The 72,089-nt window shown below is 34.4% G+C and overlaps 6 protein-coding genes across 10 annotated transcripts; 1 reads left to right on the forward strand and 5 right to left on the reverse strand.

Moving 5' to 3' along the window:
- Positions 1-433: 433 nt before the first annotated feature.
- On the reverse strand, positions 434-2,959 carry LOC144421941 (gap junction gamma-1 protein-like). The gene is made up of 4 exons (XM_078111548.1): positions 2,930-2,959; positions 2,247-2,399; positions 1,695-1,869; positions 434-1,418 (listed from the first exon to the last, which is right to left on the reverse strand). The coding sequence occupies exons 1-4, from the start codon at positions 2,957-2,959 to the stop codon at positions 1,141-1,143; spliced, it is 636 nt and encodes a 211-aa protein (XP_077967674.1). The 3' UTR covers positions 434-1,140.
- On the reverse strand, positions 2,952-5,671 carry LOC120327017 (gap junction beta-6 protein-like). The gene is made up of 3 exons (XM_078112156.1): positions 5,432-5,671; positions 4,187-4,328; positions 2,952-3,017 (listed from the first exon to the last, which is right to left on the reverse strand). Exons 1-3 carry the CDS (start codon positions 5,669-5,671, stop codon positions 2,959-2,961), a joined length of 441 nt encoding a protein of 146 aa, XP_077968282.1. The 3' UTR covers positions 2,952-2,958.
- Positions 5,672-7,465: 1,794 nt separating this feature from the next.
- On the reverse strand, positions 7,466-13,205 carry LOC120326864 (gap junction beta-6 protein-like). Its single transcript, XM_039393218.2, has 6 exons — positions 12,902-13,205; positions 9,434-9,575; positions 9,189-9,241; positions 8,780-8,914; positions 8,288-8,462; positions 7,466-7,932 (listed from the first exon to the last, which is right to left on the reverse strand). The coding sequence occupies exons 1-6, from the start codon at positions 13,139-13,141 to the stop codon at positions 7,664-7,666; spliced, it is 1,014 nt and encodes a 337-aa protein (XP_039249152.2). The 5' UTR covers positions 13,142-13,205; the 3' UTR covers positions 7,466-7,663.
- Positions 13,206-20,781: 7,576 nt separating this feature from the next.
- On the reverse strand, positions 20,782-25,467 carry LOC120326376 (gap junction delta-2 protein-like). Its single transcript, XM_039392649.2, has 7 exons — positions 24,908-25,467; positions 24,100-24,248; positions 23,822-23,928; positions 23,373-23,512; positions 22,343-22,595; positions 21,939-22,051; positions 20,782-21,661 (listed from the first exon to the last, which is right to left on the reverse strand). The coding sequence occupies exons 1-7, from the start codon at positions 25,080-25,082 to the stop codon at positions 21,267-21,269; spliced, it is 1,332 nt and encodes a 443-aa protein (XP_039248583.2). The 5' UTR covers positions 25,083-25,467; the 3' UTR covers positions 20,782-21,266.
- Positions 25,468-25,598: 131 nt separating this feature from the next.
- On the reverse strand, positions 25,599-34,462 carry LOC120327073 (gap junction delta-2 protein-like). Of its 2 annotated transcripts, none has more exons than XM_039393464.2 (6): positions 34,150-34,462; positions 33,627-33,810; positions 33,102-33,157; positions 32,699-32,845; positions 30,667-30,841; positions 25,599-28,175 (listed from the first exon to the last, which is right to left on the reverse strand). In XM_039393464.2, the coding sequence occupies exons 1-6, from the start codon at positions 34,387-34,389 to the stop codon at positions 27,901-27,903; spliced, it is 1,077 nt and encodes a 358-aa protein (XP_039249398.1). In that variant the 5' UTR covers positions 34,390-34,462; the 3' UTR covers positions 25,599-27,900. The 2 variants fall into 2 exon arrangements, with proteins under 2 accessions (XP_039249398.1, XP_039249397.1); XM_039393463.2 differs by having other exon boundaries at positions 33,618-33,810.
- A 15,429-nt stretch (positions 34,463-49,891) lies between these two features.
- Positions 49,892-66,635, forward strand: LOC120326275 (glucose-6-phosphate exchanger SLC37A2-like). 4 transcript variants are annotated; one of them, XM_078111710.1, is made up of 17 exons: positions 49,892-50,093; positions 50,616-50,697; positions 51,451-51,607; positions 52,216-52,294; positions 52,689-52,824; positions 53,164-53,240; positions 53,415-53,581; positions 56,150-56,244; positions 57,218-57,376; positions 58,362-58,452; positions 58,782-58,930; positions 59,199-59,334; positions 60,007-60,072; positions 62,709-62,806; positions 64,096-64,160; positions 64,463-64,577; positions 65,975-66,635. In XM_078111710.1, exons 1-16 carry the CDS (start codon positions 50,020-50,022, stop codon positions 64,557-64,559), a joined length of 1,728 nt encoding a protein of 575 aa, XP_077967836.1. In that variant the 5' UTR covers positions 49,892-50,019; the 3' UTR covers positions 64,560-64,577; positions 65,975-66,635. The 4 variants fall into 4 exon arrangements, with proteins under 4 accessions (XP_077967836.1, XP_077967837.1, XP_039248471.2 ...); XM_078111711.1 differs by lacking the exon at positions 64,463-64,577 and adding an exon at positions 65,316-65,391; XM_039392537.2 differs by lacking the exon at positions 64,463-64,577 and adding an exon at positions 65,316-65,361.
- Positions 66,636-72,089: the final 5,454 nt, after the last annotated feature.

Here is a 72,089-nt window from a genome sequence, read left to right on the forward strand (position 1 = left end):
CCAAAACTTGATATAAACGAGAAATATTCAAAATCGTTTATTTGCCAATATTTCTTGAACAGTGCAACCGAAACTCAAGATATATAACAACGCTACTTGAAAAAATATTCCATTAATACGAAATTAAAAATACGAAAAAAACGAACCCTAACTGGATAATTACCATTTTTTTTATTCTAAAACCCGGCGGGGGTGTTTTCCTCATATCTCACATTTTTGCATTCTCTGTACAAAAGCTCCACTTTCCGTACTCTATATAGTCTATTCAGGGGTGGGCAACATACGGTCCGCGGGCCGGGTCCGGCCGTTGACTGTTTCCAACCACACTCTGTAATGCGGTCCGACGTATCATTCCGGAAAATTGCCGATCGCTCTACTCTCACCGCACGAGTGTCAGTGCGAGTTGGTGAAATAAACAATTGCAGATTTGCCTTAGTGAACAAACAATTGCGTCAGCACACTTGTTAAACAAACAATATAAGGTCAAAGCAGAGAGCGTTGTAAACATTCCCCACTACTGTTATCAGTTATATTTATATTCTAAATATAAATAGATTTTAGAAATTAGATTTTATATCAAGTTTTATTAACCATGGAATATTCCAAGAAACGTAAAGTTGACAGAGAGTGTCGAGCATTTAACAAAGATTGGATACCGAAGTATTTTTTGTAATAATCCGGCCCACCGAGGACTTCATTTTCTCACATCTGGCCCGCCGACTAGAGAAGCCCATCCCTTGTCTATATGATTATTACAGTTCACACAGACTTGCGATCAGATGTAACATGCTTTATTCATTCATATAACGTCGCCATGTCAGCACCATAGCATAAAACAGTCAAATACGTGCCACAAATGAAATACAACTCATTAGGGCGATAAATTAACAGCCTCGCTATACGACGACGGGCACCTCGCATCGGACAGTGACCTACGATGGCACGCACCGCATACTGATTGGTAATGTAATGGACGTGAGTTACTTCTGACTGTATTTTTTGATTTGCCAAGTTATAACGATTTTATTATGTATGGCTGTTAAATCTTGTAAAACAAATGCTAAAGATGAAAAAAAAAGTAGGCATTCTTGCTCTTCAATGGATATCATTTTATCACCTCTAAGGTTTTTGTTGGGATATTTACGTATGCTCATCGTACACACTGGTGTCCAGGCTACTGGAATACGTTTGCGTTCTTGCTGGGTAGGCCAATAGCGATGGGATTCCTACTGCCTCAGGATATCCTCTGTATAGACGGCGACGTCCATATACCGGAGCAAAGACAGGAACGTTGTTGGTCACGCTTTTATATTGTTTAGTGATGTCATTCCTTCTTCCTTCCCATGCCGCGTAGATGTTTCCAAATCCAATGTGATGAAGATCAAGAATACAGAGACCGATCATGATGATCGCAGTCGCTGCGGAATAATGTATTATTTATAAATAAAAAATGCTGATTAAATTATTTAAAAATTCCTAATCAACAACTGCGCAATGTTGTATAATGGAAAATACCGATTTGCTTCCGATGTAAAGAGATTATAAGGTTTTCATATTTCATGGTCACTATATTCAGCTTACTTTACAACAAATAATTCCTCAGCGCTTGCAAATTAGCAAAAAGGTACGAAATATGGTCAAAATGTGCAAACTCGATTCATATAATGATTAAGTACTTAATATTAAATACTCACTAAACATAATCCAAATGAGAAATGTTTTTTCCATTGGTCTAGAAATAAAACAATCGACAACATTCGGACAAGGCCATCTGCCACATTTGAACAATTCCGGAACAACGAATTTAAAAACATATATTCTCATTTGTATGACAAGAAACACGATTTCTATAATCATACGAACTACGACCTGAGAATAATAGAAAACAAGTGTCCTCACAATGTAAGCAAAATTGCATAATCATCTAAAAAAAAAAAAAATTTGAATTTGGATTAATAATTTTCTTCAAACCTAATTGTGCCACTTGAGTAAGGAAACCTGAAAGAAAATATACCGGATGTAAATAATAAATTGCATGGTGATAATATCACGCAATAATATAAGATATATTGAATAATTGGAATACGTACAATGCTGTTAAAACACGTGTATATAGCTTTCGCATAGTTCAGTTTCATATTTTAATTGGCCAATTGTCCCGCAAACTTGAATGACTGGTCGAGGACAAAATAAATGTAGTAGTATAAAAGTTCAGCACAAAGGTGAATAAAGAAGATTAACTGCACCTGAGCTACATACGCAAGAAAAAGTCTTGGTGGGTTATCATTTTTTAATTTCGCTGCAACGACGTCATTCTTCTTTTCTTCCTTCTTTTCATCTTTTTTCTTTTCCTTACTTTCATTTTTATTCTTATCTTCTTCAGAGGGAGATATCGGACTCTAAATCAATTAAAAAGCGCTCCAATAATCGAATATTTCTGAGCAACTCCGTACATGTAGCTAAACAGTAAACGTGGATCTCATGAATCACCCTAACATAATACCATTGTATAAAAATACATATATATGGTACGGCGGGATAGTGGGAAATGAAGCTCTATCTTGAAAAAAGGGGATTTTGATATCGTAAAAGAGCACAATCGGGTCAGGCCACCACCAAATTACATTACATGATAAGGTAGAGGAAAAATATTTCCTCATTGATTTCCTTAACAAATTCCAATATTATCCTTCTACTTATTCAATTAATTACAACTATTTTAAGCGATTCTTTATTGTTTGGTCTGTGAACAACTACATTTATTTCATAATTCAGTGATTAAAATATAACTGACTGTACTATACCTGTATTTATGCCTTATTCTGTATAGTGAATCATTGCCTAAAATTACACAGTATTTTTATTTAGTCTCATTGGGTTGTATTGAATTACTTCTGGCCCATATTAATACTAAATACCTTGAAACAACCTTGCCTAAATTCGATCTCGAATATAACATCATACCGTTTCATTAACATTCACAACACGGCCGTTCCCATATATAATCTTGTTGTAATCTGAAAAAAATAAATATTAATGAGGCTATTGTCACGATTTTCGTACTTTGGATTCAATTATGTCGATATTTCACGTTTGAGATCTTGGTGTTCAACTCCATGGTTGCTTCCTTTAACATATTATATTGAATTTCGGGTACGACAAAACAAATCGCAGAAATAATAATCTTCCCACATAACAGTGGCTGTTTAATCAAAGCATTACTAAACGAAATTAGTAAAACAGCTTATATAACATAAATATTTGAAAACGATATACGTCTTTAATGATTAAACTTTTTATTACCAGGTTTTCTATTTCCATCGTGGCGGATTTGCTCCATCATGAATACCGACAGTGACTTATAAATAATCTATATGGGATATCTATGGCATTCTTTTCCCTAACACGAAACTTCTACGTGATCGTAAGTTTTACATTTGACTGCTATTTATTACTTATCGATTTTAATCGGTAAGTATGTTGATAGGTATTTGTCTGTCTGTTTGTCTGTTAGATGCACGCGATATCTCACGGAAGCGAGATTGAATCTGCTCCAGATTTTGCATGTGCATTCATCTTATCTCGGACCAGAAGACTATTGATTTTGGGCGAATGATGTCGTATAATTAGCGAGTTATTAATTAATTAGTGATGGGACACAGGGTGTCACTATGGAGTAAGAGCGCTGTTTTGGGGATCCCCTAACTTTCGATCGATAAATCTTCGGTCTCTGACCAATATTTTCGTTTTTACATCAATCGAATTAATCCTCAACAAATTGTCATTATATAATTTGGCTTGAAGGTGCTATTATAAATTAGTGAGGACTCGTAAACATTGTGTGCAGTATTGATCTTGTGTAGCAGCATTAAAAATCAAACCCGTTGTTTATTTAGCAGCCTAATAAAATGGGTCTTCTGCAAAGGAGGAGATTCAAATTGTGACTGAGGACACTTAATGACACTATTCCTAGCCTGCAACATTAGTTTAGAATGTTTCCACATATTGTGGGCAGATATCGTCATCATCTGGTAAAACACAAAAAATATTCAACTTGAAAATGGTCAAAATCGAATTTGATTTTTTCTAATTCAACAACTTGGAAATGTACTCAAAATAAAAAGTGTTTATACAAAAAAAGAATTGTATGAATTTGCAGAGAAATTATCGATTTTAATTTATAGACCTGGCGGTAGACTTGAATTCTTTCGTCTTGCCATTTTTTCCATTTTCTGTTTCTTTTTTATTTCTTTAGCTTGTTCAATTTTCGCCATTTTATGCGCAGTGTAGACAATGAACATGACACTGGCAATCGAAACACTGAGCGACTGAAAAATAAAGCAATGCGATTTCAAACCGGCGTGTTAAAATGACCACAGTTCCATTATGGCCAATTTCAAATATTTTCTAATATCTTGTTAATTTGCCATTTCGTATATCGTTTCACTCCGAACAATTAAATTCACTACAGACGCCAATGTGGTCTAGTCTAGAAAATGATGTAAAAGGCTGAAAATAAATTCTGTTTCGTTTCTGTTGACATAACTATTTTTGATATATTTCACTAACCCGGCAAATTCATAAACGTGTGGCACTTATCATTTCTATATTTATTATAACTGCTGCGTCCAAGCAGTTTGAGGAATTTCTGTCATCTATATACATTTATAAGTTATAGGGTCGACCGCTGAAGTACCAACCAATGGCTACCGGCTAACTATAAAACTTATGGGGGTACTTCACAAGTAAATAGTGCAGCACTAATGAATTCAAGCGCACACAATATGTACATAACAATTGCATTTTATCTTGGTGAAGGGAATGATACAACGGAGTTAAAACAATACATCGCAATTATTCTACAGAACAGAAATCAAAACACATATTACGATTAAAATTCTGAAATTGATATCATAAGGCACGAAGGAAACGTTACATCTCTGAACTCAACATATTCGAACACTCGATTTCTTTGTGCTCAAAAACTAGGTCTCGGCAATTATGAAAAAACTTAGACGTGAAACTCAACTCTCAACTTAACAATGTGCGGCTAGCAGAACTCGATAATATAAATGAATTAATATTCCTATTTCCTATTCCATTTACCTTCCTTTATCATTTACCTTCCTATTCTAAGTAAATTGAAATATTTTGAGATTATATTATGCATTCAAAAAATGCAAGTATTTCACAAATATATTACCAATATTCAAAACAAATTGAAAACTAAACTGTTTTGTATTTTACCAAAATGTGGTAGCCTGCTATACTCGAAGAAATGGGAATCTCAAAGCGGACAATTGAATTTGACTGTTGGAAACTTCATTGCAGAAAAAATGTTATTCTCATTTGCTATCCCTTATGTATTATCATATCTTTGCATGAAATACTTCAATAAAAATATAATTTTGTAAATATGTCACTTTCTTACTTGCAATGCCCACAATCGCAAAAGTGAGATCGGGGAGAAATGATTAAAACAGACATTTTCACATCCGGGCGTGATTGTGTTGCAAACAAATTCGTCTTCATCATCCTTGAAAACTTGGTCCGATATTGAAATCACAACCAAAAGTCGAAGTACAAAGAAAAATGTTGTCCAAAATTTTCCAATCAGCGTTGAATGCTGGCTTACTTGTTCAATAAATTTTTCCAAAAGATGCCATGCCATAGTCAAATCAAAATTGGTTACAAAAGCAGTGATTGATATAAAGATATTAATTGTAGTAAAATCTGTAACCTGCGTGCTTAATATGAATAATTACTGTCTTGTTGCGGTAAAATACTAGCAGAATTAAAAACTTCGATTTTGATATTCATAACATACGGGATGTGCCAAATCAGCAGAGTGGACCTGGTGGTTTTGTCAATTGCTGTATTTCTAACAATATTACCCTAGAAAATATAATTTCCGTACGACAAAATTTTTTTAAACGTCAGTGTATTTGTTCCCATGAACGCGGGTAGTTCAAGGTATCGTGAAATATCTGATAACCAACATGAATACTGATGTACATGCATCTTGAACAAATTGCGCCGTTCTTACTTCACAACTGGACGATTGTTAATTATTCCATTTTTCAGTTAGACAGGCACTTACTATTTAACGGTATTTATTCCGTAAACCGTTGGAATCTCATCTGAACTGTTAGTACCAAAATGTATTCATGCAACAAAATCTCTAACATCGGTCACTAGAGCCAGCAGACTCAAAGTTGTACATTATGCGTTTTCTATATAATCGTAATGTATATGCAACAGTACACGCATATAAGATCGTTAAACAAATGGCTAATAATTGACTAGAAAATCCCCACTAACATTAGAGGAAGTTGGTCGACTACACTTAGTAAAGTACATTCCCCTATGTTGTCCATCGTGAACTATTGAACTTTGAAACATCGTGCGTTTAATTAGTTACAGAAATTCCGACTGAAACAGATAACATTTTAAAGCATTACAGACCGCATTTATTGGTTAGAAAAATTTCATACGAGCTATAATAAATTGCTATAGGCTTCCTAATCACTGCATCGTTTAAAAACTAAATGACTCTTTGAAGAATTATATTCAAAAGAATTTTCTTACTTTCGAACATGTAGGTTCGGCGCATCTATTATTTTGACGTCTCGCGGTTATAGGAATAATGGTAATCGAAGAACAGTAACCGTTTTGTATATTCTAACTTTCTTCTCATATTCTTTAATTTTTTTTTCATATGCATGACATTTTACATGTGCCATATAATACTAAATGTGCCTATTTAAAGATATAAGCCGAAATAGTTTATTCTAATTTTAATTAATCAAGAGCCTTGTTTCACACTAACACAAATGTATTTCCGTAACTTTCTGCCTGGTCGGGCAAATTTCATCACAAAAGCATAGTTCAACTGTTTCTTGTTTAGTGGGTGACTCCATAGGTTGGAGCGGGAAATACTTTTTGTGACTGCCGATGTTTGTTCATTACGGTGTCGTATAACTAACTCCTCATAAACACGTATACGGCAGCATTAGATATACCACTCGTTTGTTGACTGATAACACATATTTAACTTTGCATTAAATCTTTCGCTGAAACAAACCCTATGCCTGTTTGTATATAATGTTCAAATCTTGTTATATCTGATCGATAGTACAGAATCAGTGGTCCCCGCTTTAAAGACCCAAAACACCACAGATAAAAAAAAAATCTAAAGAGCCAATTCCCCTCCCCACTGCTTAGTTGTGAGTGGAGCCTCGAAACTTTCCAATATGTAAGAGAGATTGAAGCAATCACAATCTATTCCCATTTGGTAGGATGGATCTTGCGAATTGCAATTTCGACCGAATTGCCACAGGATCCTGAATAATGTTCATGATTGAACAAGCGCTGCATTGATATTGGGGAGGGGGCACAAATTCATTTTAGCCATGTTGTTAACGTTCACTCAAAATCAGACCCTGATATAGAAGAATGATATATATTATGAACACCACTTATGCAAAATATCTAACCATTTCAAAGCTGTAATGGCTTTAATATTTGAAACATATATATATGAGTGGGAAAAATATATTGGAAAAGGAGAAATCCGATTGATTTCCATACATTTTTTCTATCTGGAATCATTGTAACAATTCAAATAAACTTCGTACTATTTTTGTTCTGGCAATATTTGTTTTTAGATAAACTGGTCGCAATGGAATCCATCGTCACTTTCACCAGATATGCTGCTTCTTGCGTAATCGACTCTAATACCAACTGCTTGCGGATATCCCCCGACATATTTCCCGTGATGTACCTTTGGATTGAAATTCGGACTATCACTTTTCAAACTTCTATATTGTTTTGTTATATCATTGCTTCTGGTCGTCCACGCAGTGTAGATTTTCCGCAAACCCAAATGATAAAGCTCGATCACATTCAATACGATCATGATAGATGTTGATGCTGTACAAATAAATGTCTATTAAAGCCCATGTTTTAAGTAACACCTGAAATTTTATTGTTCTCCCGTGGCTTTGCTCAAAAGAGAGTATCAGTTTTTCTGGGTGAATGTGCGTGACCTTACTTTGGGCAAATCCTTACGTAGAACATTTATTTTTGTTATTAAGTGTGCAGTTTTACAATACAGTACAGCAAAATCAAATGTTAAAATTATTAATTTCACGTCTACACCCGTGGTTCGTTATGCGAGCATAGTAAAATACATCTCTAGCATGTAATAAAGAATGCGTACGACTACTAATGAGTCAAATCATGAAATTGAAACCCTTCCATCCAGTATTTCAGGTTATTTATTTACCAAACATTATCCAGAGCATAAATGTCTTTTCCTTCGGTCTCGAAATGAAACAATCAACAACACCTGGACAAGGCCATCTACCACATCGAAATAACTCTGGGACGTAAAATTGAAAAACGTAAATTTTCAACTGGATCACAATGAATATTATTTCGGTAATCAGACGCATGACGACCTGCAACAAATATTATGTTTATTGAATACTTGGTCAGGAAATATTTATCATCACGCATCCTCCTATTTTTATCTCTCGGTCAACAAGAAATTTGTGAAGAAAAATCAAAACAAATGAACCGTGTAGTGATGGAGAGTTTACATTAGATTGTTAAACACACAGAAAATAGTATTCACACATTTCGTACATTGAAGCTGCTCGGTAATTTAACTAATCTTCTGAACATTAGTAACCTATAATGGTGATTTGGACAGGGAAATTGTTTTTTTAATAAATCAAATTATAAATCCTTTTATTAGGACAATCAGCACACATACCTGAGCAACATAAGCAAGAAATAAGGTCGGAGGATTATCGTTTCCCAATTTTGCAGCCACGATTTCTGCTCCATCTTTTTTGGTCTCCTCTTTATTTTTACTTTCCACGTCATTTTTCCCATTTATTTCCGTATCCTATAATAAGAGTAAATTCAACGAGACCTGATATTATATGTATAAAAATACCAATGACTGAATAATATCACGTCAGTGTACAAATTACTTAATTAATTAACATTTTAGCCTGGACACGAAAAAAATCTGAAATATTACTTTACGTTACTTTTTTACATTCATGTACCCTATATGATAATTGGTACTTGTATTGGTACACAAATACTGTATTCTTATTCAATTTTTTGATTGGATTAATTTTCAAATAAATAACCAATCTAATACATTCACTTACGTTTCGATCAATACTCATAACATTCCCACTTTCACTGGGTACCAATCTGTATTCTGAAAATATACGATTTATGTTAATTTCCCCCATGCTTATATTTAAATGAATCAAGTTCAATATAAAAATTAACATAAGATATACATATAAATTATTTTTAAATATTGTCCATGGAATTATATAAGGTGGATAGGTGACAAGAAAATTTCTCCTTCTTGTTACGCAAAAATCATCTGAATTTAACCAGTTACCGGGCGGTTCTTGATCTCCAACTCCGTGCGTAACTTTCTGTTGTTCTTGTATCTTTTTGATTTCCTTCGCTTGTTCTATTCTTGCCATTGTATGTGCCGTATACACGATGAACATAACACTTGACAACCCGACCGCCAAAATCTGCAAATAGCTAAACGATTACCACTACTAAATAGAAAATTTTCAATGAGGATTGAAGATATTTACCGGTAACAAATATCCACAATATCATTAATAACAGAAACAATTTAATAACTTTGAAAGAGGGCCAAAACAATGAAAATTGCGATAACAATATCAGCAATACTTCACTGCGGAATCACATGGTTGCTCCGCGGAGAAAGTGAAAAGATAATTAAAATTGCAAATGTTGTGAACATTCCAAAAGAAATAAACAAAACAGTCATGAAACAGGAAAAATTGAAATCGATCAACTATTGCACAAAAATATGTGGTGTCAAACCTTGTGGGCCAGAGCACTTATCGTGGTATAAATGTTGTCTTTTATCATACAGTACTTTCAAAGCCTCAAACAACAGCCACAAACTTTACAATCAACCGCAAAAGTATGTGGTACACTGTGGCGCTAAGGTATAAATCTCCTTGAGTCTTGTCTACGTTTATTATATTTGAGTCACCAGTTATATTCATGGGGATGAGATAGTGCGGCTGATTTCACGATTGACTGAGCTTCATGTATCATTTTGCGTTCTAATTTGTGCCAGCTTCACTCGACCAGGCTCATTACTCAAGTATTGAATACATTCGACTTTTCGTTTATTAGTGAGCGTTTAGCAGATTTCACGAGATAGACTATGCGGACAACGCATGTTGAAATTTCAAACAGTTTGAATTCAAATTTCCTGTCAACTTTTACTTTGAAAACGATGATTTACTATACCTCATCGAACATTTAATTCCATTTTATCGAACGATATTAGAAAATATATGTTTTTTAGTATATTTGTCGGTTATCAACAGAGTTTCAGACATAGGGATTTTCATTTAAAAAAAAAAAAAAACTGTTATAAAAATATATGATGTAACAGTTTGTTAGAGTAGTGATTCCCAAATTGGGTGATATCGCCCCCCGGTGAGCGAAAACGATACAGAGGGGAACGAAAAAGTTGAAGGAGGCGATTCCGCGAAACGTAGGTTTGAATCACGTGGGCGATTATCACACGCGAAAGGATTGCATATCCAAGTGGTCGGCAAAATACGGCTGGAGTAAAATAACCCGGCCAGGACGCTTCACTGAATGGACCTTTCCCTGACTTTTGACCCCGGAAAATTCTTCCAATCTATACTTTACTATTTTAAAATTTTCGGTGCTTATTTTAGGAGCGGTTTCGCGAGTTGTTGCCTGTTAAATGGAGTATTTGTTTCAAACTATTATTACTATTAGTAAATTACATTTTTTACGTAACAAAATTTACCGTGAGACACGTTTAGACTAAATTTTATTATATCCTAAAAGTTCTATTGAACAGCTACTTGTTTACCGCGCCGACACTTTAATTATAGTTAGACAAATGGAAACACGCAGAAAAGTGGATGTTGAGTGCAGGGGTTCAAAAGCGCAAAAAATATACTAATATATTGCAATGCAATAAGGAAATAAAGTTAATATTCTATTCGAGAGATTCATCACTGCTTAAATGTTGGAGGGAATGTATCTTCTTAAGAAAATCTCAATCAAAATTTCACAAACCATGCGAAAATATTCACTTCGATGTTCGGAAGTACATATTTGGCGAACAATTATTTTCCTAAATTAACATTACAAAGAACAAGCAAAGAACTAGGATTAGTGATGTCCACTTAGAAAATGTTCCAATCTTGGCGTCGTAAAGCTATCAAGCGTGATGCAGCAAAAGGACAATGTCACATTTAATGTCATTGTAATAATTTTTCAATAAGACGACTAAATTGAGTTCACGAATAGTCGCAGTTTTGTGACCCGCGAAAGACTAGCAACCCTAAATTTTGTCCCGCGAGCGACTTAAAATTTGCCGACCCCCGTGCCGTAACCGATAGTCGTTCACGCCTTCTTCCACATCCGAGTGCACAAATCCAAAACATATGGCTGATTAACTCTCTTCCAGCTATGGACCCATTTTATTTGACATGGGTATTTTTAGAATTATTTTTTTTGTCAACCATCAAGCCCTAAAGCTTCACTGGCTCACATGGCTTTTTAAAAGCGTGTGCTAGTGTTCTATTCAGCAATATATCTTTGAAACACACTCCTCGGAAAAAAAATTTTTATGCAAAAAAATCTCAACAATTTCTAAAAAAAAATTGGACCTTGAGAAATTCTGTGTACAGTAGAGGGTTAATAATTAATTCCTAATTAATTAATTTTTTCTTCAACGTTTTCGTCAAGTTTTTCCTAACATAACAATACCGAAACGACTATTATAACACAAATGGTTATTACTCTGAAATTCACAATTGTATTCACAGTATTATCAAGTTCAACGCTTCAATTACCGATTTTGATGACGTCACAGCTCTTATTATTACTGCACAGACCACCCCCAATGCAAATAAATTGAATTTTTTCGACGGAAATGCGCGTAGAACGACGTAAACAATCCCATACGCGCATTTACGCGTTAAAGTTACCATTAATTTTACGTTTTTTTTTACATACAAAAAATCTCCATACCTCTGCCAACTATGGAGCAGTCGAAATCATATTTATCAAAACAACACAGCGACCCCCGTGCCGTAACCGATAGTCGTTCACGCCTCTTCCACATCCGAGTGCACGAATCAAAAACAAATGGCTGATTAATTATATGGACTGGTGATCGGACTGGAGGACGTGGTAGGATGAGAAATCAGGGATGGATTTTACCGAAGACCGATGAAGTTGTATCAACTATACTGTAGGGGGGCGAGGGTAAAAAGTTTGGGGACCACTGTGCTAGATGATTGCTGGACTCCTCGCTGTCGCAGGATGGTTCAGACAATGGCTTGCCGGTTACGGATTTCCCACCAAGCACGATTGTGGCCGCATTGCGCTACAACTTGGGAGGGCGTATATGAGCAAGTCATAGTTACCTCTGGCTTTTTGAGGGGTATATTGACAATAAGAATCGATTAGGTGCGTTTTTAAATTTATTTTCCTTGTTTTAATCTATTCATTACAAAAAATAAATAAATGGATAAAACAGCCATTTTAAACAAATCCCAAGGCAGGGAAGGGAAGGCTGACTCCAATAGAAGAGAACTTGACCCGAGCATGCCCACAACTTGTACAGATGAAATCACTTGATATATTTGCATTTGATCAAACTGATTATTCAACATACTAACTGTCGGAAAAATCCAAGTAGTTGTCGTGATAGGCACTTATCGTTTCTTTCAATGAGCCAAAATGCGCAATCTGGTATAATGAGCATGATACTTGAATAATTGTTATGTAACTCATGATTTAATATCATAAACATTCCACTTACCTGTATGGCCCACAAAGTCAGCAAAGACACAGGATTGAACTGATTGTAACATACATTTTCACAACCAGGACTTAACGTATTACAGACAAAGTGATCCTGATCCTCTTCCCAGACTTGATCTGCGATGGAGATAACTATAAGAAGGCGTAGGATGAAGAAAAACGTAGTCCAGAATTTTCCAATAAGAGTCGAATGTTGACCAACTTGTTCAATCAATTTTTCCAGTAAATGCCAAGCCATTTTTAATATATTTTCAATCAATGTAGTCCTACAATAAAGCACTTGATAATACAATAATAGTACAATCTTGACACCCTATTAGCGTAAAAATAGAAAAGAAATTACAGCAGGCGAGAATAGGTTTATTACGACTACGAAAAGTTGACAAGACGTACACTTTGCTACACATTTAAACTGATTTGCGTCACCGCCGTCAAGTGTAGTTCCTGCATTCACACTAATTCTACTGGTGTAAATGGAGCAATAAATACTCTTTTAAGGCTTTTTCGCGGAATTGTATAACACATAACTCTGTGTCAAAAAATCGACACTATCCCAATTTGATTGCTTTCCGGGGTGTGCCAGTACCGGTCATTTGTTTTGTCTTTACATTTGTGCATCCGAAATACTTGTTGTACTGAATCATACATGCAAAGTAAACTATTAGCAAATTGCTGGGAATGGACAGTAATTGACGATTTATTTTGTATATACAAGAAAACATGATGACCCGATAACGCAGAAATAAAATATGATTTTTGTTTAAAAATTTAAACTATGTTTTATTTGGACTTTTAATAAGACTTTAAATTACTTGACAATCCTCAAAATAATATTGTATTTTTAATAGTCAAATGTTCACAACCTACTTGAAAATCTTGTATTTTTGATTATTTAAATGGGCCTCATCAACCTACAACATCAATGGCCGATGGCAAGCTGCACAATAATGTGGGTTTCTTATTCTCGGTGTTTATCACATTTAATACACATTCGAAACTGGCCAGTTAAAATCTACTGGTCAGAAGTTTTCTATTTAATCTATTGTTTCAACAAATAATGTGATTACGACTTCCTATGTTGCGATAAAATATCGTCAAGTATTTGTCATGCATCTCTCAAAAGAATTTTCTCTTTCTCCATATTTGAAATACATATGCTAGTATACGACGAAGCTTAAATATGACTTATGACGTTTGAATGATTTCTGATATTAGATAAAACTAGACAAATACCGGGCACTGATAATCGGGGTGAATACAATCTATAAAGATTACCTTATTTTATAATAATTGGATTAAGTAAATATCTCCACTGCTCAATATTAACAAAATCTCATTGCATGTTGATACAAACACAAATAATTTTCAGTAAAGCTACCTTTCACCTCAAAACTTGAAACATTATGGCTTTGCAAATTTCAGTGTATACATCCGCAAAAAAGTATGGATTTGATAACAATAAGTAATGTGTTTACTTTTCAGGTATGGTCTACAAATAAAATATATTTTAATATGATGAAATTGCAATGTATTTTTAAGCTTGATGAAAAGCGTAATTTCTTTTATTACATATATTATCACATATATATGTTTGGAGTTTATGAAGAAAATATAGTTTTTCAATAAAATAAAGCAAACATAATTTCCAGACCCCCGCTTATCAAATCATTCTCTTTTTTTAGCTCGGGATCTTTTGTGTTTGATTTACTTATTTACCTTACCCTATTCATCAATTACTAAAGTCCCTTAGTTACGCACGCCGCCTTTGTCAAATTATCGGCAACTAACTTCCTTTTTCTCAATTCATCCCGATAGCGATGGAATCGAGTAAATATATTGAATAATAAGTCATAACAAAAGAAGTGATTCTGCTTTCGTGCAATGGTTCATAAGATAGTCAAGCATGAAAATAAACGAATGAGTTCAGCGCCATAGCCAAACGCCGAGTTTACTATCTAAAAATGAGAACATAAGTATGCAGAAGTAGATCACGAAGTTAGGAAATGTGGAACAAAGCCCAAATGGTACACCCACTCAACTAACTTCAGTGGGTAATAAAAAAGAACGAATATTTTCACACGAGCAACCACAGATGAATTTCTTTTATGTCTAAAGCAGTAACGAAGGCTCGAATTGACAGAGTTCAAAATTTACTTTTTTCACCATTAATTCTTGTCAAATGTATCATCAGGAAATTGTGTTTTTTTCAAATATTTTTCTCAACGTCTATGTTGACGTTACCCATGTTATTTAACAATTTGTTACAAATATTATTATAGGTAGTGTCAAGGAAAATATGTAACTGCGCCGGTGGCTTTTGATGAGTTCACAAGAAATAGGCTCTGTCTACATCTACAACAAACAAAATCATGGGCCATAAAACACATTACCACACGTAAGTATGTGAAGTTGATAAACGAAATTCCTATTAAAGTAATAAATTGAGTGAGAGTATACTGAATACGAACTAATCCGAATGTACTGTTTACTGACTATGATAATGCATATTACATCTGAAATACTTGTTTTATTTTTTCGATCTTCTTTTTTTCATGTTAATCGAACGACGGGTTCCCTGACATTCAAGATGAAGCCCTTCTTCATAACACTTTTACACTTGAAAATACTTCGAATATATCTTTCGAAACTTCCAGAGAGAGGCTATACGTGGTGCTAGTTCTTTAAACGGCCATTTTTAATTTACTAGTGCTTAGAACATTCTTGATGTGATTGGCTATTGTTGTCTTTTTTTTGGCAGTCTACCTGATGCATTTTATTTTTGTGTTTACAACAACGATGATTTTTGGCGGTGCCAAATCCGATAACGTGACGGATTGATAAATTAGCGTTCGTAACATAAAAATGGGTATTCCAGAAGTATGTGCACCAAGATGGCGGACACCGGAACGTCGTATGTGTACCAGGTTAGGGTTAGGCCATAATTTTAGAAACAAATACTACGGGAGTCACAACACAAAAATAGCTTGGTTAGTCACCGAACTCGTAATAGAACTAAAATAGGTTAAACTGGAATAAAATTATGGCCTAACATTACCTTTGTATACATGTACATCGACACATTTGAATATGTACGCTTCTGCAATCGTATATTGACACCTTGACAGAGCGTGTTGACTGTTGACATTTATGTGATATTTTGAAGCTGTCTGGAAAAACATTTGGCACATTGTCAGAAAGCTAGCACAGCAACTAGTATAATATATTCGAGATATTCAGTAGTAAAAAATTGCCAGTCTTTCAAAGGTCTAATTGTGGATGGGCGTTTTTGCTTTTTAAATTATGATTATTAAAGTTTCGATGTATGACTAAGAATTTGTGCGGTAGGTACTGACAAAGCGCCCACAGTGGAGAATAGATAGTTAGTTATCTCTGATTCAGGACATCATTAGATTCTGTCATAGTCACTAAAGCAGTGTCAGTCTCTTTTCTGGTGCCCAACCTGATTACATATAGAATATCTCGATATATTGGTCGGCAGAGAAGCAACAAGCACTGGGACTTGATAGGCTTTTAAGGTCGCATTCGCGTTGTTTCAATTGACCTCGTTCTCATTTCTAGATGCCACTGTTGATATTTCCGCCATCAATTTCTGTCATTCGATCCGCGACTATATGGTGCCATTTCAGACGCATTAACGTTCGCTCTTTTTTCAGGACGCCATTAAAAGTTGTGCGCCCTATATCACTATCGTTTTTTCCAAGCGTAAGGATGTCCAATCAGAAATACCCCGAACTAAAATGATAAACTAATCCAGAGTGAGGTTTGCTATGTCGCCAAGTTTGGATACATAAATGAATTATCAAATAAAATAAAATTAATTATCTCTTCTACTCCGAGGTCGTGAAAATTTCCACAATCCATTTAAATTGATTATCTAAATTAAGGGAGTGCAACATTTTTTTCGGTGGACCATATAACCAGCTCCAGGCATTTAGCTGGGTCACACAAAATAATTAGAGGGAAAGGAAAGTGAAGAGAAATCGACGAGAAGCCTTACAGTAATGAATGCGCCGAGAAAAACGGCGACAGATTCAACGCAGAGACATGAGCAGGTATTTCTATCCGTGTAACGCCTGAGATTATCATAGGGTCGTGCCAACAAAAATTAGCTTTCAATTTGTTATTGATATCAATAGCAGATACGAATTATGGCGGTTTTTGTGTGCTTACCAGACTTGATTGACCAGAACTTCCCAGCCCGACTATGACTTCATTATAAACTTGATACGTGCGCGGATAAAATGTGAACATATATTCGAATTCCAAAATATTACTGTAGCTGGAGCCCAAGTTGAAGACTGTCAAGGGATTTTGCATATCCTCCTTCCCGATAGACTAACAACGACAAAATAGTAACGATTTTTGCACGACACAGAACCCACACATGACAGAAAGGTTGACACTGCACTACATAACAATAAACTCAGTCATATCGAGGAAGCTGTGGACAGCGGGCGTGCTTCGGCCATAAGATATAAGGTAGTAGCTGACTTGTAACGAGCAATGTAAGTTTGTTCGCCATAAGATATAAGGTAGTAGCTGACTTGTAACGAGCAATGTAAGTTTGGTTGTATGTTTATTTATGTATTCGATGCCCAACTCATCTAAAATGCTTCAGAAATTCCTCTATTTGGCATGAGTCTGGTCTAGCCGAGGGGAGAATAAAACAGCGTCTACAGGTCAAGACGCAAAGCTGTCAATACTATGGAATCTATAATATATATGCTAACTATACCATATAGACTAAGATGATGGTGATTTGACTTAGTGATAAAATCAAATATAAATGAGTTAAACAGGACTTTAGACATACTGCACTGTGATATTTGAAGGGCATTGGGAGACCAATCCGGTCATAGAACCCGAACGTATCCAATATGGCGCTGCATAATATTTAGTGGCGACAGAGATGATGAAAATAAAATTAGCGACGTTGGTACAGACACCATTGATAACCAAATTACCAATCATTGAATTTTCGTCAATCGCGTACTGAAATTGCTCATTGGGAAAGTGGATAACGTTACAGCTTAATTATGCAGATTTGTTATCCCGTTTGACCTAAGATGGCTAGCAGAAGATTGCAGCAGTTCTAAAGGATGCGCAAACCACGGTGGCCGTCCATTTTTCAATAATTGCGGGAGCGCATTACTATAGTATATATATATAGTATATCAGTGTAAGAACGGTCTCGAATAATCGAGAAAATTGTGTATCCCTTTAAATGCGATCTCAAACATTTTGAGCGATCGTCGTCTTTATCGTCTTTTATCGTCATCCTTATCGTCAAATATCAATAATTCTGATGATCGCTACGCTACTGTTATGAATAATAACTTGAAATTGTAAGTTGGTTTATTTGATTTAATTTATTGTAATATATTTATCGAAGGAAATAAAATCTATACAGGCAATTGTCTAGATCCTTGCTGTTATATCAAATTAACAGACGTCTCGACTTGAACAAGTAACAACCGATTATATTCTGTTTGGAATCAGATTAATATCTAACTAGTTTAATTAGCCTAATTAGCAACTGCAACAGAAGTCGTCTCAATATATACTGTATAAAGTGGGGTTAATATTTATACCTGTAATGTGTTGAGCGGCTACACTTTGCGCTCTTAGCTTCTTTAGATTTATAGCCGGCCAGTTTTCTCGATATTAATAACTCCGCAACTCAGACTTTGATTGAACTCTATTGCATCTGATGTTGACCAAATATAATCCGAACAGACGAAAGCGGTTTTCAATGATTGGAACGTTACTACCGGAATAATATACTGGAGGTAAGACTTGGACTTGATTAATTCGATATATTCATATATTTCTTTAACTCAATGTCTGATTAGATATGTGGGTCGAATCTGCGTAAGTCAGTTTGAGTGTTTCTAGCGCTTCGCGTTTTGCTTGAAACGTGTTATCACCAACCGCACAGAATTTGCGAACGGTTAAGCCCATTGTAAGATCATCGCATGCAAAAAAATGCCAATCCGATCTGTTTGTCGATCACTAGGCCGGGTCGGCAACCTTTTGTTAGTCGCGGGCCAAAAGCTGAATCTATTACGTTTTGGCGTTCCGCAATTATTTTCACCCAAGACACTTGATGTTGCTTACTTCGTGAAAGTTTTTCAACATCTGATGACAAGCCAGATGACGCGAGAAGTAAAACGTTTTCTAATTGAGCGTCGATGAAGAATCAGCATAATGGTTATAAACATAAAAAATATAAACAACATTAACACGGGCACCGTGGTACGTGACACTACCAAACATGGATGTAATTTTTTGCCCATTCGTTAAGCTGGGATAACGGGAGGTTCCATTACATTTGAGCCCACGTACATTTGAACCCACGACAATTGCACCTATGGAAATTTTTTTGTTTTACGGATATTTAAACTCATACTAACCCTAACCCATGGGTTTTAGCACCCGCATATAGATTGAACCCGCGGATATACACATGGGTTCAAATGTACGTGGGTTCAAATGTACGATCCCCTAACGGGAATAACGATTACATTCAAGAAGGTACGTACTGTGGAAGTCAAGCAGTGATATATGCATGAAATTTTGACTTCAATTCGTCACTCATTGCATAAGGTCCAATTAAAACATTTCGAGAATGGTATTGACGTCCACGTCAAAATGAATACTGAACAGTGCTTAAATGTTTTATCACAGTTTAAATGCAGTACTGTTAGTAGCAACGCCACTATTTCATTTCTCAGCACATACACTCTTGCAAGCATTGCACCTCAACTGACGAACATTGCTGACATACATGATATCACAAGCATATTGATTCTCTGCTTCTAGTAATATCTGGCAAAACTGTCGGTGATTCACAGCTTACCACTGTGTCCATCACAGTCTTCTAGTTTCTTGTCTATTTTAAAGCAGATCTAAGGCACTTTTTATTACCAACCACCAACCTTTGTAGGAGCTCAGACGTTTGTTTTTGACGCATGCCGTTAGTACAGCAACAGTGACTTTAGAATATTAGCTACTATTGTCGTGCCCTTCATAAAAACCTTCTCAACGAAGTCTTCAAAAATGTCAAAATTTGAGCCGACGTTCTCCAGCCTGAAGTATTCAAAAGACATCAAAAAAAAGGTGTTGAGAAGCGATACAGAAGCAATTTTTATTATCCTTCTAATTCCATATTCGGATTAGTTCGTATTTCTGTATTCTCTCACCAAATCTGTAACATTATCATAATTTTCTTTAGACCCATATCCGTGCAGACTGTAGTGTATCAACGAAGATTGTGATTGGTGATGAGGATCCCTCTGGTGCACATTGGGCAACTCTGATTCAGAATCTAATTTAAATTCAGTCGGAGAGAGAGAATCACTAAAATTGCCATATTACCATATATTGGCTACTTCTTTAGTTTCTGGCGTTTTGGGAATTAATCTTTGATGTTGGGTTGAAAATTTAGTATTCATCCATTTTGAGTGACTTTACTAATTATATCAGTCCATCGTGAGGTATTAAGATATCAGTTGATCTCGGTCGAAGGTAGATTGGTCAACCCTAATGTAATTATCCTATCCTTTTGTTGTCGTCAACATATTAAATTTATTTAATGCTTATTATACAGTATCGGTTTAATTTTATGATAACATTCTTAGCGGAAGCTTTCCATCCACTGTTATATCGTGGAAATAAGGTCGCGCAGTTGTTTCGAGTGTTATATATTCCAGTACTTAATCTGGAGTAATAGCTTGAATACTATTTAGTGTATATATTATCTGAAAAAATTCCATGCACAAAGTCTCATGAATGTATATTATTGAGAAAATTTCATTGATATCAGTTCGATCGTAAAATATCGATCGTAAAATAAGTAATAAATAACTCTTGACAATAAATTGGTAAATGAAAGAAATGAAAAATTGTAATCAGCAACAGCTTACTAAGAAATTCTTTTCATGTATGTTAAGTTTTATAAATTCTGTGATACAGGGATATATATGACTGGGCATGAGAAAAGTGTACGTCAAGTAAACTAGAAATTAAAGTGTAATAAGCAAAGTATATTGATACATTGACATGTAAGCTCATACCCTCTATCAGACAACTAAACATTCATGGTTAAATCAGCTTGAAATATCATTGAAAGCGATATTTTATAACAATATCAGCATCCGTCGTGCTAGATGTTGTACAAATGTCCATTTTATCGGTTTTTAACTATCGCAGATTCTCAGTACGGTTGTATATTCTTTCATAAATTTAAAAAAATCTCGGCGTTATGAAAATAAAAGTATATATTAACGCAGAAATGTGATTATCACATGTTAAAAATTCAGCAGTGTTGGTACTGACATTTATCATAAATATGATTCTTGCGGTTCGTGGGGTGTGTCACTCCTACGTGGGGGTGGAGTAGCATTTAGTATCATACCGTATCGATGCACATATGGATAACCTGGAATAGGATAGGATGGCGGACTCCCAATCGCTCCAAATCCGATCGAATCGTCTTTTGTCTCTTTATCCGAGCACGATATAACGTTGTACAAATCGCCCTCATCTGTTGCTGGCGGGGCGGTAGGGTCGACTTTTCCATTCACACGAAAATAACTTCCTTTGGATGCTTTGCTGTCCATATCAATACTGGGACATTTTTCATCATCCAATTTGTCCGATTTTTCACCATCGCCGTCGTCCAGAACTCCTCGACAAAGAACTTTCTTTAATCGTTTGATTCCGAGATATTTGATTTCTGAAAAATAGATATTTCATATTAATGATAATGTTAAAATTTAGTATTCTTTGACAATATTCTATCTCAAATTCTATCTCAGAAAAACGGATTGGTACCAATACTACAACGATAAAAGTATAATTTAATAAATTTGAACAAATCACTATATAAATAGATGAATTGTTAGAACTATCAGTATACTCAAAAAATGAAGTGCACGGTCTGTTTTATGCATTTGAAGGATTCACAACCCTTAAATATCTACAAGAATAGGACCCTGATAAAGATTACGTACCAACTAAATTGAGAGCCAGGCATATCGCAGACACAATAAACATAAACCATAAAAATATTGTTTTTTCTTTCGGCCGAGAAACATAACAGTCGACCAAATTTGGGCAAGGAGATCTGAAAAGAATTAAATAAATAATTAAAAGCAGCAAAAACATATTTTTAATAAGTAAGTTTTGACTTAATGTTCCCATTGGAGAGCAAACTCATTAAATATAGGACGCTTGTTCGGATTTCAAATTGAAAACCCAGCTAAGTATACCTCAAATAAACTGTTGAATGAGCAGCACATCTCATACCAAAATACTGTAGATATTGTTTTGGTGGCAAGTGATTTATTTATGAATTTTTTGACATTTTCGCATGTTATACGGAACTTAGGAATAACAGCAAGGAGAGTATTTATACCTCATACATTGAAACCTTTCGGGGACGACAAATCCATACAATGCAAATTGCAACCATAAAAATACAGCTTCGAATCCTGTTTTTAGCAAGAGCGCTATAACGTAAACAGTTTGAATTTCTTTCTTTATTCGTTTTTCTTTCTTTTCAGCAACAGATTGTGGTGGCGGACCAAGTTTATCCAGGAGCGCCAACTCGCGGTTTATGTCTTCCAAATTTTTATCGTCGTCGAAAACGTCTTCTGTTTCATTTCCATCTAGAATAACAGGAAAAGATTTAGAATATAGTAGTTTAAATAAAAACGGAAAGTATGTTAGATGCGAAAAGTGAACTTTTAATGATTAGTTAAACCAATTCTCGCACTCAACTCTTACATACGTCTGTTTTTGCAGCTTTAAATTTGGGTACTTATGTATATAAAACAGCTCGCATTGCTCTCGTTTTTCTACTTCCTCAAACCATAATAACAGATGATCGACATGCCGGGGTTCATTCCAGTAACTTTAGTATTAGACTGAAATAACCCCAACTTCACGGAAATTACTATATATTTGCATGACTTTGGATTGAAATTCTCGGCATGACAACTCGCAACATCATCGCAATCTTCGGGAGTATTAAAGTCTTTTCTTTCATATATCAAAACAAGTGATTTTTCAAACAGATTAGTACTGGTATTCTTGTACCGTGCGTGTCACAGGAAGAACATTTTCGTGAATTTCGTGACTGCGAAGAGGGCGTGTCGCCGGCGCCCATTATCAGCCTAGTTTATTTATTAATTAAAGATCGTAGTACGACGTCCTAATTTACTTAGAACAAAACAAAAGTTTATTTGAACTGATACAAAACCTTGCTTCAAAATAGTTTTATGCTTATTGCTCTTAGCACGCCAGTGGTCTGTTGCAACTTTTTTATCGGTAATCTTTTTACGTTTTATGGGAGCTCGTGAGTAAAAAAGTCTTTTTTCAGATAGTTTCATCGTCATTATTCAGTTCAATTGTCTAAACATTACAAATTGTTATTTTAGGTTTACCATTTTCCTCGTCTTCTTCTGCCCCACCCTCTCTGATATCTTCGACAGCATCTGTCGCTTCGTCAGGTGGATTAGCGAATCCTCGAACCATTCCTACGACTGGCTGCGCCTTCGGGGGTGGTTTTTGTGATCGAAAGGAGCTGTAAGTATGAAACTTTAGGACTAATCAAAAATTCATTTATTCATATGACCGGTTAGCTTACCGGAAGCAATGTTGTGGTAAACGTAATAGACTGCACTAGTGTTTTATGTTTAAATTAATCAAATTACTGAGTCTTGGCAATATATGATTGAACGGTCGTCTCTTGCTACATATAAATAATATTTACTCAGGAAGAAATAAAATGTCCGATGATGTAGAATGAGCATTAATAAAATGAATGGTGTCTTAGTAAAACCAGCTATAGCCCTAACAATATAGTTTTCATTAATCCAAATAAGCTTTTCACCTTCCCCCTTTACCGCCCTTTCCTTTTCTTGGACTGCTGGGTTGAGACACTGGTGGTGGAATTAACTCGTCATCCAATGGCGGAAGATCACCATCTTCCGGGAAGTCCTTGATAAAAAAATGTAATTAAAAGAGTTGTTATTTCGGAACAAACTATATCGAATTCTTCTGATCGAATGTTCAAAGAAAATGTTCAAGTTGATATACTCCGATTGTTGGTGTGACGTATACAAACAGAATATATAGTTACCAATATATTTAGACACGATCCATTTTTACCTGTGATTCTTCTTGGGGAATTTTCAGCAACATATGAGCGGAAAATACGACAAACACAATAGATGGAGTACACACTGCTATAATTTGAGCTGCCCAGAATCTCAGGTGACTTATTGGACTGAAAAGGTTGAAACAAACGTTTTCACAACCTGTTTGGAAAATAAACATATATATATAAGAATCTTTCTTTAAATAATATAATTTTAAAGTAATAAATTTATTTATCTAAATGACAAACTACTTTTACCGATTCCCATAAGAATTTTCTCCTTGAAAGATAAAAGCGCTCAGGTGTAAATTAGGCTACATATTTTTCAAGCCGTACCAACTATAGCAGGGCTACTCAACTGGCGGACCGCGGTCCGAATCCGGACCTTCCGGGTATTCGTTTCGGACCGCGACTTATTCTTTATTTTGATCATTAGCCCCACTTTTTAAGTTTCCTTTCCTAAAATAACTTTTATGGATTTAAATATATATGAAAAGAACTATAACGCCATAATAAACAATCCTGATTAGCTAATAATCATTAGTCGGCCGAGGAAGTGCGTGTTTAGGGATGCCAAAATATGGAAATCTGGAAAGACCGGATCCAAATTTTTTTGAAGTTTTGTATGCGGATCTTCAGTAAAAATAGTTGAGTAGCCCTGAACTATAGTACTAGACTGCAAATGACTTCAGTTATTCAAAGTCATGCTGTCCAAATCCTGTATGATTTTTTTTATGGAATATAATCACACATACATATCAATATAAAGATTTCAAATTTTATAAGAACTGATACACTTACTCTGTGGTTTTTACAAACCTGGCTGAGCTGTGTTACATGTGAAATCCGATTGCTCATCTGAATAAACTGCATCGCCAACACTTGCCACAACAATGAATCGAAAGACAAATGTTGCTGTCACCCATAATTTTCCAACAAGAGTAGAATGTTCTCCAACTTGTTGAAGTAAAGTTTCAAGAAGATGCCAACCCATATAGTCTTGCGATTATTTTTTACTTTACATACTGTTGAAAACCACGCATTAGAATAATTCTAACATTCGGTGTCTTTTATTAGCACCTCTACTAAAACAATTGACTTATTTTAGATCATAATTTGAAATCTTTCCTGTTTAATTGCTTATATTTGTTTTCTGTTCTCAAAACCGTATACTTGTTGTCATAAATTGGTTACATACCCGCAAGTTTACTAACTTATTCTGTCGCGATGTGGTAGAAACAAATCACACTACAGCAATGAAGAGTCAGATAGATCATTCTATCCGCTAGTTGCAATGACACATGCCAGACGATGCCAAAGCATACAATGTCGCGAAAGAAAACCAGAGGCAATATTTATATAAATCAAACCAGTTCTTTCTCACCATATTCCTCAAAAAAAAATTGTTTGGTAAAAATAAAACAATTTGACTTGGTGCTATTTCGCCTACAGACATAGGACTAAATAAGTTTTTAAAAATCCTGGCACGCGACAATAAAATTCAAAAAGATCCACTCCATGCAGTTATATATTTTTAAATGTGCTCTAATAGATAATTAGATGATGCGAGCCAAAAAAAATAAAGTAAAAGCAAGCAGGTGCAAACAGACAAGGAATAAAAATTAAAGGCGACAATATTTGAGTCAAAAAATACTCCGATAATATTTCAAGACGGTAGAACATCAATTAGATTGCGTAAATACATCTTAGTTACAGTCATGAGTATAATGTTGCCAGTGACCTGACTATGATAACATCATTTGGAATGAATCGGTGAAATGAAATAAACAAAGGCTTTGCAACAAAATTAAACGTTGTTGCGCAACTGTGGTGAATTTATATATGACGTCATGCGTTGATGACATCACAAATAATATTGCGACTAGCTTATGTAAATGAACAACATAAAAATGCAAATAACCATTCGAGAATACAACGGAACTTGAGATAGAAGTTTTATAGAATATGGAATGCTTTAAAATGAAATCGAAATTCCCAGAACTGTTTACACAATATAAACACCTTCGAACTTTGGAAAAGTGGTTAAAAACAATAGAATAAGTGTTTTCAGATCATATTCGGCTATGCAAAATGACACTAGAATGAGCATTCGAGATAAGTTCGAATACATTCTTTAATGTAGGAAGTATAACACCATTTGTCGCAAAATCACATATTGAATGTAGTTACCGGTACTTGAATATTTTGCATCCACATATTGCATTTGTTTTTAAGATTTGGCACATATAATGAATAAGATAAACTGCAAATAAAATATTAGTGTCTCGCTTTCTATTTTCAAAAAATCACTTTGCGACAAGCTTACTATCTATTTTGGCAGCAAGGTATTCAAAAATACTATTCAACTTAGTAAACATGGATTGACAAGGTGTCATAATAAAATGTTACATATGGTGAAGTTTGTGAAGGATTGATGATGTTATTATCAATAAAGTATTATACATTAATAGAAGATATGTAAATGAAAAATGGAAATTTCAATTTTGATTTTGCAGCAAAAAAGAGGAAAAATCTGATTGTATAAAACAAAACGGCACAAAAAAATTAAATAAAAGGAATTAATTTATTTAGAAAATAAGAACAGACGTTTCTGGACAACAAAACTAAATATATGAACTGAAACAACAAGCAAAACAATGAATTGATATTGTTATTTTGTTCTATATTATGTTGCAACATCCCGTATCTTACATTCTACCCAGGCAGAAATTAATTCATCATTTTACACAGTTAAATTTGGGCCATAAATACAGCTCGATTACCGTTTTATTCATTTATGCATGATGCGTGTCAAATAGTACCAATTAGATTTTATAAACCAATTGTGGACAGTGGTGTATTGCGCTGCTAAAAAGGGAACAATCTCTACCTGGGATGTATATTAGAAAATAAGCAAATAAGTTTGGCAAATAGAAAATTTCAAAAATAAAGTGATATTTTATAAAAAAAAAATGTTCAGCTGGTAAAAATAGACCAGCAGGCATAAACGTACTATTCTATATTCACTGTTTTGTACATCAAAATAATATCAGAGAAAATTTGGAATTTGTTCAACAATGATTCATGGTGTTCACAGTACATTAAAAAAGTCTCTAAAATATCACAGAGCGGATTGACAGAGGTTTGCTACTTTTGCTCGCTTTTGGCACAATCAATTATCCACGCAACAGAGAAATAAACATCTCATCATATAATTAATTATTTGGTTGCTGATTGTTGGCCATGCATACTATTGCATGGTCATGGCTTACAAAATAAAAACAAGTTTTTTATCTACTATATTTATCTACGAAAATGGATTGGTGTCATGGTAAGGTTGGCACATTGGTTGGTCAAGTATTATAATTTAATATTATAATATGGCTTACAGATGAAGTTCAGGAAATGCTATACAATTTGATGTCACTTGCTTAACTAGAATCTTGCAAATTATACGACAGGAAATTATACAGCATGGAAAAGATAGTTGGCGTGCTGGGTCATATGTACTTGCGTGGGCAGCAATTTTGACCAAAGCTTTGTGTTCAGACAATGCTATATTAAATCTCAGGTATCTTCTATGCGTAGAGTTTTTTAAACGGTGTCAAATCTATGTAAGTTCACCAAAAATGTTGTGATAAAACCCTCGAAGTCGAACATATCTTAATAAACTATGTTTCCACGCGTTAAGATTAAAGCACGAATGATCAAAATTTGTCAAATAGTTCTAAATCTAAAACCATAATGCTTATGCCAACATCGTCGTTTAACAACACTTCGGCAAAATTGTAGCGAATAATTATAGAATAAAATTATATAAATTGATCTCCATCATAGTCCCCACCACCTTCACCCGACATACTGCTCCTGGCGTACCCCACGCGGATCCCTACAGCTTGTGGATACCCACCACGATACCTGCTGTAGCCCCCGTATCCTCCGTGTCCAAAGTGTGGCATGTTATTTGTGACGCTCTTGTACTGCTTTGTAATATCTTCACCTCGCCTTTTCCACGCATCGTAAGCTTGGCGCATACCAAGATGGTATAGCTCAATAAGATTAAGAGCAATCATAATTAGTCCAGTACCTGTTACAAACAAAGTAAATATATTAAATCAATATATATGTGGAAGCCACATTGATTACTTTATATTTTCCTTAAAACATTGTTGATAGCAAGAGATTTTTAAAGTAAGAGAACAGCCATACTTGAAAAACTGGAAGTAGATGTATAATTGGTTTTCTATTATAACAAGCTCATATCACGTAAAAGTCGATGGGGATAAAAAATTAGGTGATATTTGGCAAACGCAAAATGTATATAAAACAGAGCAGGCAAAACTAAAAACTTTAAGGAAACATGATATTTATTTTCACTTTTATCATGGTAGTATCATACTTATATACAGCTGTTTAAATAAATGGAGATAAACTTAAAAGTTGATTTTATCGGTTTTAATTAGTATTGCAAATATTGTTCTTATTTCCCAAGTCGTCAATGGAATTTTGTTGACGTTGATATAGCTAGAGCCTCACCTCTAGATCGCGTCAGGACAAGTTTAGGAGTGGCTGGAGGACAAGCATACGTGGGAGGATAAATCAGGTCATATATTTTAGGGTCAAGTTTACCTTGACGTCAATCTTAAAAGTTATTATTGCCTAAAAGGGTATATTTGTTAAACTACGAGCCGAACCAAAGGAGAATTGTGCCTTTTCTATTAAGTCTTTGTAATAACATAACTAGTGTAACTCATATTCGCCAATATATACTGCAATATAAATGATTTTAATAAAATATGTGCAATCTAATCACGCATAAACAACACCAATACAATTCAATTTATACGTAGTACATGGTCGATATACACTACTCGAATTATAATCTACAACCAAGGCATTTAACTTGTAACAAATTAAACATCCCAGCCTCCGCATACGTTACAAAATATAATATGATGGACAATAAATACCAGTTAAAAATGGGGGAAAATGTATTCTTTTGGCTACATGGCAAAGGCGGAAGATGAATTCGAAAACATTCATGCTTTCAGTTGATATTTTTTAGAGTAATAATTTACTTTTCTATCATATTAAATCCCAGTTTCTGTGGTTCGTTGTCGTAGTTCAAATGTTTTTCTGAGGTAATTTTGCAAATATCCATAGACTAGAAAATTAAAAATCAAAATACAGTCACAGATTTTCGCACACATAATATACTTATATATATTCTAACCCTATTTATTTAAATATAATATGTTCTTAAATATTGTCTTCAGTTTTCAAATTATTTGATCTAAATTCATTAATTTACTTAACACGGGTTCGTGAAAATGTTTATATATTATTGAAGCAATGTCAAAGATTTTTAATACGTAACGATATCCTTCAATATTATGCATTTAATGGGTGTGGCGCATGTACAGACATGTTTCAGACTGATAGACAAACATTACGGTGGATGCCATTCTGGGTGTCATAAAATCTGAATCTCAGACTAATAGTCGATTTATTTAACATTGATTTGTTTTCTGAATCATAATCGTCTTCGGGTATTTTACATTTCTGTTTCATAGTGCATTTTTATTTTAAAGACCACGTAATTACAAAGAAGGGGAATTAAATTAACTTTTTTAAACATTGAAATTTCATGTTCTTTAATACCTAGAACCTTGGGCTTCTAGCAAAAAGACGTTTGGTATTCGATCCTTCGCCAAGAGTCTGAATCCATTGGCTTAAACATTAACTAAAATGTCAAAAAGGAAAGTAACATAGAAGACGTGCAGCTGCACGTATGAGTCGAGACGACGTCGAGTTTGTTCACCGCAAAACTATGTTTGCAGGCACTTGTAACGCCTGTAAAAAGTCATTTCAAGAACTCATTTCATTGGTGCACTGGGAGGATTTAATTTAAAAGCAGTTCGTACGCGTACAGTAGTTAGGTAAACACGCCTTATCATACGTTCGGTTAATTTTTACCGATTGATAGTTGGGCAATACATGTTCAATATATTTACATTTGAACATTTTACATTGACTCTTGTTATATGTGGTTCATGCCCGGTGACGCAGTGGTGAAATGAAAAATGATTGTTGAAATGAATTCATGACGACCTACTGTGTTTGAAATCTTGTACACTAAAGATTCGACAATTAATTTATTACTTTTGTCCACCCACATATGACAGCCACTGAAAAATGTTGTTCGCTGTTGTCGTGATTACATAAAAGCACTGTGTATAAATCAAACAAAAGTCTTATATGCCCAGGTACGATCGAGCATTTCACATAAAAGATGATCAGATCTATTTAGAATTGTTCTGATTATATGAATGTTGGCACTCCTTTCAATTTCATTTATTTCTGGACTTTTGTTTTATTCCAAATGTATTCTGATTTTTCATCATGGATTTACCACGTTTCTTTGAGAAATTGAAACGGTCATGTTTGACTACTACCAGCCTAGGTACGTAACAGTATTCTAGATATTGGATTTGGTGTCCACATCCATGCCATTTGCACTCTTGTTGTGAACATCAGTTAAATTCCCAACAGCCAACAAAGATCTATCTGAAACTTACCAAACATAATCCATAACATTACAGTCTTTTCTTTGGGTCTCGATACGAAACAATCAACCACATTTGGACACGGCCATCTTGAGCATTTAAATAATTCGGGAACGTAGAATTTGTAAACATAAATGTTGAATTGAACAATCATAAACGCCACTTCAACGAGCAATCTGAAAACGACCTGAAATAAAATAGTATCACATTGGTAATTGCATTTTTAAAAAACTTTCAAAAAGAAAAGTTTCGAAACAAAGCCTAATCTAGTTTCTGTATTTATGTATATAGTAGATATTACAAAGGTAAATGAATTTATATTTAGGTTTTGATAAATACATTGACAAGATTTAGTGTCTAATTGTTCTGATTTGTTCAACAAACGTACGATTATTATTTACGATATAACATTTGATATTGATTATAAGCGCGTTTAAACATATACAAAGAAAAGCAATAGAGTGTATAACGGACTCATGTCGAATGCATCGTCCTGTACTCCGACAAAGACCCTTGAACTTAAATCGCTACTAATTTACGGGGGAAATCAGTGGTACAGCACTATTTGAGATGAAGACAAGTACAAAAACAATTCGAAGTGGAAAATACCAAAGTGCACCAATGTCATTTTCAAAACGTTAGCCGACTAAGGATAAATGTGCGGGCGGTGGCTGCCATAAATGCGCTGATGCGATATTGCGTAAGTCTAAAAGGTCGTTCATATATACACAAGGACATATACAAAGAGCGCTATGTGTGCTTTTTTAAACACACACACATCGCGAGGATTCCACTGTGACACAGCTATTAAATATACGAACGGCAATTAAATGAACTCGAGCCTAAGAACTGGCATCGATCGGGTATGATCCAATGGCTTTTATCAAAGCTTTATCCAAGATTCAGCGACGATATTACTATCATTTCCTTTAATTGAAAAGTTGAGAATGAGAATAAAAATTTTAGGAATTACTAATAATGACTTGCCAGGAGAAAGGATTTGGTAAATATATTTCGATGCCCGCCTTTTGTGAAAATAAACTACGTCGACATGACTAATAGAATAATCTCATGAATGAATTTTAATGTCATGCTTGTTCTAATTCATTTATTGATGTAGTCAGTATATCAACTATCTGTGAAAATTTACATTTTTATAAATGAGATATTTATTTGATTGAAAGTCGAAAAATAAGACGTCACATGCTGCTAATTGTTTTACTAAACTCTTACATATACTTTGAAGATTTCGCAAATTTTTCATATGTTTTGTTTCTTGGAGTTGACGATGGTATTACTTATGTTGAAAAAACTTTTCGCTCATCGCGCATGCAATATTATAATATGAATTTCAAGCGACTATTTTGGAAATAATCAAACAAAATCTTCGACCATCATAGAGAAGAGGACAGATTTGAAAAAACATTAAGTCCACGCTATATAACTTCTAAAAACATCATCCTAAAGCCCAAAGCGCCTTGAAGTAATTCAATGAAAATGCCCACTGCAGGCCATTTTAATTGACGTCAAATCATAAAATTCCCTACGGAAAACTTCCAACACTGTATGAATATTTCGTTATGATAAGTCATGCTTAATTCATTCGTCATTATTTATCTCCGTCATCACTATCATATGAGCAACAGTATGTCGCTGAGTCACGATTAGGATATTTGATAGTGAAACCTCAACGGTCATCTTAAATATTTTTGTTAGCATCCACTCAGTTGGTTTTAATGAACAACTCATTGCGTTTTGATTTAACTTTGAAGATCGAACGAGTCAGACATTTATTTTATGCCGAATGCCAACGACAAGAATTGTATTTGTTACTTGCTTGAATTCATATAAATAAAAATGGCCAAGTAAAAATTCCTGGTATTTTATTCTGTGTTTTTTAACATTGTGAGAAAACTAGAAAATAAAATATTTGAAATATTCTTTTACTTTGAGAGAAACTGAAATTCAAATATATCATTTTAAGGATAAATATCAGTTGCTAGGAATTATTATTTTTCGTGGAATTTGAATAAAGCTCGCATACCTGTGTTAAATAAGCGAGAAATAATCTCGGTGGTGTATCCGCTCCTAATTTTGTTGCAACAACTTCGTCTTTTTTCGAATCGTCTTTGTCGTCATCCTTTTTCTTTTTGTCTTCTTTTTCTGAAGCTTCTTTGGCTGCTTTTTCAGTCTGGACAAAAACAAGTTTTAATAATTTTTCTTATTTGACAATATTTATATCTAATTTTTTCTCACTCACGCTACTGGTGGAAAACAAACTTTGAAATAAATTCAAATATTGCTAGTCTCAATTTGTGCTTTAGCATCAAAGCAAAAGATTGAAGATTTCAGACATATTTAAGGTCCACCTTTGAAATCAATTTGTCCATTATAATATTTTCATCTGATATACGCAAAATTTTCTGTAAGCTTCACTGAACACTTACCACTGGCTCAACGTTTGTGACATGTCCATTCTCTCCGTGGATGAAGTTATTGTATTCTGCAAAAAATAAATAATTAGATACAAGTTGAACACAAATTCCGTCAGTACTTATTTATGTGAGATAAGGGAAGTTGCAAACAATTCAAATACAAAACTCAACTTCGAAACGTTGCATTTGAAATAATCACATGATAAACAACAGGCTCATAACACGGTTTGCTAATGTCTGTAAGGTCAAGTAGAAGCATGATTCAGGTGAGTACACAAGGTCTTGCAACATAAGGCTGTGTCAAGTGTTGGTCTCGACCCACTCACGTATTGCGACATTATTGTAATGATAAACGGAATAACCTATACTCATTGCATCTTCGACAAATGATTGGCATGCTGATTCTAAAAACCTATAGCAGGACGAACGTATAAAAAATATAATAAAACGGTTAAAGATCAAAAATGTTTCATTGCAATTCAAATAAGATTAAAAATGGTAATTAGTCACGTCTACACCATGAAATACCTGGAGGACCTTCATCGGCCATTCGTCTCCTGGCCTTGTTCCGCGCTTCTTCTCTCAATTTCTTTGCTTCTTCTTTTTGTTTTTTCTTTTTATCTTCTTCTTTTTTTTTTAATGCTCGTGCTTGCTCAATTTTAGTAAGTTTGTGAGCTGTATAGACGATGAATATAATGCTTGGTATTGCGACACTCAAAATCTGGAATGTAAGAATAAAATTGTGATTTTTGAAGTCCCGAGTATGTGCGTTTATGGGGGGCTATCATTTAGTAATATGGCGATAAAAATTTACCAAAGAAACAGTTCATAACATCGTAACCTAGCAAATTTTCACTTTTGAAAAATAACAAAAGTCAAACTAATACTAATAAAGACCCAGAACTATTTTATCTGAAGATGGTGACGAGTCAATTCCTAACAAAATAACAAGTATTTAGGTTTAAAAAATGAATGCTGATACGCAAAGAAACTTGGTCCCTATACCAATTACAAATATTTTAAGATACACGAGAGCATTTGTGAACAAGGTTTTTCTCACCTGAAGAGCCCATAATCTGATGAGAGATATCGGGCTAAAATCGTTGAAACATACGTTTTCGCAACCAGGAGTCAGTGTGTTACAAACGAATGATCCTTGTTCATCTCCAAAAACTGTGTCCGCGATTGAAACAACCATCAAAAATCTCAGTACGAAAAAGAACGTTGTCCAGAATTTCCCTATTAACGTCGAGTGCTGTCCTACTTGTTCAATTAACTTCTCTACAATGTGCCAAGCCATAATCCCAGTGGGGGTTAAAAACTATATACACAATTATTTGCAACCAGCTTTATAATATGATATAAATGAAAGTGATAGTACACACAATGAGTATAGATGAATTGATACGAACATGAATTTGTGGGTCGCACCATAATAATGGGAGGAGAAATCATGCGGTGATTGACTAACTTGCAATGATGTAACAAGCAATGAGGCGAATGCGATATTTTAAGGCAGTATTAGTTATTATCTCCAGAAATACAAAACCTAAAATTTTCATAATCTTGTCTTAGCAGTACACAGTTTACATTTAAAAGTTAGAATCATCAAAGTATTAGCGTATCGTCTGAACCTCTGTCTCTTCACATATCTAAATCGTATCTGTTGCCGGCAAAAGATCAACCTACTTCGAGAAAAACGACATTTTCAACGATATTGATTCAAGGGTGTGGCACACGCTGAATAGACAAATATAGGCGATTGAAATATAGGACCATAGTCATAAACTATGCTTTGTATGAATATCAAATAAAACTTTCCTTAGACATCTCGTTAAAGGTGGTTTACCAAACGTAGTCTTACATACATTCAAAACTCTAATATTTTAGTTTTGATTGGAAACGAATATAGAATATGAATGCTGAAAGCTTGGGTTCTCTACTCACAGATTTTAATATTTGACTTTAAACTACAACTACTAGCAAAACTAGCTGGCTACTACTCTCCCCACACCGTGCTATTCTCTACCGTTTATTGTACCTTTGTTTGCACTCGTTGCTGCGTTATCCGCTTTTAGCAGTTTGTTTGCATTTAGTGTACAAACTCAACATATGTTTGTCTTGGAAATATCAACTAAAATAGGATTCCTAAATTTATTAGTTTAATATATGACTAACATAGATATATTCCGACACGCCATAACGCAATGCTAGCAAGTGGCATGTCAAGTATGCTTAATTGCAGGTAGTACAGCGCACAAGTGGCATGGTAGCGAAGAGGGGTAGACGACCTTTTAAAATAAACACACATTTTCTAGTATTACATTAACCTAGTTTTTATGTATAGATGTCGATGAGCATGGGCCAAAGATGTAACGTGTTTATTCGACGCGGTTTCATCAATTACCCCTACGTAATAACGTAAAAGTCTATTACAATTATACGCTGGATGAAATAAGACCGTATTGCAGCCATCGAAAATTCGAAACTATATTATGCGCTCTCAACAAACTCCAAAAAGCATTGTTTAAACACGATTGGTTTTGAAGGCATTTAAACTGTAACATGAATATTATGCGCTCGTAATAATATGAGTGGTGGAACACTTCATAACGCAGTGGTTCATAAATTTTTTCTCGTTGTTTACTACAGTATAAGAACAGTCCAAATTGAATTGAACACCCCGTTTCACGCATGCAAGTATGCCAACCTGGCAAACAAAATTAACATGACGTTGCCAGAGTTACTGTTACGCTTATTGAATTTTTATTGTTCCTGTATATCATTTTGATTTGTCACTAGCGCAGTGTGATATTTAAGTGATAGAAAACGTACATGAACGTTTCAGATTTTTTATGTTCCTTTTTATTTTCAGATATTCTATTAATTTACAAAAATTGAAAATATGTCCATGCTTTTTAGTACAATTATCCTTACATATTATCCTAAGCTGAAAATGACCATATATACCGTTTGAATTAAGAAGATTATAAGATGAAATATTTGCGATATTGGTTGACTAAGTTATAAGACCAAAGTTATATCGCATGGAAAAAATATTTTTAGTTTTGCATAACTTGATAATTTTCATTTTTTCAGTTTTATTGCTTTCTTCTATTCTCAATAAAAACCGCAATAAAAATTAGGGTGTATACCCCAAGATCCTACCTATTTGTTTGGCTATCATCGTACCTTTTGGTAAACTGGTAACTAACATACATTAGACAAGAACAGGTGACATGGCCCTAATATAGTGTCAAGAATATGCATGTTAAAGCTGAACATTCAACTTATGCCTTTAAACAAAAATCGGTCATTTTATGTGTTTTAACGAAGATCGTAACAACTCTTCTATTTATTTTCATCTACCCCAACACGAAATGTAATAAATAAATTCGAAATGTAATAAAATATAGTCGCTGTGCTTACAAGTTTTTATCTAAAATAAAAGTTACTACTTCGATATGAATACCGATCCGGTCTGCAAACACGAGCCATGTCAATATTGTTGAAATGTTGCTTTCGTCTATTTTCGAAAAGTAAAATTTCATAGCCATTAATTCCGACATTCGCGGTTTCAGCTACACACGAGTTGTCGAATTATCCGCATTATCGACGATTACAAAAGATTATAGCCCCGTTTGTTTGTGCTACCATTGGTACGAGGTTAGGGTATATCTTTGCTCAACTCACTCATAAACCATTCATGCGCTTCGCTAAACAACAGCATGCATGGGTTATTGGTAAACTTTTATATAAAAAACTATAGTCAGCAGATTGAAAATCAGTGAATCTATACTACGCTAACTGCTTGTCATAAAAATCCATATATATATATAGTAAAACGCTGTGTTAAGAAGGGCTATCCATAGTTTCCGTATCGGATAATATAAAAGTTGCATTTTATGGTTATTCGAGACAACAAAATGTTGTTTAAATCACCGTAGAAATTTTTCATTCAAATGTTTTAAAATATTCAAATTGCACTAATTTGGCAGCAAAATCTGATAATTTACGGAATAAAAGAAAGGCACGTGGCTATTGTTACTACAACAAGGCGCTATGCTAGTATAAATGAACATTGGCTCATCTTATACATAATATGAAATCAGTTTGAATGGGCTTCTTCAAAAACGATTCTGCTTTTTCCAACAATTTCATTTCTGCTTTTCTCAATTTGTATTGATATTAAAATACTTCAGTGCAGTAAGTAGGATCAAATATCTCTTAGATAATTTGTGATTTTAAATCGTTTAGAATTATAGATCGCGCTTTTTTTTTAACTTAAAGTCAATTTGAAACACTTTTATCACCTAAATCGTTTACTATGTCACATTCCCATAATTAATCACCATTAGCACGCCAGGGCTAGGACAAAACAAAGCATTGGGGACAATAAATTCTAACTGAAACTTGACAAAAAAAAATTGCCAATAAGCTGAAATATCTCCACAACGTTTCATCTAAACACTAAATTAAGTACAAATTTTATATCAACTGGTAAAACAATGCTTCAAACTCTGTATTTCATATAAAAACTTTAACGCAAAGTTTTTTCATCTTCTATCTACTACCGGTTTGAAATTAATAGTTCGCTTACTTGCCTTGATTATTCTACCAACCCTTACATTTGCTGTTATCATCGCTCTATATCTATGACCGACCGTCAGTAAAGACAGGAGCAATCCTCACTCACACGAGAGAAACTCACGGTATGACCGACAAACGTTTACTTCGCGTTGGCACATCAATCACATCGCTTTATGTATTTGGGTATTTATCCGAATCACAATTGATCATAACTCATAAAACTAATAAATAAGTGTTACGTGGTATGGAATTGTTGGATTAAGGAGTAACTTAAGCAATTAATCGATTTTATTTAGGAAATTTCGAAAACAATTCTTGACATATGGAAACAATGTATTAACTTAGAACGAGAGATCAAGTGATTTGGGACTTTGGCGGCGCTTTGATGACGTAGGCTTAGTGACAGCTGGATATTTAATGTGGTGGTCGATGCATACAATTATGAAACGGTTGCAAATATATTTTATACCCGTTTTATCATGAGAATTTGCGAAGCTATATTCACAATATGATTAGAAAATGAACACTAATTTTCATTCAATGTCTAGAAAACTATATTATTTATTAGAAATTTTCACTAGATATCTTTTTGCGTATCCCTACTTGTGTATTCATAAAATTTCCCTTGTTCAAATCCCATTCTTAGCAAAGATATTCCTTCACCCTCAACACCATACCATGTTGCCTGTATGATTCCACCGTGTATCAAGACATATATATATGATAGATTAACACAGACACCGTCAACTCCAAGTCTCCCGAGACGTAGTTATTGTTTTTGTAGGATGCAAGTTATTATAGCTTTGAACGTGAAGCAACCCAATGGAGGTAAACTTCATTTAAATACAGAAGGCGTCCGAATACTCATTTCTCCACATTATGATGACTGTTTAACACATCTAAACTTTGTGAGTAATATACTGTTTACCAACTTAGATGCAATTTTCATTACATCTAATGGTGACATTGGAATGCTATGAATTTAAGGTTGAAATCCCAACTCGTTTGGACTATAGCTCTTCGTTTTTTAGTGGCATCGTCTGAAGCTTGACTGCACCTGAAAAGTTCAAGGACTTGGTGTCTTCAAGCGAGTTAAACACTATAATGGACAACAAGATGTTTGACTCCCTCTTGTGTGTGACCATATGATTGATTGATGATCTTGCATGCGTGCAGCTTTTTTACGTGGTGTTGCCCGCCCTAAATCATATCTCTAATGTTCGATCATTTGCTCATTTCGGAATCTCTGGCATGCTGCTGGTGTCTTGGTCGCACGTGTTTGCCGTTTTCAATATTGCTTAAAGCTTGAAAATTTAGATTTTAGTGAAGTAAAGGGTGGACGTTAAAAGCAGTTTTTATCGACCCACGGCCGGAGTTATCAAAGAGACATTATATGATTTCCAGCTTGGGATTTTCCAGCAGTTCATTTTATTCAGTCTACATTTTGTATAGAATGCAAAATTGTGTTTTTTTTATGCATGCATCTTATTGCATCTATCACGCACATTAGAAACTTTTGAAAACGTAATTAACTACAAAATATATCGCATCAAGTAACACACAGATACTGTATTTGATTAGAACGAAGTCACAATCTAAATTAAGAACTTTTCCTATTCATCCCAGTTGAGAGTAAACCGGTGTGAGAATTTACCAAACAATTTTTGAAGACTAGAATATAATGTTCATACCAGTATTTTTGACTAATGGTCTACTCAGTTTCCTGACGACATTCTCTATCACACCCACTTCATACTTTTCGTATTGGCTATTTCTGGCTTGCCTGATGTTCACATTCTAATCTTTCTCTTATTCTCTCATAACATTCGACTTTTTACGTATACATCTTAATTGTACTTCACATCATTAAGAAAAGCTAATTTGTCTCGTTCACTTCATTAAAAATTTATCGGACTTTGTTTTCAATCTCAACCGTTTTATTGTCTCTGTTTTACTCTTCATCTTTCAATCGGTTTCTCGTTGCTTTTTAGCGTTTCTCGTTCAATCTGGTTTCCTTTGCCTGTTTGCTCGCATTTCATGTCATCTTTTGTTTTAATTCACCCTTAGCCTGTGCATTGTACATTATCATCTAATATAAATCGCCCCCAATTCCCTTCCATATACATGACAGATTTTTATGGGTTGTCCGATCTCATGTTCAATGTCTAGAAAACTCAACGTTGTCAATAAAACGTATATATAATAAACCATTCGAAATAGTAATCGAAGTCATCTTCAAGTATGTTGCTCTTTTTTTGTCTTCAAATTCCTACTACCCTCGGACAAAGAATAATGCTGTCAAACTCAGATTCTGGTTTCTCTAGGTCACCTAGAATAAAAAAAAAACTACTCATAGAATTAGCAGAACAGCTATCGTCCTTCAAAGGGCTATTAATCGTTCTAATGCTTGTCAGTCGAAAAACAAAGTCTTTCCTCTTTTTACATTTCTAATGATGCCAAGGTATTTCAAAACAACTTTACTTCCATTTTATGTACAGTTTCAGTTCTCTAAGTCATTTTAGTTGCTGATGAAGAGGAAATTCGTTTCCTACCATGGACAACCCTGGTTTTCTTCTTCCAAAAAAAGAAAAAAAAGTAAATTTAATTAGGGATGCAGTTACACTAATGAATATGTCTGGTACCTCGCTTTGTACAACCATACGAAGTATTCTACAATATCGTACCGTACAAGTATCGCAAAAAATGCATTTCTTATTACTGTATAAACATGCATATCTGCTAAACATTGTGATTTTGACCGATTAAAAGGTTATTATGGCTGGATTGTACCATATTTTGAGATGAAGATGAAATGGTGTACCATTTCGAATAAGGTTGTCGAGCACTCTGGTCTATTGCATATTCACGTTGTTCGATTTTTCGCTGGATGTCACGTGTAACTGATACACATTTGTTTACTTGTGTCTACGCAACGTTTGTCCACTGTGAAACAAAGTGCTACACAGATAGGACTAGGACTATAAATCGAAAACACATGTTCAAAACCCTTGTCCAAGCTCAATCTTTTCTTGAAAACTTGTGATAAAAAATGTATTTTGAAGAATTGTTAACATAATATGAAATGCTGAGCAATGCACGTATATTACCAATACAGACAATGGCACACCATGGAATGAGAAACGTTTTCATTAAACGAATTATAGGTCTTGTTAAAGCAAAAATAATGCCAAATTCGCCAATGACCAAAATGTAAATAACGTGTGACGCTGGGTAACAAAATCTTATGAATCCACAGGGATACTTCAAAATCATAGTATAAAACAATTCAGAAACATCAGTATTTTTTTTTCGCGGAAACTAGTATACTGTATTAAACAATAAATTGTCAGAATTTTACATTAGATCACCAAACGTATAGTACAGCGTTTCCCAAACTGTGTTCCGCGGAACACTAGTGTTCCGCGAGCATCTTCAAAGTGTTCCGTGGAAAAGGAATAAAAAAAACGTCTTAAATAGTCGCCATGAAGATCTATGGCAGGGCTTCCCAAACTAGGGGCCGCTAAGCGAATTTTAAGGACCGCAAAGAGAACACCAATTTTACAAAACATCAAAAATGCATATTACGAACTGTTTATTATTAATAACGAAAATATTTAATATATGTATATATTAAAAGGGATCGCGAGCTCAAAAGTTTGGGAAGCCCTGATCCATGGAACGTGAAGTTGTCGCCCAGCTGACCGTTCAATATCGCGTCATCATTGGCTTAAATCGTACTAACTGGAGAGGGATAGTGGCATTTTCGATAACTGTCGGCCTAGCTTTTTGACTGTTAAGTTCATTATCAAGTTTACAGCAATCATTTTGGTTTTGCTATGGGCAAACGAGTAGACCTAAGGAATAAAGGCAAAAGGTCAACTCTTCTTCCTCCATCTTTGCCTGGTTTTACTTTGAAATGCTAAAAAAATTACTCATTTTCGCTAAACTCTATTAGGTAGATAAATGCAGCGAAATTTCAGCCAGCGAAATTGCAGCAAGTACTTCTATCTCCATTAAACGTAACATTAGAGGCAAACACTACGTAATGGAGAGTAAACGACATAGAATGGTAAAATGAATTTATTGATTCATATACACACCATTCAAATTAGGAAACAATAAAACATTAATAATGAATGCAACATGTAAAATATTCAATCATATTAAAGTATTTTAACACAATTCTGTTAGTTTCCGCCGCGCATTTGACAACTTTTTCTTTATCAATTTTACCCTTTTATTTTTTGGTGTTCCGTGAAGCGAGATAAAAAGTGGAAGTGTTCCGTGGCCGAAAAAGTTTGGGAAACGCTGGTATAGTATATATATATAGCAACAAAATAATATTTATCAAGTGTACAGCGCAATATATTAACACCAAAAACTACAACCAAATGAAAAATCCACAGATTCTAATTAATTTATATGTTCAAGTCCTGTGGAACATAAAAGTACGATAAACAATAGAAATTACACAAATCACAACAAATATGAACAGGAAGACTTTTTTTCACGATTTGAATACACCACAAGATCATATAAATGCGCGTGATTATAGAACAGAAGATTTCTTTTATAAGGTGTATATGGAACAAAAATTCTTATTTATGGTCAAAGAGATTACAATTTTTAAGAAGTGATTAGTAATTCACTCAAATATTTTAATTAATACTACAGTTCTGTTCAATTGTTGATTGTTACGTCAGTAATGGCTCTTGTCAACAGTCAGTCATTGTTACAGTAGTCGGAATTTGTGAAAACAGATTCCTTAGAATTCGACCAACACAACGTCTATCGTATTGTATCTAGAACACTATTTAGTGAGGGTTATCAAAAATACGTTTTTATAAAGGTTATAACATAAATATCAATTGTGCGTATGAATTTGGAACAAAACGTGCAGGCCTGAATAATGAAGCATGTTTGGTCTAATTGTATTTAGTTTCACTTTGAACTTCAAAATTGCTGTTGTTTCTTGCTCTACAGCTTTCGTTAGATTATAAGTTAGATTTATATTTGACACATTAATGTAGTTGGTTCGAACTTCAAAACAAATCGTTGCCATAGAAATGAAGTAGAACGAATATTTTACTCTTTTTACCTGAACATAGTTCAAGACTAAATAATGCTATGATACTACAACGTTGCCAAGTATAAAGAATGTGAAATTCCTTTTGTCTTCGATGGTTCATGATTGGTTGAGGATAAACAACCTAACGACGAGTGTTAGGCATATATATGGTAGATCTATAAAACGAAACTGCTTTGAAATTTTAATAAATAAGAATTCGAAGTTGAAAAACATGGCGAAGATAAACGATGATTAGCGGAAAGTTCGCAGACCGTGTACTAACAAATACATTCCATTGCGAGAAATCATAGCATTCCATTCGATTATGCTGTAAACATATGCAAGAAGCGTGGATCTATTCTTGCTCAAATACGGAATAAACATGAGTACGATTCAATACTGGAGTTGGCGCGAAGTTTAATTCCTGAAAGGCATGCAGGAAAATACCTTTTGACTGGACTAACTATAAACCCGAAAGTTTATAACTATACTATAAACGTGGTAAGGATTGTTTTTTGAACTTATTTAGAATGAAACAATCACATGATATTCAATTGAAAATTCAGAATTGGTCCCGGATTTGTTAATCTTTGCCCTTTTATCAGATTCCAATACCGCAGTAATTTTGACGTTGGATAATTTAAGAGTATTCCTAGATTTATAATAAAATTTCCATCTTTACCTCAGTATGAAATTATTACTCCAAACGATTCTTACATCAAATGGGACATCTGCATTCCTTGTTAAAAAAAATACAACCAGTAATCAGGGAATGGTGAATTCACCCGACAGCAGTTGGTTTCCTGGTGTAATATGTCAGATTTCGTTGTCGATAGTGGATTCTTGATTCGACATATGAATTGTTCACCTTCATTTTAGTTTCAAAATTTGCTATTGTATCTATGTGCGCAACAGCTTTAAATTATCCAGAATCATAAGGAAGATTGTTACTATAAAACTGAAGCAGAATAAAAAGAAATACTTGACTTTGACATGATTTGTCGGAATTCATTTGCACGGAAAAATATAGTTGAGACTTGGCGTTTATTTTCAACCTGAAGAGAGTTGAACACTGGGTAATAAGAAACTTGCTGTCGCGTCTTTTCTGCAAGTCGTATAATCATTGTCTGATCTTTATACAAGCAGCTCTTATTAAATCAACACTCAATTTCATGTAACTCCTGTGTAAAAACGATGATTTGCATCAATATGAAAGTCTGAAAATCGCTGACAATGCTACAAAAAATCTTCCCGTGGTTTTAAAAAAGACGAGAAGAGCGAATTATATTTCTCGCTCCGCCCTTAATCGCATTAAAGAAAATACTATTCAAGAACATTTTCATTTTGAATTTTCTGCATGGTTAGCATTTAAGTTCTAAATTTTGGCTTTCATAACAGCGCTCGTTTGTATCGTTTCCAAATTCGAAAGCCATTCGAATTGTATGCTGGAAAAGAATTGACTCCAAATTAGCATCTAGTTCTCAGTTATACCATGCGGAATTGATTCGTTTGGCCTCTCTCATCACAAAGAGGTACTTCTTGAGTGCATTGTCCTGTTATTCCTGTTTCGAGTTGTTGTTCGTACGGCGCATTACACTAAACCGGAAAATCATCCAAATAATCACCTCTCCTCTCGGCAGCAAATACCACTGTAAGAGGTTTATTTTAAAAATAAGTCAGCACAAAATAAAATTCATGAATTAACTCACAGATGAGCATTTTAAAAGACAGCTTTGATTTGTTACTAACTAATGATTGTAAGATGGTTCGGCTCTCAGCGTCGTCATAAGTATACCTTCAGGTCTGAACAGTTGCACACCAATCATATATGGTAACGCTGTGCGAGGCATTTGGATTATAAATATTTCGTGCCGGGCCTGCAACAATCTCAAGATTGCTATTGCATTCGTTTATTTCTGGCAAATACCCAATCGTCAGCTTGGTAATAAAATAATGAAGAGCGAACAACGTAATATGGTTACCGTCTAGTCAAGAGTAACGGTCGGCGATTAGAAGATGTATGAAACGGGACAAGCTAGAATATATATATTTCCTAATGACAACAGGCAGATTGTATGCGGGAAAAGAATTGACTCCAAATTAGCATCTTGTTCTCAGTTATACCATGCGGAATTTATTTGTTTGGCCTCTCTCATCACAAAGAGGTACTTCTTGAGTGCATTGTCCTGTTATTCCTGTTTCGAGTTGTTGTTCGTACGGCGCATTACACTAAACCGGAAAATCATCCAAATATTCACCTCTCCTCTCGCCAGCAAATACCGCTGTAAGAGGTTTATTTTAAAAATAAGTCAGCACAAAATAAAATTCATTAATCAACTCACGGATGAGGCTGACAAAATTGACTGAAATCTGAGGCTGACAAAATTGACTAAAAAAATTTGTAACATGGAAGGAAAGGTTGCTAAAATAGAGATTTGTCGGATAACCATGATAAGTTACGTATACGAAAATATCATAATTTTGAAGAAACAAAAATGTTCCGAAGAATATTTTAGAGGTACAATCTAGTCAATTCTTTCATATGGACTGCTTTAACTCCATCAGGAGATATGGAAGAATCCAAATTGTATAACATGAGATTACTCAAACGCTTCGATAATTACTTTTACCCCCATCAAACAAATGTGTCTCTGAAAACATAAATATATTCTGGGTCGAGTTTGGTCTCTATAAATATGGTATACTAATCTATTGTGCTGTAAACATATGCAAGGAGCGTAGATTTGAGCAGGAGTAATCCTTTTCAAAAACGGAATGAACAGGCGCACGACGCAATAGTGAAACTGATGTGAGGAATAATTCCAGAAAGGCGTACAGGAAAATACCTAACTGGACCAACTCTGGACCCCGTGGTAGAGAAAGATTTTTTTGAACTTAATTAATGTAAAAACAAACGAAACATCTAAGTAAAAATCTAAAATTGGGCCTGGTTGTGTTGTTCTCTGCGATTAGATTACATGTCAAAACTTCAGTAATTTTTACGCTGAATTACTAAAAGTATTGCTGAATTTATAATATAATTTTCATCTCTACCTCAGAATGAAATTATTACTCCCGACGATCCTTACACGGAGTGGTGTTCAAATTTCCCGTACACCAAGGCCAAAGATTACGCAAGAATCGAAATTCATATACATAAAAATATAATCCGCAATCAAGGAATGCAGAATTCAAGTGAAATAAGATTAAGCAGAATAAAGATATTGCCTATTTGACTTTATCATGATTTTGAGGATTAAATGAAGCAAAATCAATCCTTGTCCACATGGCATTCAGCAATACTATTATTGCTATTTGTTAGAAAACGGTACACGGAGTAGTTGAGAGTTGAACGATTAATACTATTCCCAATGAGGTTGGAACGCCTGGGCATGGAATGTTCTTGTTATAGTTTACTTTGTTTTTAGGTAAGTGGGCACGTGCACCAGCACGTCTTAAATATTATCAGATTAGCCTACTTTCCTGATTTATCGTATATTTGTTTTGTTGGAATGGAAACTCGGAATAAACTTACTTACAGTGCGTCACCGGCATCGAAAAGCTTCCGACTTCGAAAAGTGTCTCGCTTGGCGGCTTAATCATACGACCAACCACAGCTTCTCGTCCGGTTGCCAGAATACCGGTTCCAAAGCGTTCCATGCTTGCATGTTGGGAACAGGATTAGTTATCCAATTATTTTGTTTTCTGTTACATGAAATTGATAGTGGAGAAAGCTGTAACCGACCAGCGGTTACGTGAACCCAGGGATGTCACTTTAGATGTTTTATAGCTAGATCTGGATGTTTTTTCCAAGATCTAGACGTAAAATTTGGAGCCTAGATGTTCTGCCGTATAGCTATAGCTATAAAATCTAGATTATTTTTTGGGGTCTCGTGTAGTTTCGTACCTAACGTATTCTAGTCGACGTAGCATAACAATTTATTGATATGTCAATCCTAACCCCCATCTGACTACGCCAACCAAAAATTACGTCACTACGACATCACAACACGTCATAGAGCTTGCCTGCAAGGTTACTAATTATTGCAACTAGGCGAGCAGTAGAGCTATGTTGGTTTCTCCCCTTCAGATTTTAATTTGCTGTGGGTCATTGTAATTGGATGTGGTTTTTATATCATTTATGTATGCATGCGTTTTATGTTAGGGCATGGTGTTTGAGTTGACTTGTTGGCCAAGGTATAGATAGTAAAATTTTGTGTGTTTTTTGCATGGTGTGATAAATTTCTCTCTGTCCCAAGCAGAATGTCATCATACTGTCATAGATCATCTATCCATCGCTATACAATGACAATACATCCCATTTAATTAAACAATTATTTTTTGCCTGTAATAAATAGTTCAGAGCGTTCCCCTTCACCTAATCATTGAAACATCTACTCGCAGTTTTATTTTTTGTTTTTCAGGTTACTTCAAAGTGATTAAATGAAGTAAAACACATAAGAAAAAAATCAAAAAAAGACTCCGATATCCTGTGAAATAACAACCTTATTCCTATATCCTTGTCTGAAATCAATACCCAAGAATGAAAAACCTCACTTACACCCTTTGTAACCAATTTATTTCCACATCCTACTTTACTTAATTATAGTAATTTTAGTGTTACCGGTAACTTTAATTACTTACTACAATCTGGACTATAATTTGGCAATAATAGGCTCTAATTTGGGGAATGAAATGGTCTCGCCCACCTCTTCATGCACCCAATTCTGGCAACTTTGGTTGGGCAACTTGGCATTTGACTCCAACTATAATCAGCTTGGCAATATGTTTTCAATAGAATCTTCCTTTTATATCTTAATCAACGATTAGAAGATCGATCAATTCGGCAATGGCAATCATTACAAAAATATCAATATGGTGTGGCAGAAAAATTTTTTTTTTCTTTTCTTGTATTTATTTATTTATTTTTTTTTTTTGTTTACTGTATAGTATACCCTAAATTTATCGCGTCTTATTCTTACTTAAATAAATTCTCAGTGGTTGTGTGTGTGGCTGGTGGGTGCATGTGAGCGTGTGTGAAATAACTTAATAATTTTAGGTGAGTAAACACGTACCACTTCCTCTTGGCAAAACCTTCCATCTTATATTTTGTACGTTATAAACCTTATCTAAGGTTTTGTTTGCTCCCCTGATTTCATAATCAGTTTTTATTTATTTGTTTTTATCTGTCAAATGTATTGTTATGCTGATTATGGAGTCGAAATAAACTTATAACTTATAACTTATAACAAATATACGTACGATCGCCCGAAATGGCATTGGCGCTGACGATAAAGAACTGACGGACATTATCGATCTCTTTCCTATTGCTGTATTGGAAGCGTTGCGACGAGAAAACGAGAGAAATAACTGTTCGAGTTCGGGTGCTCGTTTGCGCGTCTTGGATGGCAGTTCGTATAGTTTGAAGGTCTCTATTACGTCACTGTGACGCCGTAATGACGTAATTTTTGGATGGTGTAGTCAGGTAGGGGTTAGGATTTATACGTGAAAAAATTGTCATGTTACGCCCACTAGAAGTATGTTAGGTACGAAACTACATGAGACCCATTTATTCAAGGTTTTAAATATTATTCAGTGGGAAATAACTTAAGAGATGTGTAAAGTCTAATACTGAAATAGGTGAATGGATATTACTTCATTATTTAGAAGTATTGATGTAAGATTGATAAAACTCATTAAAATTGTATTCGTCCAGCTGTACCGGTACCATATGTACCGGTACTTAAAATATTTAAATAATTGAATAACGAATTAAACATGTTTAAATTAACGTTTTAATCAACGTTAAATAGAGAGGAAGACCTCGGTCCGATGATATTGTTGCCAAGGGGTTTTAAAATTATTAAGGTATTCAAGTCTATAAGTGCCATTGAAGTTGTCTCTCTTTAAACATCAACCGGGTCTGGTATAGTTTAGTACCACATGCACTTCTAGTTGGCCTGGCTCAACAATTTTTGCATATGTCATTCCTAACCCTCACCTGACTACGTCACCGAAAAATTACGCCATTGCGACGTCACAGTGGCGTAATAAGCCCCTCCCCCCTCAAAGTATTGCGGATGGTCGTCCAAAACGCACAGAAGGTCCCCTGAAATCGAGCATGCTATTTCTCTCATTTTTTTTGTCGCAACGATCACGATATGAGAGAGATCGCCGACGTTAGCGAGTTCATTATCGGCGGCGCAGATGCCATTTCGGGTGATCGTAATTATATTTTGACAAGCTCTATGACATTATGGTAACGTCGTAGCGTTGTAATTTTTTGATTGTATAGTCAGTCGGGGGTTAGGAATAACATATGCAAAATTCGTTATGCTACGCCCTCTGGAAGTACTTGTGGTACTAAACTATACTAGACCTGTCAGTTCTCTAAAGTCAGGAAGTAACCTCGGACCCCCACAATTTTCAAGCCCATAAATAATGAAGGAACATAGCATAGAGCTATTGGACAACATTTAAATTAGCTGCCACTCCTTGCGTACCGTACGCAAATAGCTTTCTGATTTATCTCATGTAATCTTGCACATCAGGTTTGTTCCTTGCTTACATCTTGATCTAAACAAGTGTAGAAAACTCACGTTCATATAAGTAAGTGGAGACGGAGGGGATAAAGATTTCGATAATGATAACCGAAAACACGGTAGAGGAACATAGCATATAGGTATTCGGACAATATTTAAATTAGCTGCCACTCCACTTGTACGCAAATAGCTTTTAGATTTATCTCATTTATTCATGCACATTAAGTTTGTTCCTCGCTTTCAGTTTCCTAACGACAACAACAATCATTAACCACTTAAACTTTCGAAGCATTTGATCCTGTAGTTAAAAAAAAACATTTTTCACACCAAGAAGAAGAAAATGCAAAATGACAACGTTAGCTTATACCGCAAAAACTAAAGGCTCTTGCAGTCCCCCTGATATTCCCTTGTGGACCCTTAAGGGGTCCATGGATCCCAGTTTGAGAACCACCAGTCCAAATTCTATGTCTCCCATTCTTTATAAATTATTAGATGTAGGCTTATAGTTGCTCTGCTTACAGCAATACTGGCTTATCAGCTCATCTTTGAGCCAGTTCAGTAGCATAATGTATGAACTGTGAAAAATGATGTAACATATATACTTTTATGTTGTAACAGCTGATGTCTGTCCTTTATAATTTAATTACTTATAAGTTTTCCATTTCATTAAATACTCATCATGTGATATAAAAAACGAAGCAGCAAGACTCAGTCAATATCAAAAATCATCATGGCTTCCATTCCTCCAATTGTACGATTAATACGTTCTTTTCAATGCACTTGTGGAAGTATTAGAGATTGCTTGTAAGTAATTAGAAAAATTTGTTTAGTTTATTATAAAGATTCTATACCATTTATTCCTATATTCTGATATTATTTACGTTTATTATAAAAATGAGATTTATACTTTTTTGTAGCATGATTAATTCTTCATAACTAAAATGGGTAAAGCCACTAATTCAATATAAGTGATAATAACAGTAATTAGAATATTTTTATGACACAATCATGCAGATAAAGATGAATAAACTTGGACTGTAACTTACTCTAACAGGGTTTTAAAAAAAACATTGAAGTGTCGAATATCATTGTTCGAACTGTATGTGTTACAAAAATACTAGAGATTCAATTCATTATTATTATGTACAGGCCATACAAAAATGCAGTATCATACTTGCCATTTTTTTTAAAACCTTTGTAATGATGATGATGTGTGGAATAATTTGACACCCATTTCATGTCTATTATGTTCTTAAGTGTATTTCTTGATGCTGAATATTCCACCTTGAAACAGCTGCTCAATATACATATATTTAAATTTTTCAGATACCGTTATTCCGTATTGATCTTGACTTTTATGTTCTATACTTCATATCATCTTAGCAGAAAACCAATAAGTATTGTCAAGGTATGTATTTACAAAATGTCTCAATTGATTTCAATTGTATTTAGAATACAAAATTTGGGCTGTATATGGTGTTCTTATCTACTGTACAAATGGTTAACTCGGTTTGGTACTTCCGAAAAGTTTATGTACTTTTGTACATATGGCAAGCGAAAGAATGTACTGAGAAAGACAGGGCACTCAACACATATTTAGATATTTTGGTGAATCAATTGTATTTGGAATACAAAATTTGGGCTGTATATTATGTTATTATCCACTGTACAAATGGTTAACTTGGTTTGGTACTTCTGAAAAGTTTATGTACCATTGTCCCTATGGCAAGCAAACGAAATGTATTGAGAAAGAGGGCACTCAACACATAATATTTAGCTATTTTGGTGAATGAATATTTCTGATAAATTTGATGAGATTTATCATATTGTCATATCCCAATGACCTGCTATTTGCCTTCTGGGTGTTTTACAGTCATTTGTGGTTTCGTAAATCTGTTGTTCGGCAGTGTTCACTCCTTTTGGTGAACTTTGTACTTCGCCCATTGTTGTATTTCCATAAGTAAGCTATGTTGTGTATACACGTAACACTTATTAATATCAATGTTGGATTTCTTTAGTGTAATATTTCGTTCAATATGTGTATATATCTATATATATATATATATACGTTTATTTTATGATTTGGGTTTAATTAATGAAGGAATATTCAGATTCCTGACAATTGTTCTTGAATTAGGACAAAATCCATATATTTTTTCAGGGTGAATTACACAGAAATTGTTCAAATATATCTGAAGGATACAACATATATTTTGGTTCACATTCGGGAATCCAATTATTACACCAAGCCCCAGAGTACAGTCATAATAACTCATATCGAACAAGTAATGACACTTGGTGTGACTGGGCTCCTTTTGGTAATTTATTCGTACTTTGCATTTTGATCCATTCAATTGACTTTCTCATTTTTGAGAATAAAATATCATATAGATTTAAGTATTTGAGAAAATTATTCAGAGATCCATAATAATCAAAGAATTTAATAAATTGATATAGTGCATGAGCTTGAATATATTATGTAACTTGAATGTGAACAAAGTTTAATATAATAGCAATCTGTATTAAATTACCTTATTGCATCATATAGCTTTGAATAACTGAAACAAAAACACTGATAATTCAACTTGGGGACACTTACGGTAGTCTTCATTTTTAATAACTTATTGATTGCCTTGATTTGATTTCTGAACACATATTAATACTTATTACCGGTAGTCTATAGTTTGAAGAAATTTATTAATCATATATATTATATAATAATAATATTCTATCAATATTGACAAATACTTAATCATGTTTTTGTTTTGAACAATTTGACTTGAACGGTATTGCATACAATTTCCAATTATCCAAATTAATCATATGCAAAATAATTCAATTTTAATCAAATGCTATCAGCTCCAAATTTATTTTAAATGAGTTCCAGCTATGTATCGGTCATTTATGTATATATTTTAATTTGTAGACAAACCAAACTACAAATCGTTGTATGGTGCTCTTGATTATGCATTTCTTTTCACTTATGCTATTGCCATGTTTATCAGGTATGTTTGTGGTATTTTAAATAGAAATTTGTACATTGAACCTTGTTGAAAATTTACAAATTATAAGACAATTACCATGTTTGGAAATGATGCCAAAACAGTGCAAAGTAACGAAATTTTTGAAGAGAATAGATTGTAAAATGTTTGAATATGGTAAATGGGAGTATATACCGGTAACTACCACTAGATGTTTGAAAAGTGTTGTTTGATGTGAGAACTATTGATAATTCAATTCGAATGTTAGAAATAAATAATAAGCAACTTTTAGATAAAATATTCTAAAATATCCATTAAATTTGCTATCATACTCATATTATTTGTTTTTTCGCCAATTATATTTATGGAGTATGTGGAGTATAATTAGGAACTACTAACTTATGATTTTCTATTTTAGCGGATATGTTGGTGAGCGAATGCCATTGCGTTACTTTCTTGGATTTGGGATGATATTTTGTGGAATTTTCACGTCTTTGTTTGGATTTGGACATTTCTGGAATATACATGCATTATGGTTTTATATATTAGTCCAGGTATGGATGGTATTAATGTTGAAAAATGTCAATCTTCATTCTGGGAAATGGAAACCTGAAAATGCAAATATCTCAATATGATACCGATATTACAGAGTGTTATTTTATATTACTTTTACTCATGCTTGACAGATTTTGAACATCTCCAATATATATTATATTCTTAAGCCAAAACGCACATGTGTATGAATTTCTTATGAAAGGTGAAAGTGTTATGAAAGGACGAGAATGCGTCAAAATTTTCTTATTTTCATGTCAACTTGCCTGAATGGTTTGCAAACCTACGGTATGTTATGGATATGAGTAATTAAAAAAAAACATTTTTGTCTTTCAACGCAGGTTCTCAATGGATTTTTTCAAACAACTGGATGGCCTGGTGTGGTAGCCGCAGTTGGTAAATGGTTTGGAAAAGGAAGGTATGTCGGAAGAACTGAACTATTCTTATTACACAAATTATGATGTTGTTCAAGTTTTCATGTTAAAATTTGAAATATATCATGTTTATATCATATTTTGCTATGTGATCAACTCTTGTAAATTACTATATTAGCGTATAAATTACTAGCATTTTATATGAAATATGTTTTTAGGAGAGGATTTATCATGGGCGTTTGGAACTCTCATACCTCAGTAGGAAATATTTTAGGCTCCATAATCGCTGCAAAATATGTACAAACTGAGTGGGCATGGTCATTTATAGTGCCAGGAATTATCATTGGTTCTATGGGAATATTATGCCTTCTTACCCTCGTGGAACGTAAGTGCATTTTAAAATTTTTGATGTGGCAATTTTGTTGTATCCTATAACATTTATTAGTAATTCATATTTTTTTTAATGATTCAATCATGTTGAAAATGTCTAATAATATTACTACTGGGTCACCAGTGATCACCACTAGGGCTGTCCAAGCGAACCAAATATTCGAAATCGAATCGCAAATTATTCGAATCGTTTTTCGGCTAATTTTTGAATCGCTAAGATTAGGTACACAAGCGGCGGCGCTTCGAGTTTAGACCACTCTCGTTCCTGGCTTAATTGGTTTCCCGATATTTATCTCGCCTTCATTTTGTGATAAACATGTCATTCCTAATTCCTAATGGCACGTGATTAGACATTTCATGCATGGTCATCATAACTTAAAAGTTATCGGTAATAACGTTTTTGAGAGAGAACAAGGAGAAAAAGGCAATTTAGAAAACTATAGTTCTATAAATAGAATCAATTTGAAGCTGTTAAGTTAGTTATCATAGGAACTTGGTACTAGAGATGTACCGATGTATCGGTATCGGGTATCGGTATCGGCAATATCGGCCATTTTTTCGGTATCGGCCGTGTATCGGTATCGGTTAGATTAAGGCCGATATTTCCGATATATTTACCTTTTTGATATGGTCCAGAATGTTTTAAAAGATAAGTTGGAATACTACTTTTTAATTTATTTTTTGTCTGGAGAGATCGTGAGCTATGAGCCATACATGTCCCTACCCCCGCGAGAGAATATGATTCACGTATTTTTAGCTATTTTCGCTGTCAAATTTTTATATTGACATTTTTAATATTACATAGTAATTATGAAGAAATATATCAACACGGCACATCACAAAAAGCAATTAGGCGCCCAGTTTTAAATCATACAGTGGAATTGGGGTCCTTATTAACGGCACATGGACTTTTGGCACGGGTATAAATTCTGACTGTTTGTAGTCAAGTACGAGTGTCATTTAGTCCGACGACATCGATAAACTAAATTCCGACACAATTATCCCTCTACGCAGATATTAATTTTGTTTAACAACACAATTTCTTTATAGATATATTGACATGACCGCCTAGCCCTAGAGGGCCTAGAGTCCTAGACTGTCTCAAAATATATGATAGCAATTGTATAATAATATAAAATAGTAAAGTAAAAAAACATCCTCGACGGTTATAGGTAGGCCTTCTTTTGGTCGGTGCTGATTGATATTCTTTCATGTTGGCTTTGACTTATTGCGTCGACGATTACGATTAGCCACGAAATAAAATATTTGAAAAATGCTTTTAATTTGAACGTAGGACGGCGGCTCTAGAATGTGTGGGTGATATTCGATATTCTCTTAAACACGAATAACGATATTCGAAGGTCGCGATATTAACATTAAATTCAAATTGGACATCCCGGCTTATGAGTTTTCTAATTGAACACCGAGATTACTAGCGTTACAGTACAGTGTATCTTAATCAGTTGAAGCAAACACCAAACAATGTGTACTATGAACAACGCTCAAAGACCATTGTTTTAACCCGTCTGCCTTACACAGCACACCTAATTAAGTAATATTTACATAGTATCGGTATCGGTAATATCGGCCTTTTTGTAGTATCGGCGTATCGGTATCTGCTTTTTTAGCTGGTATCGGATCGGTATCGGCGACAAAAGTGGTATCGGTACATCTCTACTTGGTACTGGCAACTCAAAGCTGAAACAGGTGTTTTGGGATCCTTATGATGGCAATACTGTATTATCCATCTATATACCAAGACAAATAATTGCACTCTTGAATTTTGATGGCTGTTTTACACTAACAATAATATAGTCATCAAACTAGCTTCGAATTTGTTAAATGCAATTTTGAATTTGAGCAACAGTTTTATCTATATTAATGGTTGTTATTATTTTGCTGAAAATTACACAAAAAAAACATAACCCTAGTGAATAGGATTAAAATAGCATCCACACTCTACAGGCTTTACATGTCCTATTAAAACTGAATCCATTAGAATTGAGATTGCAATTTTTGAATTGTGCAATTTTTACTCTTAACACTCAACAGTTTTCAAGACCCAAATTTTGAAGTCCTCCAATTTTTTTGACCAGTTCATACAAGCGTGTGACTCCTTTCATAAATCTGAAAACATTGTATTGCAAAATACCAGCAGTAAGTAAGATGTAACTGCACATACGTCACCACAACATTGAAGGGCAGGCGTTTATTTTATAATAGAGACAGATTTAGGATTGCACAATAATATTCGGTTCGATTCGGCGAAAATATTCGATTCGATTCAAATCAAAAAACTATTCGATTTTGGACAGCCCTAATCACCACCCCATGAAACTAAAGAATGTGCGAATTCAATTGGCAGGTAAAAAAATGAATTCAATTTTAAAAATTACTAAAGAGAATTATAACGCAGAGAGTTGTGTTTAAAATGATTTAATTTGATGATAATAGACAAGATTTAATCACGTGTTGTGTGTGTTTTGCTTAATAAAAGAATTTGAAATATTATTATTGATCACAAAGATAATAATCAAAGTTCATTATATATATTTGCTTATAGACCCAGAGGATGTTGGATGTTCACCTCCTGTACATCAAATTGATGAACCTTCGACCTCAAGATCATTTTATCAACCTATTCCTACATCAGAACAAGTATGTATAAACAATATTGCCCTGTGATTGTTATTGATGAAAAAAATAAATTATTTTCTCAGTTTCGTTAATTAAAATCACCTGTTGCTGAATTAAAACAATTTATATATTCAAATGATAAATATGTCATATTGTTGATTGCTGCCTATGAACTATCTTCGGCTGAATGTATAGATAGAATAAAAAAGGAACAAGGAGATTCAATTTTTGACATTGGACAATAGGCATTTTATATTCAAAGTGTGTGCCAAACATCTTACATTTGGTTATTGACTTGGAGAGGCTATGCCGACTAAAAAAAAATTATCTGTCTGTCACTATCCCAAATATATTAGAAGCTGATTTACCAGAGACCTCGGTCCTCTTCATAGCAATATATAAAATATATTTTATATTTGTACATAATATTCGTTTGCATAGTGCTGTGCATAATTACTTGATTAATAATTGAATGGTTTATCACATGAGTAGGATTGTAATCTGCTTGGTTTCAAAACAACTTTTTTTCTAGCCTCTGTATATTTATTCTTGTGATGCTGCGAAGTATGCCTTGAAACATGCTCTTTAATAAAAAATATTGTAATAATATTTTATGCAAATTTATGGTAATATATAATTTTCTAATTTTATTTTATTATCCCTATCTAATGTGAAGTAAGATCGCACTACATAACAGATTTTACTTGCATGAAAAATATTGAAAATTTGTTTGTAATCATACAAGTTCTCGGTATACTATTTTTCAATATCATATTTTGGTCAACTTGCATTTTCATATTCTGTGGAAATATTGATGAAATAGTTTTTAAGAATTTCATGTCATGTGATTTTTTAAAGGTTCACATGTAGTAAATCATAACAGTTATTGATCTGAAGAAATGAACACTGAGTTTATATGCCTTTTCAGAATGCTGTAACAAATACATGACATTTGCATATGTTGTAATATGTTTTAATATTTATCTTGCTTCAGGATGATGCTGATCAGCAATACATTGTTAATGGTTTTGAAGATGCTTCAGTATTAAGAAGATCGTCTACAGAAAACTTAATAGGCGATCCAAATCTGAACCCAGAAAGCAAACCAAGAGAAGAAAAAGCTGTAGGAATTCTCACTGCAGTTCTTATTCCTGTGAGTGCAGTTCAACTGAATTTCGATTTTATAATGGCATTCTTTTGTTCCGGTGGAATTCCTATTTTGCTGAAGAGATAATGGTGTATGTTGAATTTCAAATATAATTAGTATGACATGTAATACGTTGATCCATTCGAATGACCAAATTCGAATTTAAACTATTCCTGTATAAAACTGTGCATCATATTCTGCCAAGGGTTGCAAACTCGTAAGTTTCAGCAAGCAATGTTTGTTTGTTTACAACTTATGTTGTGTAAATGGCGTGATGACTGACTGATTAGATATTGAAATTAGGTTCAATACATGGCAAATAATGACAGGAATACTTTTAAATTCATATTGGTTTATAATGGAATGAGTTGTAAAATACTGTATGTCAACTCTCCTGATTCCTCAATCAACCCTCAGCATAGGCTCCAGTGTCGTTAATCGTTTTTGGTATGGTCACTAGTCACTACCGTGAAACATCAGCCCAAATGCAGTTTTGTGGCAGTTGGACTTGAAATCATGATATAAAAAAATAGGTACTCCCGTAGTATGTGCAACAAGAGGGTGGACACCGGAGCGTAGTATGTGTATCAGGTTAGGGTTATGCCATAATTTCAGGTACAAACATTACGGGAGTCATTTGGATAGTCCCCAAACTCGTAATAGAACTAAAATGAGGAAAATTGGAATAGAATTATGTCCTAACCATAACCTGGTACACATACTATGTTCAGGTGTCCACCATCTTGTTGCACATACTACGTTAGCGCAAAAAATATTACATCTAAAAATAGTTATTTAATATTGGTTATAATTATGAACATATCATAAGATAGTTAGGAGCTGGAGCAACTACAATTTCTGGAAGCTTCGATTCGACTCCAGCTCCAACAACATGTCACAGGTTCAGGCTACAGCTCATTCGCCACGGCCCTCAATAAAACCCCCACAACAATATACGATTATAAGGTTACCATATTATTTTTATTTGCAGGGTGTAATTGAATTTTCGCTGTGTTTGTTATTTGCAAAGTTGGTCAGTTACACATTCTTATTTTGGCTTCCATTATATATACAAAATAACTGTAAGTAAAATATTATATTTAGTATAGTTAAGGCTATGTTGTTTGGCTACATCAGTTTGGCATATGTATCATTATTTTGCTGCTGAAAACCTACTCTCTCATAGACTAAAATGCGATGTATTCATTTTCAATAATTTTATTTTTTTTTATTTCTGGTATCAATTTGAATGATGATTTCATATGTTATGCATTTTTGTCATAAAATATTTTTTTTAACATGGTTGGTTCACTTGGTTGGTGGTATGGTATAAGTGTATACAAAATTGCATAGAATTGTTATTACCTGTATTTGAAGCAAACTGGCAACTAAAATTATTTTCTATTTGTAGCCAACTTGGATGTAAAACAATCTGGACTTATGAGTACATTGTTTGATATTGGTGGAATAGTTGGAGGAATAACGGCAGGAGTTATATCTGATGCTGCTGGAGATCGTGCTGTCACATGCGGATTTATGCTGATCATAGGCGCTGTTCTGGTGAGTAATAATATTACTACATAACTCTGTTCAACTATAATGGAATGGTACAGTCCAGGCTTTTTCTATAACATTTTGTTGTTTAGAACGTACCTATTCAAAACTTTCTGTCTGGAATCTAATTAGGTGGCGACTGATAAACTGCTGTTTTGCAGCATTAATTATCAAATTAAAATGTTCTTTATACACAAATTGAAAAAACTTGCATTGTATTGTCAAGTTGTCTCAGCCGACATTTTGTAGTGACTCATTGTTTTCCCATTTTCAGATGTTTCTTTATAATGCATTTGGTAATGTTAGTAATACAATAAATATTGTTTTACTTCTTATTACCGGTGCATTTGTCAATGGACCTTACGCTCTCATCACCACTGCTGTATCTGCTGATTTAGGAACACATTCAGGTATAAATCACTATAAAAATTATTTAATATGCACATATCCTAATCAGACTAAGTCATTTGACAAATATTCTGCTCCTAATTGGCCCGGCGATGTAGCTCATCATGCTGAGCGCTAGGAATACGCTCTCCACCGCACAAAACCCATGCGGGGATGGTTATGTGCGAAAGGATTGCTGGACTCCTCGCGGTAGGGTAGTTCACATAATCGCTGGTCAGCTACAGCTTCCTCCTCCATCAAGTCCATGCCATAACCAACTAATCCCATACCCGGCATAAATGGTAACAGGTCGAGAGGCCCTGGTTTGCCATATGGTTAAGTCGTCTTATAACTTTCCTCTCCCTCGGATAAATATGTAAATCATATCCTAACGCAAAGCAACTGAATGTAACTGACCTATACATATGTAGCAATGGAATCATATCACATACATTCCGGATATTTTAATATGTACTTTTGGTGTCTACTTTTATTGTGCTATATGTTCAATAATATATGTGACGTTCTGTTTTTCACATTTTCGTTCCTGTCCATTGATTATAGTATCAGAATACTTTAAATTTGATGATTTTCATTTCTGCACTTGTTGAGTTTCTCATTTTTTTGAGAAAAAGGTTTTTACTTAGTTTGAAATGTTTCTTAGTTTGAAAATATATTACTGTTATTTTTCTTAGTTTTAGAGGGAAATTCAAAAGCCCTGGCTACTGTTACTGCTATAATAGATGGAACAGGGTCTATTGGTGAGTGATTTCAGTTTGGATATTTGACTTGAGACTGCAAAAACTTAAACATCATAGTTTTTCCTAATCAAATATGTGAAACCAATACTTGATCAGTTGTTCGATGTTAAGTTTATTTTCCATGTTCAATGTTCTCTTTTGTAAAGACCAGCAGGGTTGTCCAAAACGAATCGAATATTCGAATGTATTCGAATATCAAAGTATTCGAATACCTTTTCGGCTGATTTTCGAATAATTCCGAATAGTAGCCACTTTTCGCCGTAAACGTGGTGTTTCGTTTTACGGGAATATTCAAACGACTTTTTACGCTGTCTCACGTATTGTAATGACGATGAAATAGAATCGGCATTTTGATTGTTTATATCCTGTGCGACCGTACGTCGCATAGTGTTGCGACATGTTTGCGCGGGTGGACATTGCCGACATTCGTCTACGACGCTTTTAATTTACAAATTCATTTCCATTACGTCAAAAATTCGTCTAATGAGTCGCTTTTCTAGGCGGGGTGGGGGCGTCTAATTGTGAAAGTATGTTTATTTTATTTCGATGTGGCCTGCTTATTATTCGCATGAGTCTTCTCAAACATGATTTGTGTAACCTTATTTTGGGGTCTTAGGGTCTGCCAATCATGATATTTGATCGCAGGCCGGTCACGTTACTTTAAAGAGAAACACGGCCACCGAGATAAAGTGAGTTGTGACCCTTTCGTTTTGCCGATTCAGCAGAACACGAAAAGGACAGGAAAACACAGCTGTGAAATAACCCGTGGACGTACAGTGTAGTACTTCACATTTCAAAATTATTTTAACATTCGGGTTAATAGGTTGTCCAAAATGATTGCCGCTTTACAACTTAAATTTACCGCTCAATTGTTAAATATAGTTAAATGATCTGGTTCTAAACATATAAAATTATTAGCGCATATTAGCATAACTGAACAACAGGGAACAATTTTTCTACCCGTCTTATTGGAGGCATATATGGAAAAACCCCTTTTTTGAGTGCTAAAAATAGACATCTTCCTATTTGACATGTGGACTTATTAGCCGGGAAATACAGTATTTATAGCCGTAATTGTTACGTATCCAATAAATCGTCACAAGTTGGAAAAACAAGTCGATTTATTAGAAAATAATTTCTGGCAAATAATTTTGATAACGATAGTTAAAAGTATCGATCCTTTACCAAGATGATTTTTGTTGCGCAAAATAATCCAATCTATGACTGGTAACAGCATTTATTAAAATGTCATGCTGTATTAATTTAATTCTGTTCAACGTAACTCATGGTTGTATCGACAATCTGTGGACATAAAATGTGTGGTGAACTGACCGATATTATTAAATATTGATTCCTATTTTCATATTGATAAAATAATGAAAGTATTAATACCAAATACCACGGGTATTTGTGGACATGAAATATGTAGTAAACTGCCCAATTATAATTAATTTCTGATTCGTATTTACAAAATAATAAAACTATATTTCTAAAATGCAACGGCGATACTGCCCGATTTACCAACATTTGAGTTATGATAATAGAATTAAATTAACACGGTAATGCATTTCAAATAGAGGTATCGGTCATGGATTCGAATATTTTGCGCAGCACAAAATCATCTAGTAAAAAATCCATACTTTTAAATACAAACCAATGGCAACCATTATCCAAATTAGTTCCCAAAATGCGGGATAAAGTATAAATTATTTTCCGACGTGTGACTGTTTTTTCGTGAGTACGAAAATAAGAATCAAAAACTAATTATATTCGGCACAATATCATGGCAATCTGTGGACATAAATTGTGTGGCAAACTCGCGATTAATATTAATTTTTGATTCCTATTTTCGTGTTTACAAAATACAACGGCGATCTGTGAACTTAGAATGTGTGATAAACTACCCGATTATAAATAGTTTTTGATTCCTATTTATAAAATAATAAAAGTATTATTACTCAAACATACAATGGCGATCTGCGGACTTGAAAAGTGTGGTAAAGTTCTCGAATATAATTAATTTTTGATTCGCATTTTTGTACTCACAAAAAAATTGTCACAAGTCAGAAAAATGACTCATACTTTATCCCGCTTATCGGCAGCAAATAATTTGGATAATGGTTGGTGTTTAATTAAAAGTATGGGCGTTTTACTAGGATGATTTTGTGTTGCGCAAATATTCAAATCCATCACCGATACCACTATTGCCGTATTAATTTAATTCTGTTAACATGACTCATGGTATATGAAATATATACTGCAATAATCTGCAAATATGAAATGCCTGGTAATAAAGCTAGGTTGTAACTTCTAGATAGCAGTTATTCCATTGCTTATTGTATGGAAATTCCTATATACATTTAGATAAGCTTCAATTAGTGGATTTTATTTTCGAAGTATTCGAAATTTCATATTCGAAAAAAATAATTTCGAATGTATTCGAAATAGTGAACTATTCGGTATTGGCCATCCCTGAAGACCAGTTATCTTAGATAAACTCTGTTCGTTGTCATGACATTCTGGTTATGACGAATGCAGAGGTTAGGTTTTTTTTATCCTTGAAAATAAACTGTTTGAGTGTTTGCATTATGGGTATTTTCTTTATAACACATTCTCATCTTATTATTTGTTTTCAGGTGCTGCTATTGGTCCTTTATTAACAGGAATCATTTCACCACATGGTTGGAATAAAGTATTTTATATGTTAATTGCATCCAACATAGCTGCTTGCTTGGTAAGAATTATGTAGAGAAAACTGATGTGGTGCAAGTGTTAGCATGATTATCTTGGAAATTTAAATGCCTCGAGGCAGATTCCACATAAACAACTCCCTCTATGATCTTGCTACAAAATAATAAGCTAGTAGTAAAGAGCACTCTTGAACAAGCCTGTAAACAAATAATAACTAACTAATGACACAATGATTGCAAAGATATTGTAAGGTATTAAAACAATCCCACCAAAACATCCATGACAAGGTCATAATATTTTAAACAATCCTAAACATGGAAAAATTTCACTTAAAGCAGGGGTCTCAAACTCGCGGGCCAATTGCGGCCCGCAGGACGATAGTTTGCGGCCCCCGCCTTGGTATGAAAGTTTAATGTGCGGTGCAGTGCGGCCCGTTAAGTCACTCAGCTCAGTTAGAATGATTGATGCATTTAATATATGATCAGGACAAGTAGAGCAAAACAAAATATTTTATAATCTATCCCCCGAAAGGAATATGCGGTACGGTAACCTACTAGTACCGTACCTGTAGGCATGATATTCGATGGATCTTGACCACGAAGAAATTTTTTATACCTCACCATTGCAAATTCTTGGTGCTTATTTTAAAGGTGGCTTCGCGAGTTGAACCCTATAAACTGGGGTATGTGTTTTACGTCATCATTTTGATTCAAAACATTCAACAACCTGTTTTTCAACAGTACGGTACCGGTAGAGAAGTTTAGCCTAGTCTCTCACAGCTATTTCTAGACTAATTTTCGATTACGGCAATTAAGCTACGACGCCCAAGCAATCAGAATGATCATTGAGTTCTTTGATTCATACTTGAATTTCTGAAACACAACCCAAAACTAACAAATAGCATGCAAAAACGAGGTAATGTTTACAAACATGCCTGAAAATCTTTCTGAGTGACAAGTGTCTGAGCGTTTGCCAAAAAGTCTATTGTTACGCCATTTTTTGCATCTTGTTGATTAGCCCACGGAATAAACAAGGAAGTAGATGCTTCGGGAAAGGTCCGTCGCGGAATTACTTACTTTTATGTTTTTGACATGTTTTGCGTATAGATTTAACTTTTTAGGTTTAATTAATGCTTTTATTGTGAAAAACCGGATGCGGCCCGGACTCACTAAGGCTCCGTCTCGGCGGCCCCCAGGTAAATTGAGTTTGAGACCCCTGACTTAAAGTAATTGAGCATATGAAGATTTCAAGGAATCTACCTAATAATCTTGAAATGCACATACCGGTAGGTAATTGTGACTTTATAAATATATTTGCTTCACAAATTTCCAGCTGCTGACAAGGCTAATCATAAAAGAAATAAGTGGATGGAGTTGTTGTAAAAGAACATCACCCAGGTTTGTTAACGAGTTACTATCTTCATAGTTTTATGATTAATTTATCTTCAGACATAAATATATCTGACATTATTGGTATCAGAAAATCTTCATCGCAAGGAATAAATGTGGGTATTCATAGATTACCATTCTTAATATTTTGTTACAAATTGTGTTGGTAGCCATATACTAGAGTATTGAAGACAGAAATACATACATCTCATATATTCTACCACTACATTATAGAAGATTTATCAGATTATCAATTTATCATCTTAACTTATTTCCATGGGGATTTGTAGAATTGATCGTACTTTTCGCAGATGCATATGTAGATGTTTTTGTTGGTTGTTCATTCGACGTTTCAAAATCCTCTGTTGCCGGCAAACAGCTAGAACACTTGATCATCATTTTAAGTAACAAATGCATCATCATATGGTAAATGTAAAAGTGCATTCTGACAGTGGTTCATTATTTGATTGAAAACCAGATGTTATGAAATATCCAAATATAATACGAATTTACTTTGGAACTCCTATAGACAGCAAGTTCTTGAGTGAAAACTAAAAATCTCCCTCTTGCTGTAGCTGAGGATTTTGGTCCCGCCAAACTCGTAATAAAAGTAACATCTGCCTTTCTCCATTTTTTTTCTAGCAGAAGTTGTGTAATATCTCGTATTAAAATGAGCGCTCTTGTCCAGATTGTTCATTCACAAGTCACAACACTATGTCACTCAAAATCTATGTTAAATTGTCATACACATGACTCAATTGGCCTTTGGATCACAATTATAGATATGTTGTAATGCACAAGACAAATCTAAATCTAGTTTGTAACATTCTGGTTCCCAGTTTCAAATTAGATTTCTAGGTTATTTATGGTCTTTTGTCAGAATGCACTATGAATCAAGAGCTCATAGACAAGTGTTAGTGAATGATGATGCTAGTAGTTTATCGAATATAGTCTCTGCTGAAGCCTTTTCTAGAAAATGCAGGTGGTGTGATATGTCAAATATCTTTTGCAGGGAGGCTTGGTTTTTTGCCTAGTATGTGTTTCATATGGGAGAAATGAAGCTAGCTAGTTTTTATTACTGTGCTTGAATAAAGTATATACTTAGGTTATAGGCCTAGGTTAAAGCCAATTGACTTATTAATTTTGATCATCTCCATTCACTAGAATTGAAGAAAATCATATTCCCAAAGTTTAATTGGAAGTCTGAAGGGTAACTTACAGCAAAGTGTTTTGTATTAAGGTTAAAATCATGCATGCTGACATTTTTGCTAGTTTGTAGAGTTATCACATTGGAATGTGTTTGAGTCTTTTTTCTATTGATTCTCATTTTGAGCTATGTTAACACAAGGATTTGTTTTATTAGAAATGGTAAAATTATTATACTTTGTATATTTGCCCAATCATTTGTTATGTTCGAAATTAATTGATGTAAAACTAACTTTCTGTGTTCTGTGGTGTAGTATTATTGAAATAATAAAGATTTTTTATGTGAAATCTCACTGAAAAATGTTTTTTGTGTTTGCAAAATAAAAAAATCCATTCTAATCCGTCCGCATTTCTTAGCTTTGTTGAGCACTTATCACAAAGTTACTTTTTATCGTAAGGATTGAGATTTTTTGTTTTGTGTGACAGAGTGCTCATATAGCTTTATAACATCAAAAATACAAACGATTCATGGCAATAAGTAATTCCAAAATGCACTCTTCATATTGTTAAGTATTTCTTAATAGTTGCATTGACAATAATGGTATATAAAATTTGGTTCATTTTATTTACGATTTTAACTTTCTATCATGCAGTGAAATATTGATTTATTTTTACAGATCACTTTTTGCAGAAGTTGCTGTAAAGGAATAGAAAGACTACCAATAAAACCTTTTCTAGTCAAAAGTCTGCTTTTGCCAAAATCCCTAATCATTGTAAATTTTAATAATGATAAACTGTGCATTAAAATGTAGTAGTTGTTTGTGAAACCAACTATCCACCTGAGTTTGCTTGGTACGCAGAGCTCAGTTTTTGACTTGGTAAATTTTGTTTGAATTTATACTGTGATCAATCATGTACTGTATTTTCCTAGTCTGTGTTTTTATCAGTGATAGCTGCATGTTGACCGCAACATCAATTTATCAATGATAGCTGCATGTCGACTGCAACATCAACGTATGATTCAATAATCTTATGACTCTGACTAATTTGTACCATTACACCATATTTCTCTATGGTATGAAAGGTTATGTGTGCAGTGCCAAAATGCAATTGAAATGTTTTTTCTTTCGCCTGTGTAATGTAATCAGGTTTGAAAAATCACGAGATTGTTCTCTCGAACTGCTGTGAACGCTTCTGACCCATTTTTTCAATTTATGTTCCTTAAAAAGAATCGTGTTTGCTTTGGTGTTAGTGTAATTGCTTTAAATATATTTATAACTAGGAAGTTATTATTTAAGTTTTATAGTGGACAGCAATTATAATAAAATATATATTGTACTGTAATAATTTCATTACTAGGTGCAGAGAAATGAGCTAGAATTTCAGTGATTCTTAAATTGTGGGACTTGAGAGAGAGCTCCGTGCTTCGGAACTATTTGAAAGCACTGATCAAGTATATATAAATTATTTGGGTTAGCCTTCAATTCTCTTCAGCATTGTTATTGTTAGGAGCAGCATTTGAGATTAAATCAGTTTGGTCTCATTGCTAATCCAATTCAATGATCGGTCTCCCAGCAATTAAAATAGTATTTCCATCTCCGTTGCTCTTTGAATATGGATTTCTGTTCTGACTGAAATTCAACGCAAAGGAAAGAAATACTTTTCGGAATTGAAGACTAACTACTTTAAAAACGGTGGAGCCATATCTCATTCTTATTAACTCTCAAAACGGGCACGCCCATGATATTTGAACCTGTAGAAAAATGATTTAAAGAAATTTTAATAAAGAATAGAATAATATTCCATGAGAGGGTATTTTGATTGAAACATCCAACAGCCTGTCATTTAAATAAAAATACTGGTAGAAAAGTTTAGCCTATGGTCCATCACAGCTTCTAACCTAGACTGATGTTTGATCATTGCAATTAAAATAAAACCCATGAGAGGAGCAAAATGATCAATGAGTTATTAGATTCATACTAAAATAATTCAAAAACCAACGAATATTAAGCGAAAACGAAGTAATGTTTACAACCATGCCTGAAAATCTGCCTGGGTGACAAAAGTGTCTAGCAGCTGCTTAACGTTTATTGTTATGTCACTTTTGCATCTTGCTGGTTATTGCATGTTAGGGAAGTCGTTACTCAGAAAAGCATCTTTCTGCGACTATAAATTAGCAATCGCTCTGAATGATAATAAATAAACTATCTACCTATAGATAGCAGTGTTTCCCAACCCGAGTCCGCGGTCTCAAATGAGTCCGCGGAGCGTTTGAATGAGTCCGCAACGAGCCAGATATTCACTGCGAAACTTAACCATCAGCTATGTTACGATTTACGTTAGAATTTACATGAAACATAAAAAGCAAGTTTATTCACATGTCATCAATCGAGTCAATAATTACTGGATACTGAGCATGGCTGCGCATATATTCGAATATTCAACCACTAGAATAGCAATTTACTATTCGAAAATTGGGGGTGACGCGACAGGTCACTTGCGCGTCGCTTTGATCAAACGATTGGATTTCACAACTCACTTTCGGATTTCCGACGAGAACAAGTCGATACTGGATAGATACCCAAGTGATGTTTCTCGGAGCTCGAACAACGAGGAAATTTTTTTTTTTTTTTGTAGGTGTCAATGGTGGCAATCTAAATTTTTTAGATTGAAAAGCGGCAATACTAAAAATAAAACGGAGAACACCATGAGTTTTGTTTTATGATGGTCCGAGACCGATTAAAATCGCAAAATTTCCCTTAGGATTTTTTGCTTTACTGCCTCAACATTTGTATGTACAGTACTGGAGCGCCGTAAGTGTTGTACGAATAGCTCAAATTTGTCGAATTCACAAAAATAAGAATCAAAACAAAATATAACCGGGCACTTTACCACGCATTTTTGTGTCCACGAATTGTTATGATATTTTCTGAGTAGAATTGCTTTTATTTCGTCAACACAGCCGCAGATTAAAATGATCATCAAGGCGATCAATATTTTTTTCGATTTACTAATACGTATACTTTAATTATGTTTTTAATAAGTACTAAATCAAGTTGTACGTTCTAGAAATTTATAGAAGATAGTAGGATTTTTCTAACGGCGATAACAAATTCGCAAGATTGCAAAAAATATGTAACAAAACTAAATATAATCAGGCAATATATTCTCACATTATTATGTTCGCAGATTGCCGTGGTATTTTAAAGAAGTAATGCTTTCATCTTGTCATATGTTGACGCAACCGCGAGTGACCATGAACACAATTAAATTAAAAAGATATTTTAAATTCTCGTCGTTGTCATGGATTAAATATTGAGCGACAGGAAAGGCCATTTATCCACTAAAAAAGTCGGCTCTTTTAACAAAAGCGTAATTTCGGCGAATTTCCGATTTCGAAATTCGAAATTCTGTTGTGTTTGGTTTTATTACTTCTTGCAACAAACGCACGTTGAGTCCGCAAAGGTTGTCGCCGGTGAGAAAATAGTCCGCGACCAAAAAAGGTTGGGAAACGCTGACCTATAGTAATAGCATAGAATTGCGTATCGTAGGTAATTTTATGCGTACGAAGCACGTATAAGCCGACACTGACTGATGCATTCATTGTTCGAAGTATTTTAAACTTTTTGGAGTTGTTACATTGCAGTTGAATACATTGTTTTTATTTACTTGATGTTTTTTCTGTGTAATGGCCAAAGCGTTGAAATCAAATGGCAACCTCGTTGCCCCGCAGTACGTCGTCCAAATGACGATCTGTCAAGCGAGTACGAAATTTATTCTACGTGTAATACATTGCAGACAAAGCTGATCACAGCAATATGTGCTTCCGGGCGTGCACATTACACGTTTTACACTGTCGCACAGAGCAGTGAGCAACCTGGGATCTCGGGGTCAAGTTTCGTATTGCAGTGACACCTTCTGTGATGACTTTGAACATTGAATCCCTTTATAACTGCGATGCTATCGGCACTTCGGAATGTTCAACCTTCAACGCGAACTTCCCTCCGTTCCCGGACACTTTTATATTTCAAAAATCAAAACAGACTTTTTTTAAAATTACAACCAACATCAAGTAAAAACATACAACTGAGAACTGTAAAAAGGCGCTGTACAGCTGCATTTGTTACCACGCAAATCCATATGGAGACAATGATAAATTCATAATCAATTTGTGTGTTGTGCATTTATAGTCGGGAAGTTCGAAGGACGCAAAAAATTAGTTCGCGCGCCGCATTTAGCCCAAATGTGGCAGTTTGCCGACCCCTGCTTCAAACGTATCATAGTATTGACTTCGTTTGTGCTAATAAAATTTTTCTCTTGTACAATCCCATGCAGACCCGCGTTTTTCTTTACTAAAACCCTCAAATTCCCTAATATCGCATGTTGTAAATGTGGGATCGAAGACGGATAACTTTCGAATCTGTGCGAATTTTCCGTGATTATCTTTTTTAGGTTATGTTTTCGCCAGTCCCGCCTCTTCTGTGCTGCCATGCAAAATCCGCACTGAGGCTTCCGCCAGTTCCACTTCTTCTGTGGTTTGAAAGAAAACCTGCTACGCAAATCAGCAAAAATACCAAAATTTGTGTGAAATGCTCATACCTATAAGAGCAAGTATCAAAACTCCAGCCTCACTACATGACACTATATAAACGATCGCTTGCTTGCTGCATGTATGTTTATTTGCCTCGAAATTTTAACAATATCTACATAATAATTGAACGGTAAAACAGAAACGGGATACATGTTCAAGACCTTACTGTCCTAAGACACAGATGTGCGACATGCACCCCCAAGAATTATAATTGGAGTAGTGTAGTGGATCGTAGTGGACATAACGATCGTTTCAATATTATGTTGTTGTTGTTGTTCTTGTTCTTTGACACGTTTTTAAAAAGTCGCTTTTCTCTTCGAATACTGGAAAATTTTCTCCAGAAGGCTATTACTTTTTTTTCGCTATGACGTCATCAAAATTATGTGACTCTACGTGTCCATATATTTGAGCATAGCTCTCTTGTTATTATATTCAAACGTTTTTGTTTGCATGTTCGAAAGAGATTTATTATTTGTCAACCAAAAAAACAAGCATTGCAATAATAATAGAAACATACAACAATATCCGAAAAGTTATTCGGTATAGACTGGGGAGAGCGATACGATCATCAGAGCCAGATCCCTCAAATTCGCGCTATATTCATAGCGTATTACCAACCAACACCATCAAGCATTAACTGGAAGAAAAGTAAATATTACGATACGCGTCTTGTGGTCGCAAAAGAACAATCAGCACAGATGATGCAGGTATTCATGCCACATTTTTCTGGATTTAGAAAATAATATGACGGTTTCGCTATTTGTTTATGTTATCTATATTTCGCTTCATCGGTTTCTTTAAATTAACTTGAAAGCATTCTAAATATATTATACAGAAACCATGTACTCTGTGTATGCTATGATCTTCGCACAAGTCACCACTTTAAATTCAGATCTAAGAAGAATCTTTTAAAATTTTCCACATGAATGTGTGGCTGTTCATATTCCGATACACTGTATATTTATCCTTCATGAAAAAGATCCACTATTCGGGAAAATATCAGTAATTACTTTTCTTATTCTATATAAATCAGTGAGACTTCTGTTGCTACATTACAGCTGATAGAGATTTCACATTGAGTTTATAATTTGTAACTTAATAAGGTTCATACCTGAGAACAGAGATTCACAAGCATATGTAGATGAAAATATGGAGAGTAAGACACGAAAAAAATTCGGGGATGACATCCCAATCACGCAATAGTTCGTTCTCTACACTTCTCTCTTCTATTCCCTTCCCTAATCGCTTATATTTCTTTCGAAAACAATTTATAACAGTAAGTTAGCAAGTAACTCTAACCATCATGAGCTGTACTACATAAAGGAAAAGGGGTGGCACAGACGAACTATATTACGTGAGAATGTTGCCAAATGAATGCTGCGCTCTTCTCGACAAAATTTTTCGAGAGCTCGCCCATTTTCTACGTCATAATATATATTTCATTTGTAGCCATATGTCACGAAAGGACAGATGAAGTTTGAATAAATAACGGATTGTTAACAAACGATAGTGAATAAATTAACACCTAGTTTTATCAGATATTTCCGAGTCTTGGAAACTTTTCACCCGAAGAAAAATGATCTCATTTCCGAGAATTCGCCCGCGTGCCGAATAAATGGGCTCAGGTGTACCAACGCTGTTGCAGTATGTCAACCGCAGGAGTCTCTCTTTATTACCTGCCGGGCAAAGGATTATTGAAATGTTCGAAGAATTGGAAAGTTATTTTAACTCTCAAGGATGTCCTACTCCTATAAACAGTGCTGCATCGATATGAAGCCAAAAATAAGGACATCAGGGAAACATAATGATAGAATTACAAAAAACCAAATGTAATAAACAAAATGTTTTCATGCTAGTGCGACCAGTCCATTGTATAATCATACTTTGCACTAGAAAGGATGTGCTACAGCAGTTCTTTATTCTTAGAAACAATTTTTTTCATCTCACTTTTAAGTTGTATTTTGATGCAAGTTCCACATACTGATTTTGTCCAGTAGGCTGAGTAGATTATTGTTTTGTAATTGTGTCGATTAATTTGCTGTTATTAGATAATAAATGCGCGCAGCAATCAATGAAGTTGTAAAATATCATTTCTAGCAAATCAATCATTCGAATTGACCAATTTGAGAGCCTGGCATAAAAACCTCAATCAATAAAATAAGGACACATGTCAAAATAAGGACGATTCTTGAATTAAATAA

Source organism: Styela clava, chromosome 4 (genome assembly GCF_964204865.1).
Source record: "Styela clava chromosome 4, kaStyClav1.hap1.2, whole genome shotgun sequence".
NCBI classification, from domain to species: Eukaryota; Metazoa; Chordata; class Ascidiacea; order Stolidobranchia; family Styelidae; genus Styela; species Styela clava.

What these genes read in the sequence shown, in the direction of transcription:
- LOC144421941 (XM_078111548.1), bottom strand. Translation starts at nt 2,959, where the DNA reads ATGTTATATTCGAGATCGAATTTAGGCAAG. An exon ending in CGAGATCGAATTTAGGCAAG is followed by an intron (nt 2,400 to 2,929) that starts GTTGTTTCAAGG and finishes TAATTGATTTAG; the next exon opens with AGTCCGATATCTCCCTCTGA. An exon ending in TCTCATTTGGATTATGTTTA is followed by an intron (nt 1,419 to 1,694) that starts GTGAGTATTTAA and finishes ATTATTCCGCAG; the next exon opens with CGACTGCGATCATCATGATC.
- LOC120327017 (XM_078112156.1), bottom strand. Translation starts at nt 5,671, where the DNA reads ATGGCATGGCATCTTTTGGAAAAATTTATTGAACAAGTAAGCCAGCAT. An exon ending in TGCGATTGTGGGCATTGCAA is followed by an intron (nt 4,329 to 5,431) that starts GTAAGAAAGTGA and finishes TTTATTTTTCAG; the next exon opens with TCGCTCAGTGTTTCGATTGC. An exon ending in GAATTCAAGTCTACCGCCAG is followed by an intron (nt 3,018 to 4,186) that starts GTCTATAAATTA and finishes TATTTTTTTCAG; the next exon opens with ATTACAACAAGATTATATAT.
- LOC120326864 (XM_039393218.2), bottom strand. Translation starts at nt 13,141, where the DNA reads ATGGCTTGGCATTTACTGGAAAAATTGATTGAACAAGTTGGTCAACAT. An exon ending in TTATGAGTATTGATCGAAAC is followed by an intron (nt 8,915 to 9,188) that starts GTAAGTGAATGT and finishes CTCTTATTATAG; the next exon opens with GATACGGAAATAAATGGGAA. An exon ending in TATGCTCTGGATAATGTTTG is followed by an intron (nt 7,933 to 8,287) that starts GTAAATAAATAA and finishes TTATTTGTACAG; the next exon opens with CATCAACATCTATCATGATC.
- LOC120326376 (XM_039392649.2), bottom strand. Translation starts at nt 25,082, where the DNA reads ATGGGTTGGCATCTTCTTGAAACTTTACTTCAACAAGTTGGAGAACAT. An exon ending in AGAAGAAGACGAGGAAAATG is followed by an intron (nt 22,596 to 23,372) that starts GTAAACCTAAAA and finishes CTGTTATTCTAG; the next exon opens with ATGGAAATGAAACAGAAGAC. An exon ending in GAAAGGTTTCAATGTATGAG is followed by an intron (nt 22,052 to 22,342) that starts GTATAAATACTC and finishes AATTCTTTTCAG; the next exon opens with ATCTCCTTGCCCAAATTTGG.
- LOC120327073 (XM_039393463.2), bottom strand. Translation starts at nt 34,389, where the DNA reads ATGGCTTGGCACATTGTAGAGAAGTTAATTGAACAAGTAGGACAGCAC. An exon ending in GGCCGATGAAGGTCCTCCAG is followed by an intron (nt 33,158 to 33,617) that starts GTATTTCATGGT and finishes TATTTTTTGCAG; the next exon opens with AATACAATAACTTCATCCAC. An exon ending in AATGTTATGGATTATGTTTG is followed by an intron (nt 28,176 to 30,666) that starts GTAAGTTTCAGA and finishes TGTTTGTAACAG; the next exon opens with GTACTGGACTAATTATGATT.
- LOC120326275 (XM_078111710.1), top strand. Translation starts at nt 50,020, where the DNA reads ATGGCTTCCATTCCTCCAATTGTACGATTAATACGTTCTTTTCAATGC. An exon ending in GCTATTGCCATGTTTATCAG is followed by an intron (nt 52,295 to 52,688) that starts GTATGTTTGTGG and finishes TTTCTATTTTAG; the next exon opens with CGGATATGTTGGTGAGCGAA. An exon ending in CCAACATAGCTGCTTGCTTG is followed by an intron (nt 62,807 to 64,095) that starts GTAAGAATTATG and finishes ACAAATTTCCAG; the next exon opens with CTGCTGACAAGGCTAATCAT.